The sequence below is a fragment of the Dermacentor variabilis genome, chromosome 3, assembly GCF_050947875.1.
Source record: "Dermacentor variabilis isolate Ectoservices chromosome 3, ASM5094787v1, whole genome shotgun sequence".
Classification (NCBI taxonomy): domain Eukaryota; kingdom Metazoa; phylum Arthropoda; class Arachnida; order Ixodida; family Ixodidae; genus Dermacentor; species Dermacentor variabilis.
Genome location: NC_134570.1, coordinates 94,920,561 through 94,992,649, shown reverse-complemented (window position 1 = coordinate 94,992,649; position 72,089 = coordinate 94,920,561). Strand labels below are relative to the sequence as shown.

General features: G+C 45.3%; 1 long non-coding RNA gene across 1 annotated transcript; it reads left to right on the top strand.

Annotated features, from left to right (window-relative positions):
* Window positions 1-36,237: 36,237 nt before the first annotated feature.
* Window positions 36,238-50,108, top strand: LOC142574056 (uncharacterized). Its single transcript, XR_012826403.1, has 4 exons — window positions 36,238-36,390; window positions 43,889-43,971; window positions 44,147-44,182; window positions 49,837-50,108. It is a non-coding gene; the product is annotated as an uncharacterized LOC142574056 (long non-coding RNA).
* Window positions 50,109-72,089: the final 21,981 nt, after the last annotated feature.

Here is a 72,089-nt window from a genome sequence, read left to right as displayed (position 1 = left end):
TTTCGAGCGTTCAAATGGAGTGATTAAAACGCTCACACTATACCTTTTCATATGCTGTATTAACTGGATATCTCAGTTTTGATATCAGTATGGCTTGTGTAGCTCGTTAGAAAACCGAAAATTACGATATTCGGTGAACTTTTCGAACGTCTTGGGCCTTGAGACAGGGGTTCTTGTTTGTTTTTATTAGAAGTGTCTATTATATCACAAAATGCGGAAGCGTATTAAACAGTTGTCCTGTCAAAGCTTATGAAACACCAACGGACGCGCATTTAAAAAATATTTGAAGCAAAGACACAAATTGATGAATATGGTATTACGTGAGTCGAGAGGTGTCAAGTGCCTTGATCAATATATGATTATGATTGTTGCTCAGTGTTCAGGTGAACATGAGCAGTCATGGCGTAATGAAGCATCTACACCAAAAGGGCCGCTTGTGTAGTAGTTTAGACAATTGTGACGGGTTGCGGTTCATAATAGGGGAAATTCTGATTTTGTTTTGATGATGCGTATTGGTCTACACGACAACCCCACCAGGGCAACGCGTAATATCTTATAGATATGCCATTTACAAAGAGGATATTTCTTGCCCATTAGCCAACCATCAAAAGAGTGGCTTGTTGTGCCAGTTGGTACATGGCATTTGTTAAGGGTATGCCAACAAACAGAAAGGAGGTCAGAAAAAAAATCACGAGGCAAGACTGAGAGAAAGGAACAGGAAAGGTACGAGGCTTATTTTATCTGTGTCTTCCCCTTGGTACTTTTTCTGGTTTCTGTTGCGTTTGCTGGAATACCCTTACAAAGGAGTCAACCACCCTTGACACTCATAATTATTCATGCTTTTGTTGATACAGTGTATCGCTCGTTGCTGTTTTATCTCGTTATAGCCCGCAAATATCGCTGATTGTTCAATGCTAGTCACCATGTGTGCATGTCTGGTACATAGTTTTTATATTCAGGCTTTTTTCCGCATGGACCTTCAATTGTGACTCATTCCATGTTCTGTCTCTTTCCTTTTCATGTGTATTGTGTTTTCGCACTGTAATTTCTGCTGGCGTACACGAAGAATATTTTTGTTATCAAATTTTAGCACCTGCCAGGAGATGGGCGGCTAATGCAAGAACTTTGGATGCTACTGTAACATTCAGGGTGACATACATCGCTTTTCTAGGTGGTCAGTGTAGCACTGCATACTAATTTTTAGTAAAACACTGTAAAGAGAATATTTTCTGTATAATTGTTTTCGTTTTAGTATCCCAAAAACCTGCATTGCACAGTTATGTCTTAAACTGGGTACTTTGCACGAGCCTTGGACAAGGACAAAAAAAATTTAAATTAAATTATGCGGTTTCATGTGCCACAACCCTGATCTGATTATGAGGCACGCTATAGTGGGTGATTCCGGAAATTTGGACCATCAGGGGACCGTTAACGCGCACTTAGATATAAGTAGACTGGTGTTTGCGCATTTCGCCCTCATCGGAATGCGGCCGCCGCGGCCGGGTTTCAATCCCGCTACCTCGTGCTTAGCAACCCAACATCATACGCACTAAGCAACCGCGGCAGAGACTGGGACAAGGACGCATCCTTGGTACTTTGTCTTCTCATCGAAATTTCTCTCCTTTATATTTAACGAAAATTTCAGGGTTGAGTGGCTGTGAAGACATCCCGCAAGGTAAGTGTGGGAGCAAACAGAAATGGCGATGCGAAGCATGCGTGCATACATGCAGATTTTCACAAATAAATTGCCTTCCTTCCTTCTAACAAACTGGACAACAAAATACAACAGAAAAAAAGAGCACAAGTTTCATTTTGATGACTTCTTAGACGGTTTGTTGTAGCGTTTCGCGGGTACTATACATGTGCCTAATGAGCATGTAATGATGTTACCTGATCATAAATAATCTTTCCAGTCACAATTAATTACTGCATTGCGGTTGCATAAACGAGGTTCGGTGGCACCACTTTTCGAACGACGTAGCCAGACAGTTTCAGTTTCACTGTTCAATGAAATTTCTCTTCCTTCATTTAAGGACTAGCAGTGTGTTCGTTTGGTCGGACTTATTTGCAGTTCTAGCATAATTCATATGCTTCTGATTTCAACCCTATTTCCGCATATCTAATGCACGAAGAATTATTATAATAAACGTTAAAAAAAGAAAAAGAACCCTTGGTTATCTTTTTTTCACTTTGTAGTTGCGCGCTTTAGTATTCGAAACGTGACCTCTACTAATACTGCGTTTCCTGTCTTAATTTCTTAAACAACTCAGTCACCAACTTTAGCTCATTTTGTCAGTTTAATTTGAATGTAAAGCAGCAATTTATTACTATAGGCCACCATTTCGGTAGATGAGTTAGTATGGGATGTTTTAAAATAAAATTCCTCTTGGAGAAAAAACGAAAGCTGCCAACAGATGACCAAAGACACTTTTGGGGAGGATTTTATGGCCCTGAAATAAATAATAAAGTATCCTACAATGGTGTTCTTGAAGGAAACGGGACATTTTTCAATTTTATATTAGGCCCCCTTGGGTGGCCAATCCGAAGCACTTCAAGATTTCAACTTCTTGTTATGTTTTACGTTGTGGTTAATTTTGCGAAATTCTTGCGGTAAAACTGCATATCGACATCCATAGTAATTTCCTTAAATGACGACCCTCAGTCTTCTCCTTCGTTTGTGGGCAAAACCAACAATTACGAATGTTCCTGAATCCAATATTGGTATGAATCATTACATAACAAAATAGAAATAGGATAACATAATGAAAGTAGAATGATTCACAATGTAACGCCCGGTAACCTGCTTCACACTTGGGAATCACGTAACAATATGCAAGAAAGAAACAAAACAAATTTCTTACGTAATAAAGTGCTGTAAAGGGTCTTGCACGATGACAAGCAAAAGTGAATAGTGCATTTGCTTGAAAGGCGTTCCTATTTATGTACCCCATACACATACTGTAACCGTATTCAGCATGCCCTGCTTTTCGTGTTTGATTTAAAATGCCATGAACACGTAATGCTGTATAAGAATCGACTTGGTTGGCGCAGCCAGAATAGGTTACATGGTGAACTTCGATTGACCCAGAAATTCGCAAATTATGAAAAAAAAAAATGTGTGATGTCTTGAGAAAGCGGAGTGTATGTGTTGGCATAATTATTTCAACAGTTGCGAAAGCATGCATGCATTTCTGCCTTTTGTCGATCAGTGATCGACGCGGCATTTATCACAATTCTCTCAGCACTCAAATGTGTATAAGCAGTCTTTATTACCGACGGAATAATTGTGATAAAATATTTTCAGAACGCGCTGCAGGATTGGACACTAATAGCGGTTGGCTACTTATGTTGCACACCCGCGCTATCACACACGAAAGAAACGGAAAAAAACGACGCATTTCTTACAATGTTGCTGCAAGTATATGAAGTAAAAATGAAAATACACGTTGCAAGGTACTATCTGAAACCTAGGGCGTACGATCATTCGACCTCTGGCGACCGAACAACTTAGGTCTTATAATGGTATCCTGCACAGCGTTGTCTTAATTTTTCTCTTTATTTTCATTAAAGAGCTTGGCTGATGTTAGCTGAGTAACACGGTAGGGCGTAACGAGCAGTTCGAAATTGTCGGCTATGCTTGTTTAAACCTGAAAAGCGTTTCTGAGGTTTAATAAACGTCTAAGCCTCTGAATATATAATACTGAAAGTCCTGCTGTACCATAGACATCAACAATAAGTTCAACGGCTAAGATATCAAGCTTAAATTTAGCTGCCTTTACTAGAGCGTACTTTTCTTCTTTTGCAATTCATTTTGATACCGAGAAGGAATAAATTGGACGTTTTAACAGTGGGAACCAGCACTGCTAATTACCCAAGCAAAGTGGCCCACACTTTATCTTCGCACCGAGAGACCGCGCAGAGGAAGGTTATGCATTTTTTGCTGCAGAGTGGAGACAGGCTGTTTTATTTTTTCATTAACACCCTCAGGTACGTAATCCAATAAGCCGACAAATTATCGATGTTTTGTATTTCTTTCTTTATTTGGGCCTTCGAAACAGTAATGAAACACTTTGAAAAAGATGTTTCTCATAGCTTGTACATTATTCTCTTGGACATATATGTCCCTATGTACCTTAAAAGAGTTGAACACCTATGTGGTCTTAATAGCAGCTTCCACCGCAGAACTCCATGAAGTAATTTCTTGCGCAGGGAAGCAGAAGTCAACATCGTAATTGTTGCAGCAGGTAAATGCATAGTTTGAAGTCTTTGCATAGGAATACGCCGTGCTACTCTTTCGAGCGGAACCTTCTGCAGTTTGGTGTAGATGAGCTTGTGGTCTTGTGCACATTCTTATGCATCCACGTGACTTGTGCTTCGCTCTCCGTTCAAAAAATTTTGATAGGGCCCTGTGCTACTGCTTCGCAGAATTGCAGAGTTGTCCAAGCGGGCATAGTGGGCTCATCGGCTTACAGTTTGACGTGCTATAGACAATTTTTAATCAAATGTCCGGGTCCTGTGAACAACTCGCGTCGGAGATACAAGAAATGCACCATCATATGATCGCGAAAGGACACGACGTCGTGTTTCAGTGGCTGTGTGGCCACTGCGGTACCTCTGGCAACAACCTCGCTGACGAAGCTGCAGGAAAGCACACGAAGGAGCAACCCTTCTTTTTGTACCTGTATCGCGGACTGACGCAGCCCTACACTTAAGCAAGGTAGCACACCATATGACATTGGAGAAGTGGCACACACCAACCCGCCGTGGTTGCTCAGTGAATATGGTGTTGGGCTGCTGAGAACGGAGGTCGCGGGATCGAATCCCGCCCACGGCGGCCGCATTTCGATGGGGGTGAAATGCGAAAACACCCGTGTGCTTAGATTTAGGTGCACGTTAAAGAACCCCAGGTGGTCAAAATTTCCGAAGTCCTCCACTACAGCGTGCCTCATAATCAGAAAGTGGTTTTGGAACGTAAAACCCCATAATTTAATTAATTTAGCACATACCTGGGGCACTAGAACGTAAAGCTATTGCAAACTTTTCTTTTCCATTTCTCCAATCAGCGCTCCGCTATTGGTCAAGAACCTTTCCGGAACACACCACTTCACCTTTCGGTCACGCGACGTCATGAAAACCGCGATAGCGCCCCATCTGATATGACGTGTACACACTGATTATGCATGATTTGACTGATCAAAGCAAAAATAGTTACTTGTGATTTAACGCCTTTTCGCCATTAGCATTCGGCTATTGGTGAGAAGAATTTAGGGCTGCAGCCACTTCACCTGCCTGTCATGCGACGTCACAAAACCGCAATAACTCACCGCATTAAAGTGACGTGTATGAATAAAGATGCATTAATATGCCGAACAAAACTGAATTTTCTTTTCAATAGCCGCAGGCTGCCCGGTCCCGAAAGTAGTAAAAGACGGCTGCCGCCGATCGCTCAGGCACTGGCTACTCGCACCTGCCGGAGAGCATGGGTTTATTTGCTGATAATAAAACTTTTTGAGTGGCCGTGTAACGCTTTCGAGAACTTTCGGCATGTTTACGACCTCGTTCGGTCTTTGCAGAGGATCCGTTTTAGCGTCATTCTTAAGCTTTATTTGCATGCCGCCACGGTGTTCTAGCAGTCACCGCAAGCTAAGTAAGGGAAAGCGTACCAATCGCAGACGCCGGCACCACTCTCTTCATCCGGTTATCGATTTTCACTTCAGTGACTCGGCTCCATTGAATCCTTCTCCACTTGAGCGTGCTCCTAGCCTTTTGTCAGCCAATTAGATGTCGGCAATGTGGCTCACTGTAGGCAATGTTATTCGTTCTTCGAGCAAGCAAAAGTGACCTCCTATGAACGACGAGAGCGTTTGATTGGCCTCTTCAAACAACCCTGTGGGCCACCGCCCGATGCTTGTGCCACCGCTTACGCAAATTTGATGTTGGGAGATTGGAATAAAAACAAATTGGAATAGTTTTACTGTATAGGAACGTAGAATTCACCCACAATCGATTGCATTCCCTCGACCCATCTATGCAACTGCGGCGGTTACCAGGGCTTCCGCGAAATCAGGAAACAATGCTGTGCGGCTTACGCTTGGGCGTAAGCCACACCGATGCATATAAGTTTTTGATTGGAATGGCTGATAGCGCCGAGTGTAATTCCTGCGGTGTTGAGGAAACTATAAAACATCTACTATGCTACTGTCCATCTTTTGAAATGAAAGACATGACCTCTGCACAGCTCTCAATCTGTCAGGTAGAAAACCGTTCACCTTGAGCAACATCTTGGGACCATCGCCTCGCATATCGCAGCTACAAAAATCCCCAAAAGCGCTGCTGCTGTATTTGAAAGCTCCGCGATTGAGTCTCCGTCTGTGATTCGAACGGAGTGACCGAATAATATCCCCAGTGAACTTTCTCTTCTTCTTTTAATCTTTCCGTCGCCTTTTGTCTTTCCCCACTGTAGGGTAGTCAACTGGGCTCAGTCCTGGTTAACGTCCCTACCTTTCATTTATCATTTGCTCTCTCTCTCTACCAATGTCCAGGAATTCAAAGAACACTCGACGGTAGTATTTTATTTTTTGCTTTCAGTCCCTTTCGTAAGCTACCTTTCAATTGAGAAGTGATAGGTCATCAGAAGGTTGACAATTGAAAGGCCTTGATTTCGTCCGCCGAAGTTACGACGGTACTCCCGTTTTGCTCAGCATACTGAATTTTTTTTACAAGCATTTTTCGAAGCTCTCCAACTTCATAACCACGGAAAAGAGTTTTTGTTGTAGTATGCATCGGGTGCTTGCACTGTCCAATACACTTTATTTCCCTGCATTGCACGCAATAATTTTTGATGCGCTGTTTTGTAAGTCTTCTTCGATTCGATGACTATTTAACGGCACAAGTACTTTTTGCGAGCAGTGTTTGCGAAATTTTCGGCTGACACAGTTTCAGTATTTTAATTTTTCAGTGCGTTTGAATATTTAGCGTTATCTGGGTGTCTAACATCAATTTCTACACCATCTTCAAGATATTCTTTGTCAAGCTGTAAAGCAGACTCATTGTCGTTGTATCAAAGAAAACTTTGAACCTTTTCTTTCGGTGCGAGCACTTCGTGTTGTCTTCCCGCCGTATTTTTGAAAAGTAAAAGCTTTTATCTGAAATAGACCAGGCCATACGCAAAGGTACAAAGTATACAAATTTATTCGTATGAAGTAGCTGTTAGAACATAAGAGTATCACCGCCAAGCGAACGCTAATAATGGACAACCAGCATTCCTTCACGGTACACTGGGACACATATGCGCCAATGCCTGTTTCTTGGTAAAAAGTATTTCGTACTGGTTTAAATTCAAATATTCTTAAATTGTTAAGAACCCTCGAACAATGCACTTTATATTCCACAAGTTATCGTTCTTCATCGATCTAAAAAATTTCCAAAGCAATCTGTATTCGTCAATGGCAAAGCGTCCCATTGCTGGGACACTCCACCAACGTTTCGTCGGTGTTTTGACATGCAGTTGTCAACTGAAATAAAATATTTCGGTAACGCAAGCTAATCGTCGTTCCGTGAATTTACCCCAGTAAATCTGTCGTAGCAAAAAAGGTGTATTGAAATGTGTTTCAAATTTGGGGACACATCTGTCCTGTGTACGTTAAGGGTTACTGGTTCTGCTATTCGCTTCACTGTACAGTGCATATGAAAGAGCGAGAAAACTAATGATATTTTTTTAAATCACGCATAACATCTCCGCTATTTTATGAACTGTGCAAGGAAGGAAAAACAACGAAAGAAACAAAGGCACCAAATTGCAACATCGACAACGCGCCTTACTGCACGCCCGAGTCGGAGATGCTCAGCGTGCTTTCTCGGGCATTGAAGAAGAATTGAATAAGATAAATAAGTAAAGCAGGCAGAAAAAGTAAGCATTCACATAGATATCGGGTCCTGATTGAACCTGAGTTTGTGTACATCAATCAGCTCGCACCAGAGCGAACTACAGCTTACGATGTTCTTATACTATCACCCTTGCCCAAATGCTCACTTGCACATGCGTGATGTTTCTTCTGTCGAGTACATTCGGCAAGTCCCTCTCACTTGACCGAGAGAAGGTGATCGAAAGACCATCAAACAACCGCCCTGATCATGCCCTGTAGATGTCCCATGATGCCGACAAATTGCCCCCCCCCCCCCTACCTCGTATGTCGCACTACGACATAAGCGTCGAAGACCCAGCTGGGCCCAAGGACATCATCTCGCAGAGGCAGAACAGATGCTTTAGGAGGAGCGGAACATGAAGTTCGTTTCTTTCTTTTTTCGGTTTCTTTGACGATTCAGTCTGGCAATTGTAACTCAGTTTGAAATGCTCGGTTAGAGTAAGTTCAACAGACCACATATATATTTCTTGAGGGATGGAAGTCGTCAGCCTTTAGATCCCCAAGGGCAAGCTCTCTTGCAGTTATATTACCTCCAACCCCCCCCCCCCCCCCCCCGCGGTATTCCAGCGAATATAATGTTGCGCTGCTGAGTTTGAGGTCACTACTTTGATCACGTTTGCAGAGCGTGCAAAGGTGTAGTTTTCGTTTTTTGCCTAAGAGACAAACAGGCGCAAGTAATTGCGTTAGAAAAGAGATTTAGTGCATGCCTTTTTCTCAAAAAGGAAACTACAAGATGAGAAATTCCAACGCCCGCATACTCTGCTGAAGCAAACAAATGGAAATGAGGACTTCAGGATTCACGTAAAAGTACATATACTTGAGAGAAGACACTTAATCTATTGCAGAGCGATGCGTTAGTTATGAAGGCCAAGAATTAGAATGCAGAAGTTCATAAAGTGAAGGATTCAAGTTGCTTTCGGATCGCAGAATTAACCCAATGAATGTGGAGGTCTCAATCTAAGGTGCGTAACGATGAGCGCCAATTTTAGCGCATGTGGTGTAGCGGCTGAACAATAAATGATCCTGCTTTGACTATGTCGTAGATTCTCCTTTCCACTGTTGAGCCAGATCCTTGGGCTCTCTTTGCTCTTTTGTCATGTGCATACTGCTGCGGCGAACAACCCTTCCTATATGCAGGAGCTGAAGTGTGAAGCGGCAGCGTTGGATCAAAATTTATCAAGTCGAAGTATCGGACAAAGAATGCTGAACGTTCATAAGAAAGCGAAATCAGCTGATGAGGATGACTTGACGCTAAAAAGGCAAATAAATATAAGAAAGCTATCGCAGAGCAAACGATGAGTCTGACAGAATTCCAAATCCTTGTGTTTTGATATATTTACTGATTGCTGTCTTTGTTTTCGAAAAGCCCCGCAAACCACGTTTACATATCGTGAGCCAGTGAGTACTTCTTCTCACTATATTGCTAGCTTTCATATCGCATCTCCTATTCCTATATTTCCTTTTTTTCTTTAATAAGCACGGAACGCGTCATAGGTTTGAAAAATATCTGCTTTATTTTTTCCGTGTTCCGACGAACTACTTCAACCAGAGCTCCCAGACAGTCTTTTTGCAAGCTGGCCATGCTTCTTTTTTTGAACAATTCTTTTCTTTTTCCATTTTTGTTGAGCTTTCTTCAAAGTTGAAACGGAGCCGTGCTCCCGCTATCCCCAATATCAGTCACTTCAGTGGATTGAACAGATGATTATGATGATTATGATGATGATGATGATTGACAGTTATTAGTGCAAGTCCAGATATGGCAAAAGAGCGCCTACGTTAACTAGCAGATGATGAGAAACGAATAGAATCAGGCGTAAAAAAATACGTACACAATACTGTTCAATTGTACTAAAAGAGGTCTGAGTACTTGGTAATGTGGGCCCGTAGCGACAAAGTATCCCACAATGCTCACGCCCTTGAACAGCTCGCAGTAAATATTGTCGGCCAAACGTGAATGTGAGCTCAATGACAGCCGATCAATGGAAGTATGATTGATAACTATGAGTGCGTTTTACAGCGAAGCTGTATATGGCTAGCCGATTCGTCCGTGCATCCATCTGTCTCCTGTAGGCCGAAAACTCCTCCGGCGGAACGCCATGCGCATGCGCGAAAAAGGAGAGAGAGAGAAACTTGGGTGTACGATTGGCGGCGCCAGTAGGGAAGTCGTTGCTCTCCGTCGCAGCCGAGCAGGCGCGCAGCAGTTTCTCTCCGACACCGAAATGGGCAGGCCACGGGTCTGAGATCAAGCAGCAACTGCGTACCGAGGATCCGGCAGCCTACCAAGTCGTTGTTTAATAATCTGTCAGTATTAACCCCGTGATAAACACCGGGGCATCACGTTTCCACTGCGCTGGTTAACCATCTGTGCGGAGAGGTTCGGTGGTAATTTTTTACTAAGCATTTCGCACACTGAAACGATTCGTATTAATAAGGACTGACCAGTGACGACAGCGAACATAGTCAAGGTGCACTTCAAATGGCAAAGACTCCTTACCAAACAAAATTTTGATCAAAACCACCCCTATCTATATTGGCCGTATATTGTATGAAATAAGAAGAAACAAAAATGAACCACAAAAAAAGGTGGCGTAAGCTTCCTTGCGTCTATTCTGTCAACTTTCATTGCCTGTGAAATCTGTATAAGCACCGAAAGAAAAATTGGACGCGCACCCCATGAAATTGAAGCTGACGTTCTCATCGATTGGCGAGTATGCGTGAAAGAACTCGTGGAGACAATATGCTTCCTACGTATGTGCAGTAAGTTTCGCACTTAAGTTATTATTTCTTATTTTTGTATTTCTGAATTTCGTTTCGAATGAATAAGTCTATTTTTATCTTCACCATTCTTTCCAAGAATGGTTGTGTCTGTGTTGCACGCAATTTCACTGTGATGATGCATCGCGATCGCACGGAAACCTAAGCAGAAATATTATCATTATCTTACAGAGGACCACCGTTCAGATGAACTTGAATGTGCGGAGATTAAATGTGATATCTTCGCCGGTCCTCTCAAGTTACCCTGCATTTGTAAGGACACGTTGCATTTAGGTGTCATATTCGTTTTAGTTCTTCCTGACGTTTTGATAACAAACTACTTACTGTCAACACTTAGCGCACGTTGCTTTCGCGCGTGTGATCGTTAGGACACTTTGTCCGTGCTTGAATTTTGCCAACTATTGATGTATCCAAGACTTGTTAATTAGACGCGGTGAACGATATCATTACGCTGATCTGTGATTATTAAAATCAGCATCTTATCATGTGCCAGCATTAGAGAGAATTCAGTATTGTCATTACTTGAACGCAGAACATAAAACAGTATCGATTTACTCTTTGTTAAGACAAGAAGACTGTTAAAAGAACTGATATATGACGCTCCAATCATACCTCTGTAAACTGAGGCTATAAAAAGATTCCCCTTGTCATTTTCTCCCGAAGGGTAAGTCATTATAACATAGTGTGTGAGCCTTCGCATTTATTTATTGACCCTTTTCGCGGCCATTCCGTGGGCGCTGCCATGTTTGATCACGTGGTGACGCGTCTATTGCTTGCCTGAACTGCCTTCATTGCCTCCATATCTACGATAGGTGTGTATGGCGCCGGTGCGGCTTTGGAAACCTCTATTTCGGGAGATATCGTAGACGGCGACACGATGGACGATGCAAAGCTTTGGGCACCGCTTCAGAGAACATGCGAAGGCTATTTCGGAGCTGATTTAGCTATTTCCAAACGGCGCGAGCAGCGCATATGGTGCTTCTTTCGAAAGCGGGGCTAAATATGTATTCCAAGCTATCCAAACTTTGCGCTCATGAATTGAATCAGGATCAGTGTGCTTTGTTCTTAGTTCTTTAGTGCGCAAATATTTTGAAGCAGCCGCTTGTCGCATTTTCGACTCAATAAATTTCCTCGGTGCAGTCACTATCTGATTGTTCTCTGCCTAATCGCTCGCGGGTGTGCTCACTTGCGATAGATTTGTTCTTGCTGCGCGAAGGGCTTGAAACGTGACTGTTTCGTACGTTGTAACACTTTGTAGCCCAAAGATGTATCATCGCTAGTAACTCGCTTACTCTTGTGGACCGTTGCAAAACACTCGGCTTCGGCCATTCGTTCGCTATCGGTGTAGTCCGTCATTTATTGTGCATATATGGTGCGCATATATTCAAGTGTGCGCCCATTCACTCATTCACACGTTGGCGATAGAGTGGGCGTAAGTTTCCGTGCCATGTGGGGTAGATGTGTGTGGATACTGTGCGCGAAACTTACTATGACAGGACGAGATTCTGCTCCCTTTGTTCACGAGTGGCACTCACTCTTGCCAACGTTCCGAGGCTGAAGCACTTTCTTTGAAGGTTAGCGATACAAACACTGACGGATGTGCGAATTACTGTATCCTCGAGGAAAGCCGTACACCTCGATGTGTCCGTAACACGTACAGACAGTTGCAGCCGCGAACTTGGCCACACAGGACCATTTCATCCCTTAGTATGCCAGCCACTATCTTTCCAACCAACGACTCCACGCGTCTTCAATCCACATGATTCAATCCAGCATGATTGAAGCAGAGGGCTTTAGTGAAAACTCAGTTGCATTTCCAAAAGCTGATCGCACTGAAGTAAGCTGGAAGCGGTAATAGTTTCGTATTCATGCGCTGTCGCTGAGGCTATGTGCGGCGCGCTGCCGAAAGCGCCATCTCGTTTCTCTAGAAGAAACTGCTCCGAAAAAAGCGTCAATACACCGATCACGTTTCTTCTTTCTGAACGACCTCGGCGGTTCGCCATTGCACTCCCCGTTTGGAGACACTACCGCGAGCTGCGCGGCCCAGGAATGGAAGGAGAGCACACATGACGCCCGAGACACGCAAATAAGAGCTTAGGCAGCGAAAGTCAAGTGATTTTCTCCGTAATCACGCCGCAAGGTGGCTGGCAACATAAGCTGGTAACCTTGTTCGTACCTGATGACCGGGCACATAAAGACTGAACTCGCCCAAGCATCGGCCCCAGTGCCGTGTAGATAACGCTGAGATGACGCCGAGACATTCTGAGCCTCGACGTAATGATAGCCTATGCGTTAACGTTGCTGTTTCGCGATTAAAGGAATGGCGAGCCCATAAGAGCGAGAAAGGGCACAGCGTGCTTAAGGCGTCCAACTCTTATTGTTCTTCTTGCGAGTCGTCTGGGGGCGTGACCTCACCTTTGCGAACGCTCAGCTTTTGTGTTTGTGGGAGACCGTGATGGGAAACTCGTCTGTCGTCAGCTCGTTAAGTGTGTGCGTCTGGTTTCAGAATTACTCCTTTTTCGGCTAGTCGGTGCTTTGTGAGAGACATATTTGCCGAAAGGGCACACACATGACTTAGAAACAGTAATGCGCGCATATCTGTTGCACGAGGAAAGCGGCATAGTCTTCCACAGTGCTAAAGACCGTCTCCGCTCAATTGGTGACATTTCAACGCTTGTGATTAGAGGCGAATAGGAAATGAAATTCTCGACAGTGTGCTAAGAAAGAAAGAGGGAGAAAAAAAATAAAATTAGAAAGATATTGTGGTCTAACGGAAGAGAAGCTTCTTGTTAGCTTCCTTGTGCTGGCGAAAGAAAAGGGGGGAAGAAACACAGAAAGAATAGCACTGAAATGTGAACACCTGATGGTACAGATTTCATTAGTTAGTACGAAATTTAAACAAAATATAGGAATGTTCAGACAATTTTTGTACGTGGAAGAAACAAGACAGTTACGGTTGTTATTGTGGAATTGGAGCCCTTGAGTTCATGCATATGAACCTAGCTGTCGCAGTTTCGCCTTGCTTTCAGGCATAAGGTCACCCCACATATTACCTACAGTACTCGTGTGGCCGATGGAAGCCGGAAGTTTTGTTTCTTTACTGACGTTTGAATGCTTTTCGTATACGTTGGTTTGAACTCCAGAAATGTATCACTGGCAGACGAGTTAAACAAGTAAATGGCCATTGTAAGCTTTCTAATATTCATGAACGAGCTTGCTCGCAAATGCCATCAGATACGTTTCTCGCACAGCTTCGAAATAAAACAGAACTGATGGTACAAGATCAACAAGCCCTTGAGCAGTGATCGAACATTTCTGAAGGCTATGAATCCGCCCGAACATTTTCCATACTTGTGTTCTAACGTTGCTCTGAAATGGGCACTGTGATCAGACGTCGTTGCTCGTTTTTGGTACACCGAAAAGCCAGTACACGGTAATTGAAAGTCGAATATATTATTACACACAAAATAAAGAGTTTTTCTGCCTTAATAAGCCACACGCCTGCGCAAAATGTAGATGTATTTTACGATATTAAAACACTAAAATCGGTATAATGCATGGATTCCTTTCACTTGATTATATCATTTTTTAAATTTTTATAACTGACCGAATAACTTCTTAGTTATTCTAATTGGTAAGAATAACTTCTTAGTTATTATATAGTTAAATAAAATTGTTCGAAAGTTTGCTCCGGCACACCAATACACTAGGGACATTTCTCGTAAAGTAATGCGCCACGTGAATGCAGCCGACTTTATTTTGCAACTAGCAGTCCGGAAAACGATAAAAAAAATTAAATTTCTTGTAACACTCAATTATTGTGCTCTCTCATACTTCATTCAAGCAGATCGAAAGAAAGTGGACGCTAAAAAGCACTTATGTTACGCTTGGCAATCAGACGCGTGTTTTACACCAACAAAGACCAAGCCGCCGCACTTTAGCAAATGTGAGTGGGTTCCAGCAGGACGACAAACAAAGAAAACACAAACCGCGCCTTCAAAAACAAACTACCTTAGAATGGACACGTTGTTACCGCCCCGTGTAAGCACATAACGGCGCAGCAAAGTGCTAAAAAAATACGCGATGTCGTGCGGGCCACTCCGCCATTTCATGGTGATTTTTCTTCGTGGAGAGAGAATGTGCGCAGTAATAGCAGGCAAGATAGCAGCAACAGTAACCTCAGGGCCAGCAGTTTTCAAGACAGACGAGCAAAGAAAACCAAGTTCTGGGACACCGACCCCCCACGAAACCGGCGCTGGAAAAGCAGCGTGACACAGGCGCAGTGGAAAGAGAGAGGTATAGAGAAAAACGGCGATCTGTGCATTCGTAATGAGAAGAAATGGAGCTAGCTCCACGAGGGTGCTTTCCTTCTTGCTCGGCAGCGAATAGAACCGTGTGGCGCTCAAATCTGCGCTTCATACCCCGATGCCACGTGTGCCGTAAATCTCCGACCCCCTTCTTGTCTTTCTCCTTGCACAGAGCGTGTCAGCTTTTCTGTCAGCTCGCACGCGTGCGCGCCAGCAGCACAACTCGGTAGATCAAACCAAAGTTGCTGTCTTCCGGTGCTAGGAAGCGACAATGTGAGATTTCTTTAGACTCTCCTATGAGATAGCCGAAGGCATTCTCTAATTATAATTGTGTACAAGCGGCCTCAAGTACTGTACAGAAAGTGGACAGGCGGTCGCGAAGAGCGGTCATACTTAGAGTAAGTTTTAACTTATTATGTGAATTAACTGTATAGATCATATTACATGTTGGATATATTTAAATGTGCATGCATAGTGTGTCGTGACAATCGTTCACGAAGTTTGGGCTGAAGATTGTGCTCGTGTTGCATGTGTTTGAATACAAAATACTATAATCGATCCATACGTGCTATTTATACGGCCGCACACCATTATCACGGGCCTCTGTCACGTTTTATAGCCTTAAACTTTCACTCTCTTTTATCAAGAAAAGGAAACGCAAATTAATGTTCCTACTTCATTATAAAATACGTAGTGTGCCAGTCAACTATCGAATAAATGAATTGAAACAAGAAAAATGTAGCTACATAATCGTCGTTGTCGCAAGGCATGTAAGAATATTTATCTTAACGTACAAAGTACGAAATTTGTAATGCTAAAAAAAGGGGGGACATTCAACATTCGACCCAGAGGATAATACAGAAGGAGACGTTCTTTTGCAGGCAAAACAGACGCTAACTGTCCGTAAGTGACAAGAAAGGCAAACCGTTTTGGACGCACCTTATCACCTCTTGGAAGACGCAGGCATACTTTTAATTGGTGTCCCACTGTGAAAATTTATGTAAGACCAAGCCGCTTATCTTATTTTTATTTATGTGCGCGTGTTGTCGAATATCAGCGTCATACGCATCTTTGCGAGTATCGTGCGATGGAGTCTGATTTACATGGTTGCTTCTCTGTGCGCGTAGTATATTATATGTATTCTCCACCTCTTTGCACCTGTCCATCATAGACCGCGTCGCGGTTGCATCTACGCGTTTGCGTAGCATAAGGGTATATGTCGGTGCTATGTACGGTATGTGGCCCAAGATGTCCTCGTCTTTTATGCCGGTGCGTTCCACTGGGTTCAGGATACAAGGGTATTTCTTTGACTTCAATAAGAAAATTGTCCACTTATTATTACAAATACTATTATTTATAGTGAGCAATTCTTGTCAGGCGTGTTTAAAGAGATGCTATCGCACGCACGCACACGCACGCACGCACGCACATGCACACGCGCGCACACACACACCTCTGTGAGTCTGTAAATATAATAAATTTATACTCGCAGTTTTACCCAGTACAAACGAATACACCAATGGGCTTTCCTAAGTATAACGTTCTTAACGCGAGTGAAGCCCGAGATTTCAATTTTTCTCAGGGTGAACAAACAATTTCTTATAACATTACAGGACATGATGTGTCTCTATTGGAGTTTCCGGTCTTTATTTTTCTTTCACCTGTATGAAAATTCATTGTACACGCACGTTTTCCTAAGAAAGAATTAAAAAAACAAAAGATTTTTAGCAGTACCGGCTCAATACCGAGAGGAAGACTGGAACGAATGTTCCCTGAGATCAATATTCCTAACAACCTCCATTTTACCTTCCATTGCTCTATCCCTTGTGCGTTATCTCTTTTTTGCGAAAGAAACACACGCACGTTCTGGAATTTCTGGCCGGGGATTCAGGAAGCAAGCAATCATGATGGCAAGTAGCTATTTGCCTATAGGCCGACGTGCTCTGAAACAGGACGCTCAAGTGCGGAATGCGAAAAATTTTCGCTTGTTTATTTAAAAAAAAAAGAAATCTGTTTTGTTCTCACGTTTTGCCGTCAGTTTCGTGCCTTGTCGCATTGTGAAGGCCTTGGAGTATTTTTCCTTGCCTCGAGCGTCGTTCTTAAAATGCGTGTCTTTCGTGCCCCCCCGGTTCGCAGCGTCGCAATAAAGTAAGTTGAAAACGGGCTGCCATGCCTTCTTCATATTTTCATTTTTCTGCTTCACCTTTTTTAATGTTTCTCGCAATCTCCCAATTCCTTTTCTTCGATGGCATTCTCAGGGAATCGCAACAACTTTATTTCTTGAGTAGAACGCCGTCTTGACATTTCTCGAAAAACAATGACATCAACAATCTTAATATTGTTACAAAATTGCATCGAAGAATACCCGTGCTCTGTTTTGTATAAACACCACAGTTTCAGGTGTTTGTAAAAGCAATGTGTCGGGTCGGGTTAGGGTAATCAATTATATATGTGCTGCGAAACAGTGGACGGACGACAGAAAGAATCGATCAACGAACAGAAGCGCTGACTTCCAATTGAGGGTTCAATAAAAAGGGCACATATAAATGTAGGCATACTACAACACGTAATAGTGTAACTGCGCGACTATGTCTCCAAAGCAGGCGAAGAAGACGATGGACTCACGTGCAGGTAGCGCTAGTATAGAACGCACTAGCGTGCTCCACCTTAGCGGCCGCTGTGACGGACAATCCGGAGGTCCAGCAACATCCATGGCTGGCTGATCCAAATAAACCGTGGCAACGGCGGCTACCCTTTCGCGCCACGTCCCACAAGAGCAATCGAACTGTCACATTGTGACATTGTTAAGTGGCCTAAAATTAGAAAGAACAAAAACTGAAAGCAACAATAACCTCTCATCGTACATTTGTGAGCAATCATGATGGCTTTTTATTGTGTTTTACGTTTGCGTAGCTTATCTGTCTTTAACTAACAGTGAGCAATAACCACTCATCGTACATTTGTGGGAAAGCAAGGTAGATTAAGAGCGAGAACCCTTTTCTGTGAATTCAAGATAGGCCATTTAGTTGCAGTTGTTTGTTTTGCCGTTCCAAGAAGCAATCATGTCGTTCTTTTCTTTTGGTGCCACTATACTAGTCTTGTTGAGGAGCCACCTTGAAAACCCGCGTGTTCTCACTTTTTATCATGTTTTACGTTTGCGTAGCTTATCCCTCTCTTTAACTAACAGTGAACAATAACCACTCATCGTACATTTGTGCGAAAGCAAGGTAGATTAAGAGCGAGAACCCCTCTATGTGCATTTCTTTAAATTATGGGGTTTTACGTGCCAAAACCACTTTCTGATTATGAGGCGCGCCGTAGTGGAGGACTCCGGAAATTTTGACCACCTGGGGTTCTGTAACGTGCACCTAAATCTAAGTACACGGGTGTTCTCGCATTTCGCCCCCATCGAAATGCGACCGCCATGGCCGGGATTCGATCCCGCGACCTCGTGCTCAGCAGCCTAACACCATAGCCACTGAACAACGACGGCGGGTTTCTATGCGCATTCAAGATAGACCATCTATTTTTCTGACAGGGCAACTGAGGGCTTCCTAAAACAGTCACCTTGTTAGAGGCCGCCGTCTTTTGCCGGGGCAATAGCACTTGTTCCCATTGTTCGCTCACCATCAGCCGTTACGTCATCAAACCCGCAGTCCGTGCCCTTTCCGCACCGACAGATGGCGACTGGTGTCAAGATTACGCACGCGTGCTCTAAATATGGGTGATGAAGTAGCAAAATTGTGGTCGATAGGAGTGTGTGGGCTCTATTCGGGAGATTCCGCCATTCGAAGCCTGACATATGCTCCACGCATACAAAATGGCACTGATGATCTCGTTATGGTCTCGTAACGTGACGCAAACTTGACGTTTTGCCTAAGAAACGGAAATTTAGGCAATGAACCTAACGTTTTTGGTAAACCTAGCGTTCTTGTTCCCTCCTCAGTAAAATTAAAGCAGCTAGTTCGAAGCACACGATTATTTCGTCGAAAACGCCTCTCGATTTCGTCGTCTGCTGCCTACAAGCCATCGCCTACTTCATTAGAGACGATGCGTGTCCCCGAGAAACGGATTGAGCCATCGTGTATTGGCACCCACGCGCATGTATTGTAACTTGAAACAACATACGGAACCGACTAATGGTAATGAGCTCACGTTCTAGGCCGCGTTATCGTTACCTCGTTAAACGCAAGGGACTCAGCGCAACTCGGCTGGCTGAGATGCCGACGAGTATAACCGATACCGTTGCGCGCGCCACAGGTATCCGCTTGTGCGACGCAAGCGCCGACGCTGCCATCTCTTGTTCTCTTCCTAAAACAGCACCGCGTGAGGAAACTCAAAGGCGCCGCCTTGTGTACATTTCTTTGCATATGTAAACATACCGCCGTTCATATCACAGCTGATCATGTGAGAAGTCATCCATCCTAATTACAATGCGAAAGGAACAGTGAAACGTGCAAGAACTCGCAGGAGGTTTGTATTGCTCAACCAGTATTATTTTCAAATAAGCGTGCTTAAAAAATAATTGACCGGAACCAAAATGCCAACCCCACCCGAGAGCGATGCAAAAGGCATGAGCCCGCGTTATGAACAAAAGATTTTCATGGTTCGAAAGAACGGGGTAGATGCGACGATACACAGCGTCTCGGCCGCCATTGCATTCGACCGCTCATTGGCATAATGCGCGCTGCTCGTAGCGCCACAAATTATAGTGGAAAATCTCTGCAATGGCAGCCACGTGCAACGTCACGCAATGTGAAATTGAGGTCTACGAAACGGCCCTACCTGAGACTTTCTTCCCGGGATATTCCTTCATCCAATCAGCAAGTTTACATAGGCTATCTTGGCCTTACACCGCATATTCGCGAAATTTCAGATGCATTGCACGAGCTTCAGCACGTTACTGCTCACTTTATTTTTAACCGTTAAAGTCGCAGTATAGTTGCCAAGGACCAAAAACAAGTATGAGTCGATAAAAATTTCAGCTCCACGTCACATTTAGTCAGCTTGATGAAAGCGGAAAAATGCATCTTGGGAAAACTTCCGCTTCCCTGAACAAATTTCAAGACACGTGACCTCTCGACAGCCCATCAGAGAGTCGACATGGTGTATAAAGGCAGCCGTGCAGCCGCCAGAATAGAGCCCTTTAGTGCATTTTTGCAAGGATACTTATTTTCGCAGTGTTGCACCAGGCGTCGCCGACCACTTTGAAACATAAGTGGTATATTACGGCTCCGGTGAATACTTAGTAATCACGTGTTTTAACAGTGGCCACACGCGTACTTTCTTTTTCATTAGTGGTTGTGCCAAAGAAAACGGTGAGTGCCGCTGGCTAACGTGGCACTTGATGATATTGAACTCAGAAGACTACAACCGTTCAGGGTAGCCCGTCTTGCTGCGCTCATGCCTATGACACTGCCTGCAGGGCTGTCGGATATCAGTAGGCGATTGCGCAGTTGGAACCTGCAGCATATACCGCGTTGCTCATAAAAGGGTTGATGTCTGTGTAATCTGTCGCCCACTCGAATCCACATAAAGGATTCATAGGAAATTGTCGTTGTTTGTTTTGCCGTTCCAAGAAGCAATCGCATCGTTCTATTTTTTTGGTGCCACTATACTAGTCATGTTGAGGAGCCACGTTGAAAACACGCCTCTCCTCGCTTTTTATCATGTTTTACGTTTGCGTAGATTATCCCTCTTTAATTAACAGTGAGCCCAAATCATTTTAGTAAATATAAAAGATTGTAAGGATTCAAACTCAGAATTGTACCTACAGAAGAAAAGGTATTAACAATTTCTGTTAAAGATACACGCCGAATATGACAATGTCACTTGTTTCAACATTCTCACTTTGTGTTTCGGCAAAAAGTACTTGGTTTCGCACGACGCAAGTAATTCCCACGAACCACCACAAAGGCAGCACGGACAACTCAGCCAGCACAATCCTGGGCGGATTGTTCAAAGTACCGGCCGATTGTCCGCCAACGTTCATTTGTTGCAGTAATCTCACTTTTCTGTGTGCGTATTTCGGCAGAACCTCACAAAACAATTATAAATGCTGCTCAAGTCAGAGTGGAAATAGCATGTAGTGCACACAGGAGGAAAGTTAGAAAGAATACGGAGAATAATTGCTCGGACCTTCTGTGCTAGCGTGAAATAAAAAAGAAAGGAATAGTAGAAAACATAAAAAGGAAGTTAAATGTAAACGATGCTTCTGCTGCACGTTTGCGTAGTGACACATGCACCATCGCGAATGAGCGTAAAGATGAGGCCAGGACGCGGTTACTAAGCGGCAATAAATCCTATTTGCGACCAGAATTAATCCCTGAAGGTTGCATATTTATTTATTTATTTATTTATTTATTTATTTATTTATTTATTTATTTATTTAGACAGTTCATTAGTCAGTTAGTGAGTTTATCAGCTCGTTAGTCTTTCCATGACATTTTATTGTATTCCATTGATTTTCGGGTACCTGTTCTTGCTGTTATTCCTCTGTGGTGTCCACTCGAACTAATGCATTATTGTGTTACTTTATTATAATTTTTTTTGGGGGGGGGGGGTTGATGGTCGCACTTTTTACCCTCTACGCATGTGGAATACGTGATATTGATTGATTTTCATATCGGAAATGTTGGCAAATAAACAAGTCGCTGTTCATGCAGAATGGTAATTTGTTGCGCAAACAAAGATGGTGCCAGTCAAAGTCTGTCTATGCAGCTGATATGCAGCAGATACGTCAAGTGATGCAGTATTCAAGTAAATAAATAAAGCATAAGAAGAGAAATACAGCAATTCCCGGACAGTCTGCGACAAAGCACTTAAAGGAAAAGTCGATTTTTCAAGCAGAATATAAAAGACGGCATGGTCAATAGAAGGTACCTCAGAGTTGCTGCAGGCGCTAATTTGAATCCACTCATAATTACAGAATTGGACTGCTGCAGACACGTGTGCGGTTACGAAAGTTAACATATAGCGACAAGCCGTATAATAATAATTGTTTCTGGGTCATCTTATTATATCTGATTTAATACTTAGTTACTGCGGGAATTTTTCGCCTCCTTAAGATTTTATATGCGTCCTTTGCTATCGCACAGTCAGTAGTGTGAAGATTTCAGTGTTTTCAAAGCATTCATTACAGGCGCAGTCACAACAATGGAGGTATCGGCGATGTTTTGTTATTCTCTAAACACCTCTGAAGGAATCAAAATTTGCGCCCCATCGTAAAATCTCATCTTCGGATTCAATGTGCTAATGTTTTATTAACCTAAAGAACTTCTGTATGGTTGAACCACTATTTGAGTAAGCATAATTACTATGCCGTCCTACTCTTCCAAATGCGTTAAAGAAAAATTTAGATTATATGCCGTTGAAGAGAGAAAATCCTAACCGATGGGCGGCTCTTGTTCGTCGATAACCTCACTCACTCACTCACTCACTCACTCACTCACTCACTCACTCACTCACTCACTCACTCACTCACTCACTCACTCACTCACTCACTCACTCACTCACTCACTCACTCACTCACTCACTCACTCACTCACTCACTCAATCACTCACTCACTCACTCACTCACTCACTCACTCACTCACTCACTCACTCACTCACTCACTCACTCACTCACTCACTCACTCACTCACTTGACTAATGAGTCCCTCATCAACTCATTGATTATTACAGGCAATATGGTCAGTGGAGCGATTTGCTAAAGGTGAATACGCGAGCTAATTCAGCTGCAGTGTCGAAAGGTGTAGCATTGCATAGAACGTTGCGTTCTTGCATCCGAGAGCTAGACATCATTTGGGAGTTCGTTGAAAGCACCGACTTACGAGCAGTTCGTCGGCGAAATCCTTTGCTGAACGTAGCTGCTTTGGTTTAGTCAGCACTTGCTTAATCGCCCCCCAATGGAGGGCTTCTCCGCTAGGTCGTGCGGTGGTGGTCAATCTCGCACGGGGACACTAATCCGTGCTACAACGCGACGGCAAGGCTGTAAGAGCTTGTCCTAGCGCGAAATCCGGATAATGGAGTTCCTCATTACGTAAGTTCAGATGTTGGCGCATGGGATTAAGCTTAATCACAGGGCATTCGCTGTTATGTGTGTTCTGCTTCCCCCTGCTAGTAATACCGGCGTGAAACTGGGGACCATCAGAGATTATCTGTGGGGTAGATAGCTATATGGGGATTCTCACAAGAACAGCAAAAAATACACGAATTTATTTATTTATTTATTTATTTATGTATTTATTTATTTATTTATTTGTTTATTTAACCTATCCTTACAGGCCTCGTATGAGGCATTAGGTAAGTTGGGCGTCACAGAAAGAGTATATACATTGGGCATATAACAAAACGTAATATAAATACATTATAAATAGACACTACAAAATGTATACTCGTCTATACAAACATAAAGCATTGCAAAAAATTTGTCAAGCTAAAAAAAAATAAATGTGCCATTTTTTAGTGCGAGTAAAATTCTAAGTAATATTTTCCTTTTTTTTCACAAATTGAGTGTAATGCATCTATGCCATCCGACTCAAACTACAGAAACTCGTATATGCGTGTTCAGTTAGGGATCAATACACTAAAACTGCTACGTACAGTTGGAAGCCATAAACAACAAAAATGAGCTGTTAGATTTATATCGAAGACATTCTAAATATCTGACTCTCTCTCCGCAAAATGGAAATAAATGATATTGCACAGCCCGAGTTTAGAATACACAGACAGAGACTTAAATTCCTTAACATACTTTGAAACAAATTTAACTCTCGACTGATGTTCATGTTTATTATAGTTATCGACCAGTCCAGTATTTCTCAAACTTTTGCAATATGTGAATTTTACTAGTAGCAAGACTACCATGACCCGCCACCTTTATCAGCGTTTTGAAAATTTTCTTTACTTCCATGGCATAGAAACATTTACATTTTGATTTCTTTAAAATATAATAAATACAGCAGTAAGTTCTACGGAAAGTGTTTGCTAATATTTTAACCAGGATTCATTTGTTGGTATATATTGATGAGAAGGATGTATTTGCTTTCCTGATTCAAGCAAATGAATACGTTGCAATGAGATCAATTTACGGCTATGGCCAGCATTTCGGCAGCTGAAAATGAAGGTACAATTACTGTGCTTGAAAAAGAAGTCCAATGCAGTCAACGCCGTCACTTATTGTAAGCAATATCGGCTGAACCTCAATGATACCGCTTCGGTGAGAGCAAACTGCCTGCGCTTGCGACGCCGTCTTCGCTGGAGTTTTATGTGAGGCAACTGAAATAATAGACCGCCGTTTGTCTTGTGGTATTGCGGTCCATCTTATGGCCAAAACTAAATATTACAGGGGTCCATTAGGATTTTCTTAATAGGTGAACGGCGAAAGCCTACTCTTCCTCCTCTTATCATTCGCCTCTTTCTGTTTGCCTCTTCTGTTTCTTTTCTTTCTTTAAGTTACTGCTACTTACTACTAAGCATTTTTTACCATTTGTAATAATTGTGCTCATTACAAGCCATCGTTCGACATATTGGTCATTTCGTAGTCATTAGCAGTAGCTACAAGTCATTAGTAGTCATTTTAGTCATTACTACTCATTACCAAGCATTTCTATTCATTTCTAATTAACTGTGGTCATTACATGCCGTAGTTAGACATATTGGCCATTTCGGAGTCATTAGTATCGATTTCAACTCATTAATAGTCATTACTAGTCCTTACTAGTCGTTATTAACCTCTACCAATCTTTATTATGAAGCTATTATTCACTAATTGTCATTATCAATGGTTTTTCATTCTTTAAGCTGTCTTTAATCTGCCTTCATATGGCGTGATGACGCTTCGGCGGACCTTCCGGCGGTCAGTATGCTGACACAAATTTTACCATAAGCCTAGAAAGGCTTTTGCCTCAATAATACACTCTGCATAATGAGTATCGTTTAGGGGTGACACACGCAAAAGTATGTATGCTTATGTTACTTTGAAGAAAACAGCATTGAAACAGTACAGGCACCGAGACTGAAAATTCGCCTGTGTTCCCACGAGCAGTATGTTCGCACAGCTGGACCCTCCATGACCAACTGGAAAAGGCTCATCACCCATTTGAGTATCATGTTCCACAGTTTGAGAAACATTGGACTAGACTAACTTACCACTGTAGGCGGCTCGCGTTAACACCGTGCTTCGCACGAACTAATACACCAAGGAACTTTTCTTCTAGTAGAATAGAATAGAATAATAGAATAGAATGAAAACTGCCTAATTGAATTCCGCACGCAATATTGTTGTAATAACTGCCTATTCTTCATTGTTGCAATATGCTTCATGTCGCGTTATTTACCATTGTATGTAGTGTTGTCCTTGCTGCTGGGATAGTGTCTGAAATAAATAATTTTCATAAGCGGGGAAGGAAAAGAATACATGTGCGAGAAAGTCTGGCAGTGTCTTTTGTTTTACAAGAAAATTTTATGTTTAAGTGGCAGTACCCGTGCTAACTTTTATTCAAACGCGGAATTATTTATCAGCATGCAAACAAGCAACTTCACCTTCAATAGAACTAATAGCGGGATTTGTCTAACGTTAAGATCGATATTCCCTCGTTGCTATTTTGTTCTGGTTATCTTATGTCAATGGCCGACCGATATCGGCGACCAAGTAGGCAGAGCACCGATCCTATCACTGGTGAAGCGCGAAGGACATAATCTGAATGGACTCGTTACTTCGTCCCTGCAATCACAAATTATAATGCGTGGTCCATCTACGCGTCAAGGTCGAATAATTTAATTTCAAAGCACTGAAGCGGAACGGAAAGAAAGTGAAGAAAGTATAGACTATCCTGCCTGTATTTTTTAATGAGTCGCCGTAATTATAGTAAATAATAATGTCTACTCTGTAGTGACACACGTTGCTTTCTTCATGAAAATATTTCAACCACTGGCTCGATATAGATGGACAAGTTTATTATTGGCTGTAGACTCCACGACGCCGCAGATAGCAATCCTTCCGCAATCGCTGACGGTAAACGGCACGACGAAGATTGTATTACGCGTGGTAGTGCGTTGAGTAAAATAGTTGTGCGTTGTAATATACTCGCACATTTAGATTAAATGGAATCGCAGTGGTTAAACGGAGGGCTCGATTTATCTGCGGAGCGAAGTCTGTGGTTTCGTGCTTTGCTGGGCACAAGTGGAACCGTGTAACGTAAACCTATCCCATTGGGATTTTAGTCTACTCTTCTGACGTCAAATTTACGTAACCACCGATGCAAGCATGGGGTGGTGACCCGCGTTTTTGTTTAAATAGCCCAACCAAACTCTCCTCGTTTATAAGAGGTCGCGGTTCTTTTGCTTCGAAAGTAAATATCACTGCGCACCATGACACGTCATTCCAATCTAATTGGCTGACAGGGAGCGAGGAGCGTGATGAAGTGGAAAGAGCTATAGCGCAGTGAAAGTAGATATCCGGACGAGGAGAGTGGTGCCGGCGTCTGCAATCGGGCCACTTTCCCTTTGCTAGTTGATAGTACTCGTGCCTATAGCTCGCGGGGCCTGAACGAATGAAAGTGGCGGCAGCGTAAAACGGAAGGTTAAATATACCGCTTAAACGAATCCTCAGTGAAGAACACTTGTTGAACGATCTCGCATGCGTGCCGGAAAGGCTCGACAACGTTACACTGCAACACAAAAATACTTATTATACGCAAATAAATTCATTCTCCTCGGAAGATCCGAGTAGCCAGGACCATAGTGAGCGGCGGGCAGTCATCTTTTATTTCTTTCTAAACGGGGAATGCTCCGGCAGAATAAAAAAATCGGTTTTGTTTGCAATATTGAATGATGTTTAGTACGTGCACGTCCCTTTGACGCGGTGAGTTTTCTTCGTTCTTTGACCTCGCGTGGCAGGCGGGCGAAGTGGACACAGCTTCGGAAATTCCGACCAGTAGCTAAGAGCTGGAGGCGAGAAAAGTGCAGCGTCGAAATTGAATATTTTTTGAAGGGGTAATCATCCATTATATGTGAGTACACGTCATGTCAGATGTTTGCGGTTTTCGTTACGTCGCGTGGCCGAATGGCGAAATGAAGTTGGCCCTCAAATGTTTGGACCAATCGCGGAGAAATGAAACAAAAAAATATTGGAATTACTTGATGTTATAGCGCCCCTGGCAAAAAGTCGCATGCCCGAACGGGAAAACACTGAATGAAGCTGTTAAACTGGTCATGGGCCAGCTGATCTAGCTTATTTATTTTCTCGGTGACTATCTGGTTCTTAATGTTTTTTTAGACTTAAGAACGGGCTGTATGGCCGCTGATCCTCCTTTTAAACAGCCCAGTTTTATTCAGTACGCCAAATCACCAAGTTTCATAGAAGCGTTCTATAAGAAAGCTGGAGTTAAGAGAATGCAGTTGATATTCGAGCGCAAACAAAATGAGACTTTTTTAAACATTTTATATATAAGCCCCTATGAGTCTGCGAATAATATATATATATATATATATATATATATATATATATATATATATATATATATATATATATATATATATATATATATATATATAATAGCTACGCAATACAATGAAACAATGTAGCTGCGACCCCGTGTTATGACCATCGAAATTGTTCAGTTCGACCAAGGGCTTTCCCAATTTATCTCTCTGCGCCCTCACCCACTGCTCTATTCGGACCCCGCTTCTACAAATGTTCAATATGTGCCATTTTGGTGACACTACACACGTCCAGACGATAATCGAGCTCATTCCTCACATTTTGTAGCATAGTCCTGTCAAATGTCTGCACTGCAGCACTGATGCGTTCTTTGAGCTCGACTAAGGACTGCTGTAGTGGGGGCACATTAAGGACCCTGTTCACATACCACCGCTACCGCAATCCTTAGTGTTTAATCAGTGCTGCAGCATAGACAAGACAGTTAACGGGACTATGCTACAAAATGCGTGGAATGAGCATGATTATTGTCTGGACGTGTGTCGTCTAACCAAAGGGGCACATATTGAACATTCCTAGAGGGTGTGCGAACTTGTTGTGGTTCTTTTTACATATCTTTCATGTGTGTACGTGTAATACGTTTGAGAACATCGTCTTTTTCAAAACGAATGAATCATTTATGCTAGCTCTTAGAATGGCGTATAGCAGAAAGTGAGACGAAAGTACTGAGAGGGTAACGAAACCCACCGATTAATGGACAAATGCGGCTAGAAAGAGCAACGGCGCCCGTTACCGCCTGAAGCGGGCATGCAGGTCAGACGCCTCCATATCGATCTATGGCCTTCTTTGACCACTTCGTAATCATAGGCGCGCGTTCTTGGAAGCAAGGAGAGATTAGCACGCGCTCAAGCCCAAATGGTGGCTCCCGCTTGCTGACAAAGATGTAATTTAGTTTCTTCTAATTAAGGCGATTTGATGCATACTGCATTCGTAGCAGCGTAATTATTTGTACCAGCTGCGAGTGCCTTGCTGCTATGGCTAGCCGATAACTGTGGTCGGCATCATCACTTTATGCTGTCCTTCTGTAGTCACTATGAGGCTTTTACAATGCTTAAACACATATTGAGACAAAGTTAAGCCAGCAGAGACAAAATATCGCTGCCTAAATTGTATGTCACAGCGTGGGTGTACTGAGTCCTATCGTGGTTATTACCACGCATCTTCTGACAGTTCATTTGACAGCTTCTGAACCGATGGCAACAGCTTTTGCGTGACCTAACTAACTGCCATGATAATGTGATAATATTCTGAAGGCGTCATCATAAAAGAAAAAGAACAGAAAATGCAGGTAAATGTCCCAAGCCAATAGGTTTATGCCGACAGTTGCAGTGCCGGCTCAGTGAATAATTACCGGTGTTAGAAACGAGCTCAAAACGATACGACGTAATACTGCTCAAATACGGAAAAGCGAAGAAACTATTTTCCCAGCCTAAAATGACTACCTCACGGCAAGAAGTTTACGCTAGCAACGAGAAAGCATCGTAGCACTGCAGAAGCATTTATTCAGAGTGAAGCAAAGCATGTGGCGCACAAAAAACGTGTATTTCTTTCGCAATTACATCTTTTAGTAAATCAACCAATTACACGCACGTGGATTACGTTTCGCGGTAAACGGTCGAATGACCGGGCGGCACGTAAGCTGCATCTCTTCTTCGCACTGTATGCAATGCTTGAGCTGGGTGCTTCAACGCCGAAAGTTGACTTATCGGCTCTCCTCCCGTCTAAAGTTTGCAGGAGACGCATATTCCTTCCACGGAAAAATAAGATCATCTTTAACATTAGCCAGAGATAACGTCATGTGCTGATGCCGCAAATTGCAAACACCGTTTGAGACACCAGACAGCCAGATAGATTTCGTTTGCAAGAAAGGCACAGCAGTCGACCTGAGCTGAGCCTGCTACTCAGTTAACGCATCGATGGAAGCCAACACGCCTCGACCTGTGCTGGTACGCCAATACGCCTCCAGCCACAGTCCTCTACAGTGCGCTAGAGGCGAGCAGACACTCACCCAGAACGCACAGAACCATGGCAGCGAGCTCGTATTCCCCGACATAGCTTACACTGTACTACAAAAGAGGAACCATTATTCCTATCGCAGCTATGCTTAATATATTTTACGTGTCGGTTAAATATAATCTCAGAAAATTAACCTTGCAGTCATAAAGTGCTCTAGACAGAAGCGTAAAAGGTGTGCAAATACGCAGTTACATAATACTATACTACGCACGAAGCTCACGACACCAACTGAGGTTGGCTTGAAGCGTACCAATGAAGCATGTCGTAAACAGGTAAGAATCCAAATGTGGTCGCTTGGAAGAAGTGTAAAGCAAATGGTCTGTTACGCCAGTCACGTGTAGAGCGCAATATCACGCCGGCGCTTGTTCTACGTTGTTTGCGAATACGCAACGAGAACACTAAGAAAAATGTTGTAGGGGGAATTTAAGCTCGAGCTGTGGCGTGAAGTACGAAATGAGTGTGGGAAGTTCACTACGGAAGTGGCAGTAACACAATATAACTGATCGTAGCAGCCGCCACACGTGCGTCATTTAATACCCCGACCATATCCCGCTAGAGTTCACTAATAATGACGGCTAGCGAGACGTTCATGCATGATGTCAGCGCTTGAGGAAAGAGGAAGAAAGGCAAGGAATTAGGTGCAAGCGACATCCTCCCGGTAATATTGCCGCGTCTTTCAGTTTTATTGCTTACTGCAACAGGTGCGCACTCAATTGTTGTAATATATTTTTATTTGTCCGCATAAGTGCGAAAGAAGGCACAAAGCTTATTGCTGCTACTATTTGCAACATTTCCTGTGGTCTTTTACTTTCACGCTCAACAGGTTTCTTCCCTTGGGGTTAGCAAAGCTCTGTGCGCTTCTTCCTATGTTTTGCCGTACTCGAATTCGATACGCAAGCCCTAGAAGGTTGTCTCTACCGAGACACACTGGAACAAAAAAAAAAAGCGAGACAGTAACAATATTCAAGTCACTCGTGCAAAGCAAGGCTTCCGCATAAAGCAGACGTGGTGCGAAAACTGTCTGTACGTGCATGAGAGTGATGTTAGCATAACGAAGTAGTAAGTCATCCAACTATGAAATAACTATTGCCGACGAGATCTGCAACCGCTTTCTGTGCATAGGATTTGTTTGCGCATTGGATCATAGGGCTGATTTACTGCATCAGTAAGGTATCGCGACGCAAGTTAGTGTCACTGTCAGGTTTAGGCACCTGCACAACTTTCGAGAATGCGCCGTTAAGTGAAGCTAGCTCAGGCACAAAACAAGGGTACAACACTAAGCATAAAGCAAAGTTCGCGCTATGTGTGGAAGTTGTTTACGATATAGCATTTTAGCGAAAAAGGAAGTGTGCAGGCCGAACATTCCAATATATATATATATATATATATATATATATATATATATATATATTGTAAAGGGGGTTTATTCGGGTCGTAGAGAAGCAGCGACCAACGCGGCAACAGCAGATAAGGCGCAGCCAGCGAACGAACTGGGTACGAGCCTCGCGATGGCAACGGGCTTTTCAGCCTGCCGACCTTCTTCGTCACAGTCACCCCCGGAATTGAAGAGTAGCCATCCTGGCGACCTAGGAAGAGGTGGGCGGATCGTAATACTGCTTCAGCCGGTCAATGCGCACAGTCTGTCGCCCCCAACGACGCCGACCTAGAGATGGCGACAGGGTTCGATCACCTAGTTGACTGGTGATGTTTGTGCAACCACGCGGTAGAGCCCGTGGTACTTCGGGAGGAGCTTGGACGAAAGGCCAGGAGCAGCAACAGGCGGGACCCAAAGCCTCACGAGTGAGTCGACGGGGAAGGGGTAAGGGGGAGGATTAAGGTCATGGCGCTGCGTAGTGCTTTCAAGTTAGTGGGCTTCGGAAATTCGGATACGGTGTGAAGTTTATCAGGATCAGGAAGAATGTCTTCTTTGGAGACAACGTGGCCTAATATAGTCAGTTTTCGAGCTGCAAATCGGCACTTTCTTAAGTTAAGCTGGAGACCAGCATTCCGGAGACCGGTAAGAACTTGATGTAAACGCCGAAGATGGGTCGGAAAATCAGGGGAAAAGACGACAACGTCATCGAGGTAGCAGAGGCTAGTATGCCACTTCAGGCCGCGTAGGATGCCGTCCATCATGCGTTCGAAGGTGGCGGGCGCATTGCACAGACCGAACGGCATTACAGTGAATTCATACAAGCCATCTAGTGTTACAAACGCGGTTTTAGAACAGTCAGCGGCAGCCATGAGCACCTGCCAGTAGCCAGAGTGGAGATCTAAGAAGGAAAAAAACTCCGCTCCTTGCAAACAGTCAAGTGCGTCGTCAATACGTGGCAACGGGCATACATCCTTTCGGGTAATCTTGTTAAGCCTTCGATAATCGACGCCAAATCGTATGGTGCTGTCTTTTTTTTTAACTAGAACGACTGGTGATGCCCAAGGACTATTAGGAGGCTGGATGACACCGCGATTGAGCATATCGTTCACTTGGTCATTGATAACGCGTCTTTCAGTCGCCGATACTCAGTAGGGACGCTGTCGAATTGGTGCATGGCTCCCAGTGTCGATAGTGTGCGAAACAGTCATTGTGCGGCCGAGTGATGTTGCTTGGCAATCAAAAGAGGAAGAGAAGCCTTGGAGCAAGCGAAGAAGTTCGTAGCGCTGCGTCGTCGTAAGGTCACTGGTAATATCTAGCGTAAAAGAACGCGGCAGTGACTGAGGACGCTATGCCTCGAGAGCAGCAATATAAGTGGAGTTGTCTATCGTGTCAAATATCGAAGATGAGGACAGTGGCTCTGCTCTGCCAAGCCTTTCACGGCGGCGTAAAGTAATTGGTTCAGCCGATGGGTTTGAGACGCACATGAGAGAGGCGCCAGCTTTGAACTCGAGGACGGCGAACGGCAGTGGTGTGAACGGCGGCGAACTAAGAGTTCAGACGGAGCGAAGAGTACTGTGCCGTCATCTACATAGTCGCAAGACATACTGAGAAGAGTGGCAGACCAGGCAGGTATAACGGTGTCTTCTGAAACAGAGATTTTGCGACAATGGTCCGTATGGTCAGTGATAATATCGGTCGAAAACTTAAACAGCTCGATTTCGGTGCGGGCGCAGTCAATGATCGCATGATGTATGGAGAGAAATTCCCAACCTAATATGACGTCGTGTGAACATGATGGCAACACGATGAATTCTATGATATAGAGGACCTCCTGAATTACGACACGAGCAGCGCAGGCGCCGGATGGCTCGACGTGCTGTGCGTTGGCAGTTCGAAGAGACAGTCCAGAAAGTGGCGTCGTCACTTTTCCTATCTTGTGAGAAATACGGGAATCTATCGCTGAAAGTGCATCGCCGGTGTCGACAAGTGCTAGCGTCAATGTTCATTCTATTGTGACTTCAATAAAGTTCTTCGAGGAAGTGTGAGGCCTTATACATTTCGCTGGTACCACAGTTCTCGCCTCCTGAACTGCGATATTTAGTTTTTCTGGCGCAAAGGGCTCCCACGCCGGTGCATGGGGGAAAGCGAGCGGCGGCGAGGAGAAGGTGAACGGCGAGCGGCAGATAATGCGGTGCCGACGACAGGAGCAGATTCAAAAGTGTCCGAATAGTTGCGGCGTTGTTGGAAACGTGGCGCATATGGACGCACATTGTTGGGGACGTTCGGTGTAAGCAGGTGATAGTGACGTGCTATGTGTCCAGAACGACCACAATAAAAACAAATCGGGCGATTTTCTTCCGTGCGCCAATGACCTTGAGGTCGGGCATACTGCACCAGTAGCCGAACTGGAGCGGATACGGGCGGGCGCAAAGGCGGGCGAAAAGGACCGTAGGTCTGTGGTGCAGGCCTCGAAGCGACGTCGGCGTACGTCAAGGGAGCGGCAGCTGGAGTCTGCTGGAGAGAAGGTGGAATGTGGTCGGCTACCTGCTCCTTGATGACAGATCGGAAAGCGGGCGCCAACGGAGAATTCGACTGGCCGTGTGTAAAAGGAATCAGAGAAAGCTGACGAGCCACTTCTTCACGGACGAACTCCTTGATCTGTAGCAGTAGCGACGTGTTATCCGGGGAAACAGCCAAGCTCGACATTAAAGTCGCCTGAGGAGGAGATTGGCGTGTGGCTATGCGTTCTTTGCGGAGTTCGTCGAAGCTTTGGCAGAGACTGACGAGTTCACAGACTGTCGCCGGATTTTTCGCCAACAGCATCTGGAAGGCGTCGTCTTCAATGCCTTTTAAGATATAACGGATCTTCTGGGCATCAGCCATTGTGACGTCTACGCGGTTGCAGAGGTCGACAACATCTTCTATAGAACTTGTAGTTGTCTCCCCGCACTGTTGCGCACGACTGCGCAAACGTTACTCGGCGCGAAGCTTGCGAACGGCGGGGCGCCCGAATACTTCCGTCATGTTAGTTTTGAAGGCTGTCCACGTCGTGAGATCACGTTCATGGTTGCGGTGACGGGACTGTGACGAAGAAGGTCGGCAGGCTGAATAGCCCCGTTGCCATCGCGTGGCTCGTACCCAGTTCGTTCGCTGGCTGCGCCCTACCTGCTGTTGCCGCGTTGGTCGCTGCTTCTCTACGACCCCTTTACAATTGGTGGAGCTGCTGGGTACAACCGGAATTCTGGAACTTCGCAACCGGACACTGCAGCCTGCCGACCTTCTTCGTTACAATATATATATATATATATATATATATATATATATATATATATATATATATATATATATATATATATATATATTATATATATTGTCACAGGGCTTGTTAGTGGGCCCCTTGGTGCGCATTGTAGCTGTTGTGGCTTTCTGTGGGCCATTTACCTCCCGTGCGTAATCGCGCATATAAAATATAGGCTTATTTAGTAAACTCAATCGAAGCTCAATAATTTTTGAAGCGGGTGGCAAGTGTCGCAGTATGGCCTTAGTGATCTTGTCCAATAGGGAGTGCAAGTTTTTTCATTGAATGAGTGACAGTTGTGAGGGGATGCACCTACAGATTGAATTTTCGCGGTTTCACCCAGGTCCCCTCATTTATCTATTTTTAATGTGATTACCACTCTTCGCCTACCTCAGACGTTTTCAGTCTGTCTGTCTGTCTGTCTGTCTGTCTGTCTGTCCTCTTAAAGGTATACTGAGAAATCTTTGTCGCCGATAGTTTTAGCACAAATGAAAGCTTGGGTTCTGAAAGTGCTTGACAAAACCGTGCTTTCAGGCAGAAACTAACGCAAAATAATGAATTTAACGCATTTTCGGCAATATACTGCGTCTAGCGGCCGCGCCGTGTACTAGAGCGAGTGACGTGTCTGTGACGTTTTCTGTGCCGGATTCCGGCGTGCCAATCATCGCCCGCGTCTGTCCACCCGCATGGGCGGCGGGAGACGGCAGTGAACGACGCCTCAACTACGCAGTTACTCGCGGCCGCATAATTCCTTCGGCAACCGAATCTTGAGAACAACTCTTCAATATAGTCGTTTGTGTTGTGTGCTGCTTTGTAATATGGTTAGAGAAGCCCCAGGCACAATGCAGGAGAATGCCACTATGTTGCTGCGCGCAAGGGTGTGAAAAAAGTGTCGTCGGGAGAGACAAGCAGTGTCGTACCTTCCCGGCCGAGCCGAAGTTTCCAAGGATATGGATTCACGCTGCGCGCCATCGCAGCCAACATGGGTACCGTCAAAGCGTGGCTTTCTATGCGCCGAAAACTTCGAGGACAGTGGCTATCAGGCGATCCCTGCTTTGCTGCAGAGCTGCGGCGTGTCAGCGAAAGGACGCTGTGGTACCGTAGTAGCTGGGTCTTTCAATACTTTTTATCTGGTCAGATAGATAGTGTTATAAAGGAGGGAAAGACGCTTGATTCTGCAGCCCCTAAGAGAGCGCAACCATCTGGTCATAGGGTAATACTACGGGAGAGCTTCATACATCGCCCGCAGTGGACGCACCATAGCGCTGGCACAAGTGCGCTGGCACAATTGCGATTTTAACGCCGTCCTCAAACTCTCGTCAGGTCGTCGTGTCACTTAATCATCGTCACAGAGTCGTTGTCATGCCATTCTCCGTACCCAAAGGTTTGGGTACTGAGAAGTGTATGCGCGGACCAGCCGACTGGCGTTTCATTACTCGCGTTGCTTTTTCTCACGGAGAAGCACTAGGAGCCCATATCACCTGGTTGCATCTATTCTTCTGATACCCCATTGTAGCTAGGCGGAAAGAGCGGGACGGCAAGACGAAGAGCCACATAGCTACACCTTCAATGAAATATGTCAAACGTGTTTTATGTGAGAAAGAAGAAATTCCCACATGGCGTCCTGAGGGCCCATGTGCGGTCGTATGGAGCTCGGTCTTGTCGCTTTCACCGGATCCTAGCACCCACCGGTATCCCGTGAAGTGCGATTCGCACTAAATTACTGCGCATAAGAGGATACCATATAAAATAATCGCCTGAATCACAGAAAAAAAGCCGTGAACACTGCTTTAAAAATAGGAATGGCTAGCAGGGAAGACATATTGCCGAGCATTCAACAATGCAATTGCCGTTCTCTTTTTTTTTATTCTTGTAGAGCACTTGCTTCATATGACAGTACATTCGAACTTGTTCACGCATGGAAATTGGCGGAGAGCGTTCAGAGAATAGAGCTTCTGATTCAAAAAAAGACAGTGCACTGTAAGGTATAAGTGGCACGGGGAAACAATTGTTCACGGATGCTGTGTACGTGTCCTAGTTTCCTTCATGTGCTTTCGTCCACGTGCCTTGAAGAAAACGTGGACATTGCTTGTAGTGGCAGCAAGCTGACCTAAATTAAACACGATATTATTAAGCTGCTGAAGATTAAATTTTGATAAACTCAGCACCTCCGGTTTCAACACAGCAGTCAGGTGAGCTTTTACCACTTTTTTGGAGTGTGAATAAAATTACAAGTACTGCATTATAACTAAGCGAGGCGCCCAAATGTTAGGTCATTAAGACTTTCTTCTGTAAAATCTCACGCCAGATTTTCTGACGTCAAATTCTGGCTCCTTGTTTGCTTTCTTTAGTGATAACATGTGCAAGCCCCTCTTTCCGTTCACTATGCCATTTGTGGATTGCTCGTCATTTGCACAATTTAGAACGCTTCTACCTTTGGTGCCCAAGGCAGGGAGGGCATGTTGCTTTTTATTTTGTGGGACGTAGATGATACTTACTGCTTGGGAAGGCATGTGTCTTTTCTAAAAGTGACGAAACACTGGGAAAGCTTTTTAGAAGGAGAAAGCTCAACAGAAAATAAAAAAATTCTATTTAGCATTACTGTCATGTTGTACTCGCATGGTTATCAATTCGAATAGCTTTCTTTGGCTCCTCTTATTATTGGGCAAAGAAGAACGGGGAGAAGGAACTAGTTTAATTTCACAAATGTAACAAGGAAATAGTTGACCGAGGTCCAGTTTTCATCGAATTTAACGCGGAATGAGCGGGGAAACAAAACACATAGGTTAGAAAACTGTATTGCGTGTGTCCGCATTCAACGTACCACGTTACGCAAATGTAAAAACTCGTGATCTGTGAGGACTATTGATGGTTGGCTTATGCATTCGTCTTTTAGTTTTGTAAGTTAACACACTTGCACTATATCGCGGTTTAATTGTTCACTTCCCCTTGTTAGGATATGTGCACTTGAAATTGGTGCGGTGCATTTCAACTCGGGGCAATGTACAGCCACGTTCGAGAGAGTTGAGCTTTAGAGAGACAGTTTATGCTCCTGAAGACGTGCGACGACGCACCTTCAAATTTGTCCCACTTCATATTTTACGCACGACAATAGTATCTGGTCAAGAGTGGCTGCCTTACGGGGAACGTTGGAATAAGTGTGCTTCATTTGGCATCCGCCTTGACGTGTGGAAAAAAAACTTTCAGAAGCCTCCGTGTTTTTCATCGCGCAGTTATAACATGAATTTGAAGCAACGTGCCCGACTTTCGGTTATTTTTTTGCGTTTTCGGTTGTTCTCCTGATTGGCAGGTCCATCGATTGGCCTATGGCTAGTGGTTGGTTGTCGTACTCGGTAAGGAAAACGTTCATTCCCTCACTCCTTTGCTCTCAGTTGCTCGTTTTTTTCATGCGCTCATCGTTTGTTCGTTCTGGCTATCCGCTTACATTAACGACCATCCAACGGTTTCTGAACAATGTTTCATATGAAGTAGTCTACGGACTGAAAAGGATGAAAAATCCCACTGAGCAGCCGCCGCTTCTTCGGTGAGATATTATTTTCTGCTTCCTTTGAAGAATCAGTGCTGTATTGAGACTTTGCTGTTTTCCAGAGAGAAAAGACATCCTGTGAGATAGCTATGGGCTAAAGATCACGCACAATATCGGGTGGTTTTACATCTACACCTACCACGGCGGTAGGCAGCAAAGAACAGCGGCACGAGACATATGTCCGCCAGCTCGTTCCTAGGCGCATGAGTGCCGCAGAATTGACGCCGCTCTCTGAAGTGCCACAACACGCGCCTAATGTCATCAAGCCAGCGAAGCTAGTATTCAGCGCCGCACTACCTTCCAGCGCACATTCAGCAAATATGGCTGAGACAAGCGAAAACGAAGCGAAGAAACCATGGGTCGACAAAGACAGGACACCTGCCTATGAGCTAAGCGAAGAGGAATACATACGCTGCGATGATATGCCGTTCTCCTTGGCAATGTATAAAAAGAAGGGGCCTGAGGGAATTGCAGTTGTTTTAGAGCCTCACAGGAAGGCCGCAACTTCTGGCAAGTGATTCCAAATCGCGCTGCGTCAGAAATTGTTTGCTCGGCAAAGGAAAATGTGCGCTAATTCCGTCTGAATAGAGATGATAGTTTCTTTGTCAACGCTATTTCAGTCTCACCTGCAAGACATCTACTGTCGATGAGTGAAATGGCTTGTTTGGGAGTCAAGCCATTCATCCCGGCGTCCTATACCAAGAATGTTCGCAAGATACGCCATGTGCCAGTTGAGTATACGGAAGAACAACTGGTTGACTTTCTGAAGGATTTTGGCGTGACATCTGGTCGTGTCAGGCGCGATACAATCGCAAGGAAGACGGAGCGATAGAATCATGGCCCCTAAGAACCGTCATTCTCCATTTAAGAGAAAACAAACCAATGTCACAAAGAGTGCACTTGGGTTTCACGAGTCATCCCGTTGAAGAATAATATGGTCCTGCTATGAGAGGCTACAACTGCCAGAGATTCGGACATTTAGCGAAGAACTGCTGCAGTCCACGTCGTTGCAAGATATGCTCAAAAGAGCACAACCATTTAAAGTGCAAGTCTGTGTGTCAGCCATCATCATCATCATCATCAGCCTGGTTACGCCCACTGCAGGGCAAAGGCCTCTCCCATACTTCTCCAACAACCCCGGTCATGTACTAATTGTGGCCATGCCGTCCCTGCAAACTTCTTAATCTCATCCGCCCACCTGACTTTCTGCCGCCCCCTGCTACGCTTCCCTTCTCTTGGGATCCAGTCCGTAACCCTTAATGACCATCGGTTATCTTCCCTCCTCATTACATGTCCTGCCCATGCCCATTTCTTTTTCTTGATTTCAACTAAGATGTCATTAACTCGCGTTTGTTCCCTCACCCAATCTGCTCTTTTCTTATCCCTTAACGTTACACCTATCATTCTTCTTTCCATAGCTCGTTGTGTCGTCCTCAATTTGAGTAGAACCCTTTTCGTCAGCCTCCAGGTTTCTGCCCCGTAGGTGAGTACTGGTAAGACACAGCTATTATATGCTTTTCTCTTGAGGGATAACGGCAACCTGCTGTTCATGATTTGGGAATGCCTGCCAAACGCACTCCAGCCCATTCTTATTCTTCTGATTATTTCCGTCTCATGATCCGGATCCGCCATCACTACCTGCCCTAAGTAGATGTATTCCCTTACGACTTCCAGTGCCTCGCTGCCTATTGTAAATTGCTGTTCTCTCCCGAGACTGTTAAGCATTACTTTAGTTTTCTGCATATTAATTTTTAGACCCACTCTTCTGCTTTGCCTCTCCAGGTCAGTGAGCATGCATTGCAATTGGTCCCCTGAGTTACTAAGCAAGGCAATATCATCAGCGAATCGCAAGTTACTAAGGTATTCTCCATTAACTTTTATCCCCAATTCTTCCCAATCCAGGTCTCTGAATACCTCCTGTAAACACGCTGTGAATAGCATTGGAGATATCGTATCTCCCTGCCTGACGCCTTTCTTTATTGGGATTTTGTTGCTTGCTTTATGGAGGACTACGGTGGCTGTGGAGCCGCTATAGATATCTTCCAGTATTTTTACATATGGCTCATCTACACCCTGATTCCGTAATGCCTCCATGACTGCTGAGGTTTCGACTGAATCAAACGCTTTCTCGTAATCAATGAAAGCTATATACAACGGTTGCTTATATTCTGCACATTTCTCTATCACTTGATTGATAGTGTGAATATGGTCTATTGTTGAGTAGCCTTTACGGAATCCTGCCTGGTCCTTTGGTTGACAGAAGTATAAGGTGTTCCTGATTCTATTTGCAATTACCTTAGTAAATACTTTGTAGGCAACGGACAGTAAGCTGATCGGTCTATAATTTTTCAACTCTTTGGCGTCCCCTTTCTTATGGATTAGGATTATGTTAGCGTTCTTCCAAGATTCCGGTACGCTCGAGGTGATGAGGCATTGCGTATACAGGGTGGCCAGTTTCTCTAGAACAATCTGTCCACCATCCTTCAACAAATCTGCTGTTACCTGATCCTCCCCAGCTGCCTTCCCCCTTTGCATATCTCCTAAGGCTTTCTTTACTTCTTCCGGCGTTACCTTCGGGATTTCGAATTCCTCTAGCCTATTTTCTCTTCCATTATCGTCGTGGGTGCCACTGGTACTGTATAAATCTCTATAGAACTCCTCAGCCACTTGAACTATCTCATCCATATTAGTAATGATATTGCCGGCTTTGTCTCTTAACGCATACATCAGCCAAAGTGTGTCAGCCAAAGTGTGTCAACTGTGGCGGAAACCACACAGCTTCTTACTCCGGGTGCCCCCAGAGCAGAGCTTTCTCAAAGTTACATAGACATGAGTTGAAATGCGGAAGGCTGCCTCCCCGTAATGCACCACCACCCAACCTTGACACCGTAAGATATGCGCCTCCAAATTCCAGCAAAGAAAAAGAGAACGGGGCGCCCTGTCCCGTTTTCTTCTCTTGTGTGTGTCTGTTTATTTGGCGTCTTCATATTTTATAATCAGCAGCTACCAACTAGCCCAACAAGAAGTGCAAGGGGACAGTTTGAACTATTCTGCAGCTCTAAAGCCCTCAGGTGGACAACCTTTTGACAACTTCATCTGCAGAGAATACTGCTCAGATCCATCATCAGAGAATACTGCTCATCTTGCCTAGGCAACGAATGAAACTCGTCGGCCTTCTCAGCAATGGTCTCTACCATTGACGCAGCAACCTCATCTAACATCTCAGCGACTACATCAGCATTCGTCACAACCACACCTGTCATAGCAGCGACCATCCCAGTCAGCTCTTCAGCGACGTGCTTCTATCACACATGGACCTTCAGCGTCGTTTGGTGATTATGCATCTTTCTGTGGCTCATATACAAGACATTGAAACAACGCTGCAAGAAGGTTTTGATAGTATCGACACCTTTTTAAAAGAAAGAGGCACGAGTCTTTCATACGCAAAGACAGCTGTACTTCCTTTCATTAGACGACAGCTGAATAATTTCCTACTTACTCTTAATGGGCAAACTTTGATGTTCGTGAAAGAGCATAAATATATTGGAGTTATTCTTGACCGCCAGCGGGCATGGGCATCACACATCCGCGCATTTGAAAAGCTGACTAATGCTGGCTGTAATAAACGAACTTCGGCGACTCACTGGCACAACTAGGGAGGGGGGGGGAGGAATCCGTCTCTTCACTATTGCAAGTTTACAACTCACTCATAAAACAAAAAAAAAGATTGCTTATTCGGCACCTATTCTCCATGGTTTATCACAAACTTCAGAGGAACGTCTTCAACGTTTACTGGCAAGGGGGCTGCGAATTTGTCTTGGAGATCCGCAGGGTACCTCGAGTTCTATATTAATTGCTGAAGTGCGTCACCCACTATTTCCAGTCATACGAACGGTTGAAACATGCCGACATAGTTATCCCATCTTCACCCAACACGAGAAGCATTCGTTGAACCTCGCGCTTACCGAACGAAACAAAAGCAAAATTCACGGTGCTGTTGGAGAACATAAATCATTATTACCAATATTTGAATTATGCAAAGTGGATGTTATTTGCCCTCCTTGGATGTTAACAAGTCCTAAAATACAATTATCGGTCGACGGGATGATATCTAAGAGAGACATGTTCATGGCAGCCGCACAGCAACTCGCACGTGCTCTTCCAAATTTACTCATTATATCCCCAGTACATCCACGTATATTCAGTTGGTTCGTTTCATAAAAATTCCTCGACTTCATCATTCGTGATTCCAGATTTAGCGCTAAAGTAAACATTTAAATTATCCAGAGAGACATCTTCCACCATGGCAGAACTGTTTGGAATCCTATGTGCTTTGCATTTCATAACATCAAAAAAGCATTCGCAAGAATGGGCTATTTTTAGCGATTCACAAGCTGCTCTCACACTACTACAGAGCAATAAGAAAAATTCTTTGAACAGTTTGCTTTTTTATGAGACGCTCAAAGAACATACAAAAGCAAGTGCAGTGAACCACGTAACTAAATTTCAATGGATACCAGGGCACTGCAATATTCCTGGTAATACTGCAGGTAATACTGTTGGACTGTATAGTTTTTATTCATCTGGTGTACAACTGAGTTTCAGATTTTGCGTCAGTATTATCCCTTTTTACGCAAATTTGGTTCCTTTGCGAAGTGGCAAGGTGTAGCCGGTGCCGCCATAAAGGCACCAACCTTTCCTAATATTCATTTCAATAAAAATAGTCTAAGGTATGTACACTATAGCCTCCTTCAATAATCCTTGTAAAGCATGAGGCCACCAACTAATAGTAACGTCTAAGAAACATGCAAGCGAACACTTTTCATGAATAGCCAAGTATTTCTATTAGAAATGATTGCAAAGTTCCCTAAAGCATCCGCCGATCCTCAGCAAATGTCGAATTTCGGGATACCCACCGTGGTTGCTTAGTAGTTATGCTAATGGGCTGCTAAGCACGAGGTCGTGGGGTCGAATCCCGGCCTCGTCGGCCGCATTTAGCTGCGGGCGAAAAAAACACATCTACTTAAATTTATGGTCATGTTAAAGAGCCGCAAGTGATCAAAACTTACGGAGTCCCTTACGACGGCATACCTCATAATCAGATCGCGGTTTTGGCACATAGAACCCCCTATTTTCTGTGGCATCCCGGGATAGTTCATAGCTCACAAAAGCTGCCTCCTTAAAAGAGCCCCGAAACACCTTTTCTGTAAAGCTCATCAGCAGGCTTCAATAAGTATGATGCCTTTCAAGGAACATGTTTTGAAATTTATTTGTAAACGTCCATAACATTAAGCAACATATAAAGAGCGTAATGTTCACTACCACATAGCTCATCAGTTCCTCGCATCTGGGGACGTACAAATAGCAATGTCTCGCGTATCTCTAGCTCTTCTTTTGCCTTTTGGTAACCTTTCGAGGTTACCATAGACTAGAGGCGTCAGGCAGCGACAAGAAAGCGGTGAGAGGATCTGCTAGACTCATTGACAATCACCATTTCTCTCTATCCTTATTCTAGCAAGGCATGCATTTGCGCCAGCTGAAGATCGCAAGTATTTCATTGCCATGAACAATCACCCAGTAGCAGCTGTGCACTGGTCGCTGCCCCTACTTTACCTTCATCGCTGACGCCACATAGACTCAGGTGCGTCGCGCGTAGGCCTCGTAAGCTACTGGAGAGAGTGGGCAACCTATCGTGAACTTGTCTCTTCTTCTTGTGTTTCACTTCCCCTTTTTTACAGTCCAGGGTTGCCTAGCTGGATCAGCCTGAATCAGCTTTCTGTGCTTTCTTCTCGCTGCCATTTGTTTGGCTAAATTGTAGAATCCCTCTGCATGCAGTCCAGTAAGGTTTGGCCCGCGATGCTATTTGCTGCAGTATTTTTCACCATGTTTAAGACGTGCTTCGTTCCCTTTTATGAATTATGTACAGCAAGCCAGAACTTAAATTTTTTTTGGTATCTTTTTTACCGGAAAATGAGCAGCATTACCTTTTTTTCAGACAAAGGGTAACTAAAAGAGTATTTTTGAAAGAGCAAAGCAGACGCAGAACTTTCCCAATAGCTAATAACAGCGCACGTCCTGCGCTATACTGAAAGCCCGAAATTGAGTTGGAATAATAATACACACATTGCATTGTCTCTTTGCAGCTCAACGTGTAAAGAATTGAGAATACTTACACAGCAACTACCGCTGAGCTCACCAGCAAGTGTCATTTCAGGCTGCAGAAAGGGCAAGCAAGATTTCAGTTCCTTAGATAAAAATACTAAAAGTTTAGATCGTCTGGTTTTGCAAGTTGGCATCATTTTGGTGCGACCACGTCTGTTTAAAAGAAGGTGCCTAGCTGGTTACCTTGAGATTGCGTGTGGTTATGCAGAAGCAAATGACGTTTTTACTTATTTCTGCAGCAATATTCTTTGTGGTGAAAGTGGTTGCAGAAAGCAGTGAGTATATTTCTGTGCAGTTTCCTGATAATTAAAAATTTTGAAGCTGCTGCATCAGCTTGCTATAATGCACGTTTTCTTTGTTTTTATTTTTCTTACTGGAAATCCTAGCCTGCCCACGGACTGTCAGAGCTATCAGCATATTTTTGCTCTGACCATTGCAATAGATAGCAGACGACGGTTGTCTGGTTTACATGGCGCAATGTTCTGAAAGATACTGTTTGCCTTTACGTATTTTTCCTGTTCCAGGCGGTTAATATGCATTTAACCCTCATGTCTGTTATTTTGGCGCCTTCTGTGCTTGCTTCTTTAGTCTTCATGATTTTTTTAAAGCCAAGCGCAACAATCCTGCGCATATGGTTCTTTACTTGATACGTCTTTCACTATCTACCAGGTTTATAGGTGTGTGTTGTAAGCAGGTGGATGTCACCTTTCAGGCGTGTGAAATTGATGTTCGGCGAAGTGTAACACCACATGCAGCCGTTTCTTGCCTGTGAAGTATGTTCAAGCTTCGCTTATTGGGTCACATGCTTATCCCTTCTGATGCAAAGCTTGAGCGTTTGCCTTTCGATGTGAACGATTAGCAGATGGTGTAGATGCAATGTGTCCTATGCACGTGTCGCATATATAGTAATACGATCGTCGGGTCTTTGGTAGACGGGTCTCACTAGCTTTGAGGTCGCAACGTAAGCGCTTTTTTGGTCTAACGGGTGTGATATCGGTGGGTACCTTCGGTCGTAAATGGCAATGCGCTACGATCGCGATATTATTTACGTACGTGTAGGAATTCTGCCTAAATATTGAAGAAACAGAGCAAGCCTAATTACAGCAGTTAAGTGGCACAAAAAGCGAGAGTGGGACGTAAACTGCGCTTTGCGAATACATACTATGGGAACAGGCCGTCATTACACTATGCAAGCTTTGTGGTTGGGTCGGCGACTTGTTCATCGAGAATTCGCTATCTCAGAGGCTGCCCTTATTGGTTTCGTTAAGTTGTGGCCGGGTAACTGCGAGTGGCTGCGAGCAGATGGTGGCAGTTAGGAGAATAAGTACCAGCCATGGTGCTTCAGGTGAAACCTCGGACTGTCTCGGACACTCCCACGCAGCTGGATCACATAACTGCGACGTGCCCATCTGTCGGAGCTGCTCAGAGCGAAAGCCGCGGACCGTTTGCTGACACTCTGAGATGTCATAATCAAAAAAGCTTATTGAGCTCATAGAGAATGAATTTAAAACAATATTCAAGCACCACTTTAGCCTTTCTGATTACCATAGTTAAGCCCTTATAGATAGATGTACCTCAACTCGCACCTGTAAAGTTAAGACGTAATAAATCAGACATTTTGTCCTGTACGTTTGTTCATGGTACGACAGATTGTCTAAACCTCATTGATCATATGCAATTTTGCGTATCACATAACTAAACTATGCAATATTTCACGTCGTCTACAAGGTCTTGTCGCCTTGGTATATACTGTGGCTCGACATAAGAAAATATGTAATAAGTATTCTGCATGTATTGAGAATTTTTGACTTCACTCCGTGTGTTCTGTCAAGTGTAGATAACTTTACTGTATGATTAGCTCGATTAATAATTGCATTACTGCAAATATTTTATTCTACTATTATACTCAATAAGGCTGCAAGGTATATCGATTTGCAACGAACTCTGAGGATTGCATTGGTTTCGAGATATGTGCCGTCAAACTTGCGGTAAAAGTGCGCTGTCGTTTCCTATACTTTTAAAGAAAAACACAGTTGTATGTACTGAAGCACGAAAGAAGCTGAAACGCCAATGGATTTCACAGGACGCTTCGGAAGTTATCTCGAAGCTGGTGTAGTTCACATAATTCGTTCCAAGTGAATACGCCTTGCGAAGTCACCGGCTACAACCCGTTAATTTAGATATCAACTGTGAAGCAACTAATAAAACGTTAACTTAGTGATTATGTTACCTATTCAAATAATCATTTAACTTCTCTTAGAAGTAATGCCCGTTTCATAGAGTAAATTATCTCAGTGGTTAGAATGGTGCTATCTGCCGCAGGTACTCTTTAAATATTTGGGGCACCTAAAAAATACATTCACTCGTGTCCCCGACCAGTGAAAGTGGACGTCCAGTTAAGCTGGTGAAAGCCACCACTACAACGGCTGAGGGGTTATACAATGGTTTATTGCTATAGAGTAATGGTAGTCATGGTGATTTAGAGTAATTAGACAACTGAAAATTTTGATAGCATGCCGCCTCTGGTCGTATTGACGCTTCTATTCACTTTGCCGCTCCTCGTATCACGCGCTGGTCCTACGGAGTCGTAACAGCGCGTTACGTACCCATAGCGGTGCTGCAACAACTGTGAAATCAGTAGCGGCGCTGGTTCTTTTATATACCATCACCGCGCCAGTTTATGCGACAGTAATAACTACCGGAAAACGTATGCGAGGAGCGCTACGTTTTCGTATTGTTAACAGGAGCGCCTTGTCATCATTGTTTTGTTTGGATGCTTATTTTGTGTTTGTTCTTTATTGAAACGAACGCTATGCTGTATGTTGTATGCGTGGCACCAAAATATGTATACCTTTTTCGCATAAATTGCTGAAACTTTTTTGTAATCACTGAGCATATTTATTTTTTTCGTAAGCACGCGCCGCGAAAGATCCCGACCAACTAGAGGCTACCTGTTATTATACAATGACCGCCTCTCTAATCGTAGAACTATAGTTCTTTCTAGCACTCTTAATATATTGTAGCTATGGCTACTTCTTTGCTGGCATGATGGTGTTTAGTGTTTCTGTTCAAGCTCCCTCAAGGTAATTTCCCGTCCTCGAACTACACAGTGGCGTCGTGATTTGGGTTCCGATTCAAATCACCGGGTAGCCCGTACAATTTTACGTTCTTGCCTGTCAAAGCCAACATTCACCTCTGCATAGGATACAAAATATTTATAACTGCTGATTTTGTTTCTTGTGAAATTTCTCATATTTCGTTATTGTAGTATTGTTGCAGGCCTCGCATTTCTTTCTTGCCTTACTTTCCTTCATTGTAGGCAGCTTTCTTTTCTTTATTTCTATCGGGAACTTATTTTGCCTTCTGTTATAGGGCCCTATAACGTAAAACTATTCCAATATGTTTCTATTCCATTCTCCTGACGTCAAATTTGCGTAACCACCAACGCAAGCACCGGGCGGTCACCCGCAGGGTTGTCTGAACAAACCAATCAAACGCTCTCCTCGTTCATAGGAGGTCAATTTTGTTCGCTTGAAAAACGAATAACATTGCCTACACTGAGCGGCTTGTCGTACCTAATTGGCTGACAAGAGGCAAGGAGAACGCTCAAGTGGAGAGGGATTCGATGGGGCCGAGTCACTGCACTAAAAGTCGATAACCGGATGAAGAGGGTGGTGCCGGCGTCTACGATTGGTCGGTTTTGCCGTACTTAGCTTGCGGTGGCTGGTCGAAAATCACGGCGGCATGCAACGGAAGCTCAAGAATGACGCTAAAACGGACCCTCAGCAAAGAAGAGTTGGCAGAATGAGGAGATAAACGTGCCGAAAGTCCTCGAAACGTTACACGGCCACGCCAGAAGTTTTATCATACGCAAATACACCCATGCTCTCCGGCAGGTGCGAGTAGCCAGCGTCTGAGCGATCGGCGGCAGCTATCTTTTATTCCTTTCGGAACGGGGCAGCCTGCGGCTATTCCGAAGAAAATTCAGTTTTGTTCGGCATATTGAGGCATCTTTATCGCGTACACGTCACTTTGACGCGGTGAGTTCTTGCGGTTTTGTGACGTCGCGTGACAGGCAGGTGAAGTGGGTGCAGCCCGAAAACGCTTTACCAATAGCCGAGGGCTAACGGCGAAAAGGGGTCGAATCAGAAATAACTGTTTTAGAGCGCAGCTCTTTGGCGTCCGTTCCTGGGTTTCGCGTCGTCGTCGGCGTTGTCGTCGGCCTCGTAACCAGCTCCGCCCCCCTTTCATCCCCCCAGCGCTAGCAGCGACCGACTGATACCGCTGGATGCCGCTGACGCCGCTAGAGAGTCAAGATAACGTGACTGCATAGAACACCGTCGCCGCCATGCAGAAAGAGGCGGAAAGGGTCCCCCCCCCTGTTCTTGTGTGGCGGATAGGGTGCTCTTCAGTTGCCGACGCGCCGGTTATTCGTTGTCCCTGAAAGCAACTCCGCAGCTGGGGTTGACTCACTATCGGCGTCAGCGGCATCAGTCAGTCGCTGCTATCTCTTCCCTCCTCCCTTTATCGTGTTGTCCGCTTGCTGCGCGCGCTTCTGCCCCCATCGTTTGCCGCTGGGTGTACACGCCGCCCCCCTCCCCCCTCTTCCTGCGAGTCTCCGGTTGTCAAAGCGCCGGCTCGAACTTAATTCCTTTCTTCGCTCCTCCTCCAATGCAACCCCTGTGCGGTGGCAATCAGAGAGCCAGATCGGTGGCGGCGGATCTGTATATGTGCACCGCCCGAGCCGAAATTGCCGCTGCCGTTCGCCCTGTGCGGTGGCAATCAGAGAGCCAGATCGGTGGCGGCTTGACATAAAGACAAACAGCAATTTCCTAACACTTATGCGGGAGAACATCCCGTTCCTCTCGCTCGTAACGCGTCCCACGGCTGTGACAACCTCGCGAGGCACTTGTATAGATCTCGTCTTTGAGAATCAAGCATTGGTGTACCAAGTCGAACATATATCAGTCTATTTCTCCGACCACAAAGCTTCCTTCATGACTGTCAAGAACTGTTAGTGGAGTCTTTGTTAAAGGAATACGTGTGAAAAATAAAAAAAACATTCTGTGATAGCGCATACATGTGTTGCTCGATTTCTTTGCCTCAATCTATCGAAAAGGTGAAACAGCTTATTTGCTGCGCTCAAACTTCGCATTAGGAAGTAACGTAATCGTCGGTAATTTTTTTCTTTTTTCTATCAAATCATGCATAATCAGTGTGTACACATCAAATCAGATGGGGAGGTATCGCGCTTCTCATGACGTCGCGTGACAGACAGGTTTAGGGGGGGTGGTCGAAAAAAGTTTTTGACCAATCGGGGAGGGCTGATAGCAGAATTGAAATAGAAAAGTTTGGAATAGTTTTACGTTATAGCGCCCATAATTTGAAATGTTGCGTCTCATAATGGTCGACCTTTTAGTATGCTGGAATTGTGTTATGCCAAAATGTTATGTTAGTTGTTTTTTTCTGTTCTTTTTCGTTTATATTTATTTACACTCTGTTAGAGGTGCTTAGGTCTCATTTTTACGTTACTTCGCATGAATTTAAGTATTTAGACCATAAAGTTGTTCTTGGACACCCTAAATAAAGGATTGATTGATTGACTCAATAATTATGTAATTTAGTGCCCTCCTTCTCAAGCTTTCTATGGAATGCGATTACGCTATTCCCGTTATTGACAAAAAATATAGACGATAAAGAGAGAAGACCGTCAAATTCATCAGGAAAATAAACGTCTTCATTTTGTCAGCACTGTGGAAGTAGACAGAGGCACCAAGAAACGGAGACATCTAAGGCTAGGTACAACTAAGACTTCTGTCAACTGTTTTTGCGAGCACTTAATCTATTGTTCGCTTACCGGGTAGGCACACTGACAAGCGAGGAAATCTTCTAGGCGCCAATTGTACAACACGTTTCCCCTTTTTCCCAGGTTCTGAAAGCGAAAAAAATTGTCCGGAACACGAAGAATTTAAAGAAAAACACATAAACCGTGGCGAGTGCCGCTGCTCCATCTTAAGCATTCGGGACAGTGGGAAGCCTCGCCGCTGTAGCCATGATATGGAATGGAAGTGCTGGTGCATCGACGGCTATTGTCGCAACAAATGCGGCACATGCGTCCCCAAAAAAGACTGTCCATAAAACTAAAGCCGTACGGAATTTCATTCATCTCGGTTCAGAAAATAAAGCCTATGAGCCTCAGTATCCGTGATCTGCGTACGCACTTTGGTTGAACGTGAATGCTGCTCTCTGTAAGATCTTTTTACCTACCAGTTCATTGCTGGTGCTTCTGTCGTAGCAGTCGTTTCTTGAATTATTTTGTTATATCCGCGTTCGTACATAGCTAACTACCCAAGAACTACTGTGTCTCATATCAGTCGCTACGATTAACAATTGGGCCATATAGGACAGGCAGCATACGAGTGAAAATGCTTTATATTAATTGCTAGGAATTGCACTTTTTTCCTTTAATGTGTTATTATCGGAAGTAGTAATAAAACCGCACTTGAGATTCCGTGGGCGTTTCATATTTCAAAAGAACTTTTATTATGTATTTACAATATTTCTGCTTCTTATTAAAGATAGAAATTCGTTTGCTCGACAATTCTTCAGTTTTACTTGTACGAACGTGAATGCATGCTCTTTCCAATTACTCTTTGCTGTCCTCAATAATATTGCCAGCAATGAGCCGGCTGCGTTTATTTCTTATGCTGCATTCTTTTGTCCAAAGCTCTGGGTAAATAGAATGAAATTTCACCCCACTCTGCAGTGGTCATTCGCCGACAATGAAGGCGTAGGTACTAACATGTGCAAGAAACAACTCCTTTCCACAATGCACGTATAAACGAATGCGTTAACCCTCAAACGCAGCAGCAGATACCATCCTCACGTATGCTTATTTTCATTGCAGCATAAGGCTCGTCAGTCATAGTTTCGAGGACGCCGATGACAAAGTTAAAGCTATGAACTCCACCTTAAAGAACACCAGAAACGATGTAGCCATCCACCGCAGATATAATGACTGTTCAGCTGGTGACGTAAGCTACAATCCACATCTGAACGTAGCTGCCGACGTCCAAACTGTCAGCACTAAAGCCCCTGCATCTACGCGCCACCGCCGCCACCTGGTCGGCGGAAACGTGTATGGAGGGGCTTTAGTCAGCACCATCAAGCCTATAGCGTCGAGGAAGACGTCGTCACAGGCGCCTTTGACGTGGCCGCCACAAAAACGCGTTGACGCTTTTTCTACTGTTCAGTTGAAGGTGGCAGTTAATTTCCTTTCCCTTTGTCCTCTCGTAGCTTCAACGGTAGTCAAGGAGGGAAGGTATTGAAGGTCCGAAGTCGGAGCCCCTCGATGATTCGAGTGCACGGTGGCAGCGCGAAGTAAGAGCCGTTGTCCGACGAAGTGACGTTTTATTTCAAACGCCGAAGCGTCTGTTCGAGTCCAAGCCCGAAGCTCCGCTCTCCCCCACACAACCAAACATGACCTTTAAGCCCTCAGTTGTACAAAGGATTCGCAAACCAGCTAATCACATATGCGAGTTCACATCATTGTAACTAACAGCACAACCACCTTCGTGCCGCACACAGCATTGGTGGAAACAGTGGCACTCTTTAGAACACGCCAGGGGATAGGATTTCTCAAACACACGTGCCACCTCCCTCTCCCCTACGTTGGGCTGCGAGTATCGGCCCCTGATGTCTTCCCTCTTTTCACCTGCAAACGGCCGCCATGCAAGCTGCCGAGAATGTTCCGTGAAATCGCCGATTATTAACTGCATATCCGCCGGACAGCGCGCTACCCTGCCAGTACTGAGAAATATGTCTCCCGTGCAGCTGTGCGCCGGTTCGCTTGAAATGCAAACACCATAATTGGGACCCGATGGCAATCGCACACAAAAGCGTTCCTCGGCCGTAGCCGGCTAAGTGGTAAAGCTACCGCCATTTTCACGGGAATCCTTAGCAGGCGCACGCGGATGTCAAACATCAAACCGGCTGGGCACCGTCGCGTCGCTCAATTTCCGTGACCGAGACGGTCGACGGGACATTTGGGGAGCGCATGGGCATTAGTGGTGGCGGTGACCTCAAGCACCCCACTACTTTCATCTTCACGCTCGTCTCCCCGAACGCTCCCCTTCAGCTCGGGCCTTCTACCCTTTTGTTCCGAGCGGGGGTGCAGTTCTAGTGCCTTTTCTACGGTGCAGCTACTAATCCGCTTTCTCTTCACGCGTGAGTGTTGCCCGCGTCCCCTCTTCGCGGAACCCATATACGTGCCTCATTTCCGGTTATTGGCCGATACAGCAGGTGTGGGCTCGTCCTACGCTTTGCTATAGTCGCCTAACCTGGGCCACAAAATAACAGCGAGGTCAAGTCCCTAATCTCAAACTGACTGTGGCGAAGTCGACTATAGCTATTGTCTGCGCCGACAATTAGTGCTTTTAATGAATAAATGGCACCTTTCTGCAGGCACCACTCCGGACTAGCGGATGTGCTTCCTTACTACCCAAACACAGCTTCTTGAAGCACAAGGACAGCAACATATCTAGCCTGGTACCCGGCTTGGTTTGAGTAAAACGACAAATCTAATGGTTCCCTGATGAATGATGATCCCGAATCATATTTGAATATCACGTGGCACAGTGCACAATGCAGTGAGAAGCACAGTGCTGCACATAAAATATCATAATGAGCAGGCGTAGATAAGCATGTTGAAGCCATGAGAACGCGGAACCCAACAATGGTATTGGAAAAAGGAGCTCGGGGCGATTGCCAGAAGTTTCCATGCATGTGTGTCGAAAAACATATGTGATGCAATAGGGGCGCCTTAAATAAATGGTCTACGGCCATGTTCACGTTTCTGCAGCATTACTGAACACCGAAGACGTAAACTAAGGGTGATTTTGTACTGGAAGCAAATAAAGAGTGCACAACGGCTTCATAAATATGAGCAAAACGGGCTGTGATTGTTCTTTCAAATGTATGAAGGTGTTTTTTACTTAACTTTCAGCACTAAGACGCAGAGTTAAATAAGTGTTACATATCCTCCCTCTGTAGATAGACTTCCCACGTCAGCAGTTGTAGCAGTAATACAAAAGCTTAAAATGTGGCTTGCCATGTCCCTCCTCTCCATCGAAGTACCTATAACGCTGTAGCCGTGTCATCGTAATGACCCCGCTCGAACAACGTGCTCAAGAGCTTTAGACGTTTCCTTTAAGTGCCCGAAAAAAACGAGGACACAAATAGAAACACACACCACACCCTAAGCGTGGACTTCCATCTGTTTATTTTTGGAAAGCAAGCAGCGTATATATATTTCGTTGAGGTACCTGTGCACTTGTAGGCATTGTCCTTCTCACATGTGCCGATAAACGTAAAAACGTAAAAGACAATGCGGACACGTGCACAGGTTCTTGAATGAAGTAAATGTATGTTGCTTGCTTTCAAAAATAAACTGTTGGCAGTCTGCTCTGGCGTTTTTTTTCGCGCAGTTGAAAGAAACGTCTAAAGCAATGAACCAACAAGCCCGCCAGAACGTCCTACTCAAGAGCTTTTTCGGCAAACCTGCAAACGCCAGCTGCTGGACTTGGTTGACGAATCATACGACTTCTACCTACGTAGATATTCTACCTAGGACTAATATCAGAGGAGCATTGACAATTCCTTATTTTCATGGTCTTGAACGTGATGCGTGTCTGTTGGAAAAAAAAGGAGTTGTCATCTTCAACAGCCTGACATCAAGAAGACGATCGTGTGTTGACATGCTCTTCAGATATTCCTAATACAATCTCCGTGCTTTTCGTTCTACTATATTGATATGACTGATGACCTTTCATCAAACGTTGTAATTGAGGATTATTTGGAGGACAAGGTCCTATATGCAACAATTTAGTTATTGAGGTCGTAGTTCACTTTATATATATGTATATATATAAGCTACATTTATGCAATATAACGCTGTTTTAAGCAAGCATAAAGCTTCGTCTTGCAGACGAAGCTCTATACTTTCGACAGAGAGTGAATACCGAGCTTATCTTACCGTAATCAAGTCGCAGTTGCTTTACCCAAAACTACAATTTCGAAAATTTCAAGTTCAAACACTAATGATATGGACAATCACATAAATATGTTACGGGGATGTTGGGAGTATGAGACTGTATTTACAATGTATATACAAGCAGAGTCAATGGGGTTAAAATGGCTGACTAGTAACAACACGCAGCAGCCAGCGTCTCGCGATCTTCTTCCTCTATCTCTCCTTTCATCCTTCCATAACAGGACCCCTGGGTAGTGAAGCACCGTCTAAGCGCATGGTAGGTGAAGAACTGCGAGCGAAGTACGGCTTCAGCCGCGAAACTTACACGATGGATGAAACTGTAACGGCGCGATCTCGTAACTGACGTCGTTACCTTAACGTAGGTCTTCATAAGGCCCTGTGTAGCGGAGAGGAGCTTCTGGGAGAGGCCTACCAGACGACATCGTGGCCAAAGCAGCACCCAAGCATCTGGGAAGAACTGAACATCGCGATGGCACTGGTCGCAACGCTCTTTTTGCATATGCTGCGAGGCTAATAAGCGAGATCGGGCGTCGTGGCGCCCCATGTGAGCGCGATCGGCGACTTCACGAGCGTACTTAGTGGCAAAACGGGGCACAGAAGGTAGGATGGTGTCAAAGGGAAAAGTGTGGTCACGACCATAAAAAAGACAAAAAGGTTGAATATCCTGCGGTGTCAGATGGGGACGCGTTATACGCGAATGTCACGTAGGCCAGCATGGCATCCCAGTCGCGGTGATCGTTGGAAACGTACATCGACATCATCTCTGTGAGTGTTCGGCTCAGACGTTCCGTAAGACCGTTCGTTTCCGCATGCTGGGCGGTGGACAGCTTCTGCTCAGTCGCACAAGAGCGGAGGAAGTCGTCCAGTACTCGTGACAAGAACGAGCGGCCGCTGTCTGAGTAACTGTCGAGGTGCACTATGCTGGAGAATGACGTCGCGAAGGAGAAAATCGGCGATGTCAATTGCGCAACTAGACGGCAACGTCTTTGTTATCGCGTAGCGTTTCGCGTAATCAGTAGCGATGGCGATCCACTTATTTTCTCTAGTCGTCGTCGGAAAAGGGCGAAGCAGGTTAAGGCCTACGCGCAAGAATGGTTCAGAGGGAACTTCAATTGGATGGAGTGGGCCGACAGGTGGCAGGGGAGGTTTCTTCCGGTGCTGACAGAATTCGCAAGTTGCAACATAACTAGGCACAGAGCGGTAGAGACCCGGCCAGAAGAACCGGCGTCGTATGCGCTCGTATATAGGCAGAACACCAAGGTGTCCCACCGTCAGTGCATTGTGAAGTTGTTCGCGAACGACGGACAGCAGATGACGAGGAAGGATAGAAAGGGTTGATATTGCGGCGGTAGAGGATGGCGTCGTGCAGCACGAACATGCGGCAACTGCCGTCGGTGCTGCCAGATTGCACTCCTGTGATGATGGATTTTAAGGATGCGTCGCGTTGTTGTTCAGCGCGCATGTCGGTCATGCCAGTCAAAGCCATCGCACAGGTCACCGGATCATGAACAACCGGATCGGGAGGACCCACGGGGTGCCGCGAGAGGCAGTCAGCCTTTGTGCAGACGTCCAGACTTATAATTGATTACAAATGAAAATTTCTGGAGTCGCAAAGCCCAGTGATCAAGCCATCCTGTGGGGTCGCGGAGGGAAGAAAGCCAGCAGACGGCGTGGTGGTCTGTAATGACCGAAAATCTGTGGCCGTACAACTATGGCCGGAACTTGGCAACAGCCCAAACTAAAGCCAAGCACTCCCGCTCGGTGATGGAGTAATTTCTCTCAGCAGATGACAGCAGGCGGCTGGCGTAAGCTATCACGCACTCGGTACCATTCTGCTGTTGGGCCAGAACAGCGCCGATGCCGTGGCCGCTTGCGTCAGTGTGGACTTCAGTCGATGCAGATGGATCAAAGTGGGCAAGTATGGGAGGGGTGGTCAGAAACCCTATGAGAGCGGCGAACCCGTGAACTTGCTCCGGGCCCCATGAGAACGGCGTGTTCTTTGGAAGATCGGTAAAGGGCAAAGCAGCGCGTCGGTGAAGTTTTTGACGAAACGGCAAACGCAAGGCAACATGCTGACGAAGCAGACAGCATTAGAAGCGAAACGTGGCACAGGGAAACTGCGTACGGCGCGAACATTTTCCGGATCTGGTTGGACACCAGATGCGTCAACGAGGTGTCCTAACACGGTAATTTGACGGCGCCCGAATTGACACTTCGTGGAGTTCAGTTGGAGGCCGGCTCTTCGGAAGACCGCAAGAATGGCAGCGAGTTAGGTAGGGTGGCTGCCGAACAAGGGAGAAAAAGCAGTAACGTCGTCAAGGTAACAAAGACAGGTGGTCCATTTGTAGCCTCGCAGAAGAGAGTCCATCATGCGTTCAAATGTTGCAGGAGCATTGCATAGGGCAAAGGTCATGACTTTGAATTGATATAAGCCACCCGGCGTGATTAAGGCCGTCTTCTCGCGGTCCATTTTATCGCTTGAAATCTGCCAGTAGCCGAATCGAAGATCGATGGACGAGAAGTATTTAGCTCCATGCAAGCAGTCCAAGGCGTCGTCGATGCGTGGTAGTGGGTAGACGTCTTTTCGGGTGGCGATAATCGACGCAAAAACGCCAGGTACTATCTTCATTTTTTTTTCACAAGGACGACAGGCGAACCCCAAGAGCTGGCTGATGGTTCGATGGCCCCTTTGCGGAGCATTTTGTCCACTTCTGATTGGATAACTCGACGTTCAGCATGAGATACAAGGTATGGACGCCGACGAATAGGATTCGTGCCTCCAGTGTTGATACGGTGGTGGACAACAGATGTTTGTCCTAAAGGCGTGTCGCCGAAATCAAAGATGTCAAGGTACGATTCAAGGAGGAGACGTATGTCCGTGGCTGCCTGTGCAGAGATGAGCTGAGGTGCAATCATCTTCGCCAAGTCATTGGTTACGAAACAAAATTGCAGCTATGAGCTGCAATTCGTGCTAAGAAATCGCCCGCGGCATTCAGACTTTCAATGTCAAATTCGGAAGCATTAGAAACGCTGGCCAAGAACATGCCGGTTGGAAGCACTTGATGGCACAAGCTGAGATTCAGAAGCGGAAGAACGACGTTGTTATCAGTAATCATCACCAGCATATGCGCAAGAGCAATGTTCCGTTTCAAAAGCACGTCGATGATAGGGCCAAGGACATATTCACCGTCGACAATTTGTGGCTCTGCGGTCAAAGCGACGTAAGTGACTGCCTCAGGTGACAAACGCACATCTTGAAGCGAACACAAGTGCGGTGGAGTGGTGCTCCGAGCATCGGCAACTTGAGGCAGTTCCAACTGAAGAACGCCGGTTGCGCAGCCGATAAGAGCGGAATGATGGGATAAAAAGTCCAATCCAAGAATAATGTCGTGAGGGCAGTTGTCGATCATAGCAAAGAGAACAGAATTAGGGCGGCCGGCTATACTTATGCGCACAGTACACATTCCAAGTACAACCTGCAGGTCACTGTCAGCCATACGAAGCACTCGGGCAGCTACTGGAGGAGGACTTTCTTTAAACGTCTACGTAGGCTAGCACTCATCACAGAGACGTGGGCTCCAGCGTCGACGATGCTTGGACAGGTAAGCTGTCTATTTAACGTCAATTACACTTCTCTTTGTGGGCACAAAGTCAGGATTTGCTGTAGTAGTGGGCATTGCAGCACCACCTCCGAGGGCTGCATTTCTTAGTTTTCCGAAAGGGTGCGGCCAAAAGCCACAGGGCACGAAAGGCGACGTGTTTGCGGTGAATGAGACTGGTTTCAGTGCGGCGATGGTGAGCAACTGCACCAGGTGTTCCTAGCAGAGTTGTCGGCGCTGTTAGACTCAGCGTTGGCGAAACATTGTGGGCATTATCATTAAAACAGCTCAGGTTGGCCGGCATGCGAGATGTTGAGGGCCATGAGTTGCGACAGTATCTGGCGACATGACCAATGCGGCGACAAGTGAAACATATTGGATAGTCGTCCGCGGTTCTCCATTCAGTCGAGTTGCGATAACGCAAAGAGAAGCGTCGGGGTGGAGCGATAATAGTAGAAGCGCGTTCGTTGGCTTGAATCTAGGCAAAAGTTTTCAAGTTCCTGTAGAACGATGCTTGCACGAGAGAGAGAGAGATGCAAATGAGAGGAAGGCAGGGAGGTTAACCAGACTTAAAATGTCCGATTTGCTACCCTGCACTAGGGGAAGGGAAAGGGGAAGGAAAGGCGGAAAGGAGAGCGTGACAAAAATAAAAGCGTGCGAAAAAAAATATGAAAATGGACGAAATGGGGTCATTATAGTCTTTCTAATAGGCCACTGTCACGTAGAAAAGTCAACAAAGCCTTGACCGACTTTTGCTGCGACGACAGTTCTGGTCGGCATTCCAAAACTGACTGTTCTGAAAGTGGCCTGTCGTTAAGGCGTGCCAGCGCGGTCGCTAGTGACAGCCGGCGCGCGTTGTATCGAGGACAGTGGCAAAGCACGTGTTCGATAGTCCCTTCGCCGCCGCAGTGTCTGCTAGCCGCGCTGTCGTCCATACCGACTCGGAAGGCGAGGGATCTTGTGTAGGCGACACCAAGCCACAGTCGGCAAAGTACTGCTGTTTCGAGTCGAGAGAGTCCAGATGGGGGTCGAAGTCCAAGGGTCGCGTTTAGCCGAAAGCCAATGAGATCATACGATGTCTCTATCGACTGTCAAAGCATACCTTATGTCAGGACGCACCGATTCTTAGGCGTAATAATTGATCGTGATCTCTGCTGGAGTGCTCATGTGGCCTACCTAAAGAAGCGCCTAACGGATATCTCTAATGTGTTTAAGTTTCTTGGAGGAAATGTCTAGGGTACTTCAGTACATGCAATGATGCAACTGTACAGGACGCTCTTTCTTGGGTATTTGCGATACAGCTTGCCTGTTCTGACCAACACCTGCAGAAGTAATATCCGCACACTCGAAAGCGTCCAGGCCCAGGCACTTAGAGTGTGTCTTGGATTGCCGCGGTGTTCGTCAACGGCTGAAACAATTGCCATTGCACACGATTTCCCAGCCAAGACCCATATAGTCATGGAAGCGCTCAGAGCACACGTAAGACACCTTTCTCGAGCCCCTGCCCATCATCTAGCCTCACTGCCAGAGGATCGACCACGTGCTTCCTTTTGTGAAACAGTCCTGCCTTATCGTGCATACCTTCCATCAGGTTATACAGCTCCAGCGAGAGTTCCGTTTCCACCATGGTGCTTGGCTCAAGCAAAGGTTCGACTAATGTCCGTCACCAGTATTTTGTGGTAATTCTCGCTTTCTTCCGGGGAACGCTGTTCCCTGCCCGACGGCAATGGAAGTGGAACCACCCGCACTCCCTCCTGATGTAGCGGCGCCCGCGTCGGCAACCTCAAGGAAGCGTAACAGCCTCTCGAGCGACAGCGAGGCTACCCTGATAGACTCGACCGAGAGCTACGACAGCTCCGACGACGACTACGTGACTGTCCTGAGTCAGAAAGCAAAGCGGCGGATGCTTAGGGCCTCTGTGGACACATCTACTATGAGGACTCCGCAGAGTTCGCCGAAGTACACCATCCTTTTCTTACCTGTGCTACCCTCCGACAACATGAGGTTCCTCAACAGGCAAGTTGTATCGGTTGAACTCGAGAGACTGTTGCCAAATGGCATTGAGGACGTACGAGTCAACCCTCGGAAGAATATTGTCGCGGTAGACGTCGCCCAAGCGTCGGCGTTAGATTCTCTGCGAGCTGTCACTGTTCTCGGTGGCATGAACGTCCGTACCATCATCCCGATGGGAAAAGAAACTACTACAGGCGTCATATATGACATTGATGCGTCCATCTCAGGCGAGGATTTACCAGTTTTGATAAAGCCTGCCAATCATGGGACTCACATACTACAGGTGGCCCGTCTCGGAACTTCCAGATGCGTGAAAATTGTCTTTAAAGGTGACTGCCTTCCATCGCATGTGAAGGTAGGTCATTTTCGACATGCTGTCCGGCCCTTTGTTCCCAAGCCGCTTCAGTGCAGAAATTGTCAGAAATTCGGCCACGTGAGCGCCGTCTGTGGACAGTCTGCTATATTTTCCCGCTGTGCAGCACAACACTCTACAGGCAACTGCCAGGCAAAAACTTATAAGTGTCCGAACTGTCAAGGGCCCCACGATGCCTCATCAAAGGAATGTCCTAGAGTTAGGCGAGAACTCTCCATCTTGAAGAAAATGGTGAGGGACCGGTCGACACATCGTGAAGCAGCTTCTGACGTCAGGCGACGTCGTTCTCGTCGCAGACGCTCATCAAGGAATTCTGCTCACCGTACAAAGAATACGCGTGCCGCACAGCCTCTTGCTGTTGAATCTGCTCCAACCTCAGTGCAGAATGTTTCCAAACCGTGCATAGATAATGGAGCATCTGAAAAGAATGCCGTGGATGAAGAATGGCCACCACTGCCAAGGATAAGCCCTGTGGAAAAACCCCAACGAGGAAAGACACCACAATGCTCACCTCTCACCCCTCACCCAGATGAGCTGACAGAGCATGACCGCCGAATTGTAACAATGCTCAAGTCTTTGATAAATACGATTCGCACGCTTGTGGGCAACTCGAATACGCCAACAGCTCGAAGCGCACTGCAAGTGTTGGATGCCCTGAGCCCAGTGCTTGCAAATCTTGCATAAGCACAATGGATCTTGCACTGCCTTCACTCCGTGATGAAGTGCGTAGTGCGACGATTTTCCAGTGGAATGCCAGAGGGCTTAAATCCCGGATTTCCTGTTTCCGCCAATACGTTTTCACGAACCAATTTCCTGTAGTGGTAATATGTGAACCGAACGTGTCAAAAGCGCTACGACTCTCTGGATACGAAGCCTTTATGGCGTCGACGTGCGGGCAATCCAGCAAAGTAATTGTTTACATCCGTACAGAACTGACTTACATTCCCCACTCGGTGCAGCCTCATGATGGAAACCAATACGTGTGTCTCCACATTACAAAGAATAAAGTGGCCTTCACCCTTATCGGCGCCTACATATCCCCATATAGTCGATTCGACGGCGACAGACTGCGAGACATCCTGACGGCGACTACTGGACCCTGGATTATCACGGGAGACTTTAATGCTCATCATTTGGCTTGGGGAAGCTCCAGAATAGATTCCAGGGGCCGGAAACTTGTGGAATTTGCTTCCGACCATGAACTTAGCATTATGAACGATGGCAGTCCGACGTACTTGCGTGGTTCGAACTATAGCAGTTGCTTAGACTTGACCTTGGTGTCACGGCAACTTGGTCAAAATGTTCGATGGTTCTCTGACATCGAGACTCATGGTAGTGACCATATTCCCACCTACTTAAGTATCACTGGATTTGGAAGCTTCTCCTCTTCTACTTCCCGACAAGCATATATAAGGTGGTCAACGTATAAGACAAAGGTGGAAGAGGCATGCAAAGAAGGATTTACCGGCACCATTGAGAACCTTATTACAAGTGTACTGGAATCGTCTAAGTACACATTTCCATCCGCTAAAAAACGTACGGATTTTGACATGGAACTTGAGCGACTTCGAACTATTCGCAGAAGAGCAGAGAGGCGATACAGGCGCACGAAGTCAATTCATGACCTTAGAGTCGCTCGACGTATACAGAAGAAAATCCAACGTCGTATGGACAGTCTGGAGGAACAACGGTGGAAGACGTTCTGCGAATCACTTGACCCCCGCAAGCCACTGTCTATCATATGGAGGACGGTGCGCGGCCTTGGCTCGTCTCCAAAGCAACGACACCCATTCTCAGCCCTAGCCCTCCATCAAGGCCGCTCACAGGTCGATATAACCGAAGACTTCTGTGTGAAGATTGCGGGCAGTGTGGTCACCATCAATAGCGAAATTCTGGGAGAGGTTCCTGCTGCACGCTTCCCAGAATTGAATGTGTCCTTCTCACTTGAGGAATTGGACGCTGCTCTGGCCTCATGCAGGCGCTCATCGTCGCCAGGACCAGACGGCATCACCTACGCTGCTTTATGCCACCTAGGTGAAGATGGCCGAAGCAGACTTCTGGAATGTTATAACCAGTCATGGAATGATGGCGTCGTTCCTGAGCGGTGGAAGTCCAGCCGCTTGATACCACTTCTGAAGCCTGGAAAGTCGCCACTCGACCTAGCGTCCTACCGATCCATTGCGCTGTCCAGTTGTGTTGGGAAGGTCATGGAAAGAATGATTCTCACCCGCCTAGAATGGTATCTTGAGCGCCACAACGTATACCCCGATGCCATGGCTGGTTTTAGAAGAGACCGTTCCTCTATTGACAACGTCATCGACTTAGTCACGTCTGCACAACAAGAAAAACACCACAAGCGTATATCGGTTGCACTATTCCTCGACGTGAAAAGCGCCTATGATAATGTAACGCACGAAGCCATCCTTGATGCCCTGGAAAATAATGAAATTGGTGGACGCATGTTTCGGTGGATTCGGAGCTATCTATTCCAAAGATCCTTCTTTGTGCACAGTGCAGATGGCCGAACTGCTGACCATTACACTTACCGTGGCGTCCCTCAGGGTGGGGTTCTTAGCCCCACTTTGTTCAACCTTGCAATCCTTGGCCTTGCCGACGTTTTACCACATACAGTACACCTTTCCATATATGCTGACGACATATGCATATGGACCTCGGCAGTTACACGTCTCCAGGTGCGTGCACAGCTCCAAAAAGCAGTGACCCTAACATCATCGTACCTGCGTGCGCAAGGCCTCAGCATCTCGACCGAGAAGTGCGCCTTAGTCGCCTTTACCCACAAGCCCATGACCTGGTACCCCATTTCTATTGACCACCAACCAATTTCCTACGCAAAAACTCACCGATTCCTAGGCGTTGTTATAGACAGAGACCTTTCATGGAGCCCCCACATCGCATACTTGAAGAAGAGGCTTAGTTCTATCTCCCATATATTAAGGTTTCTTGCCGGTAAAACGTGGGGCACATCCGTGGCATCTATGCTTCAACTATACAGGACGCTCTTCCTAGGATACTTGCGATACAGCACACCAGTGCTGTCCAATGCTAACAAAACTAACATCCATGTCCTACAGAGCATTCAAGGCCAAGCCCTACGAACATGTCTGGGGCTACCTCGAAATGCTTCAACCGTGGCAACAATTGCCAACGCGAGAGAGCACCCAATAAGGACCTATATAGATATCGACGCACTCCGGGTGCATGTTCGCCATATATCCAGAGTCCCTGACCACCATCTCGCTCGCTTGCCTGAGAAAAGACCCAAGGCAGCGTTCTCCAGATCAGTTGCGGTTAATCGGCACTCTTTGTCTTTGAGGCACTCACCCGCAACAAGAACGCCATCCCCTATGTGGTGCTTGAAGAAGCCTCCAGTGTACCTTGCTGTTCCAGGAATAGTGAAGAAAGCTAGCCTGACCACCGCGGCTCTCAAGCAGATCACATTGGAACTTCTACAATGTTCATACGCTAACCGAATTCTTGTTTACACGGATGGTTCCGTCTCAGAAAATTCTACAGTCGCCGTTGTTCTACCATCTCAATGGGTCGTCATCAAGTTTAAGACTTCACATGTAACGACATCTACAGGTTCTGAACTGGCCGCTCTTCGCACTGCTGTCGAATACATTGAAAAAGAACCGCCCAACAAATGGGCAATATTTTGTGACTCGAAAGCAGCCCTCCAGAGCTTGCGAAGTTTACGACGGGGCAATTATGAACAGCTGGTGTCACAAATTAACGAAACCTGCCATTGTGCATCTGAAAGAGGACATGATATCATATTTCAGTGGCTGCCGGGACATTGTGGCATCGTTGGTAATCACCTCGCCGATGACGCTGCCCGACGTGCCCAGGCTGGCTCACCGACACTCCTTATACCTTTATCCAGAGTCGACGCTGCAAGAGAGCTTCGCAGTCTCGCTCGTACAATCACGTTAGGTTGCTGGCATACACCACAGAACTGTAAGTGTCGTTTACACAGCCTCGACCCATCACTGAAACTTACATTACCAGCGAACCTTCCGCGACGTGACGCAACACTGCTGTGTCGGCTGTGGGTAGGAGTAGCATTCACCAACTCCTACAGCTATCGTATTGCAATGGCGGATTCACCAATGTGCGCTAAGTGAAAGTGTGAAGAGACCATCAGTCACCTTCTGTGCCACTGTTCTCGCTTCGATAATCAACGTGCGACTCTCCAGTGTGCCTTGAACAGACTGGATGACAGGCCATTTACGGAAGCGAAGATCTTGGGAGCCTGGCCTCACAGCTCATTGGCCCAGAAAGCAGTTCGAGCGCTTTTTCGCTACCTGAGGGCAACAGACTTGAGTGCCCGACTATAGACATCCTACACCTAAGTTCTCTCTCTCCCTCTTTCACTCCCCATTCCCCTCCCCACGTGTAGGGTAGCAAACTGGACTCAGTCTGGTTAACCTCCCTGCCTTTCCGTCTTCCCTTCTATCTCTCTCGACTAATGGTACCAGGAATACGAACAAAAGCCCAACTCTCGTCTCCACCACTCAAGCAGCTTTCACTGCTCTTGCTGTATGAGACGTACAACGAGCATTATCATCCTTATACTGACGCTTCAACCACGGTGAATGCGTTTGCAGGTTCGGTGATCTTGCCTGCAAAACCTTCCACCATAAAGATTCGACTATCTTACCAGACTACATCCACTGCTGCGGAGCTTGCTGTTATTCGTTGTGCACTTCGTGTAATTTCTGAAGAACTACCCAGAAAATGGAGCGTGTTCACGGACTCCAAGGCTGTTCTTCATTGTTTGGTTTTTGCCTTACGCCAAGGACCCCACGAACAGCTAGTTCTAGAAATCAGACGGCTGCTTCACCACCTCGTCGAGCAAGGACACGACATCACGTTGCAGTGGATTCCAAGCCACTGTGGCATAGTGGGCAATGAACGTGCCGACGCAGCAGCACGATCTGCACACGAGGAGAGCTTGCAAGACTCCATTCCATTCTCAAGAACAGACGCTGCAACGAAAATTTGTGTGCTTGCAAATGAAACCATCAAAACTTTATGGAACACACCCAGCTTAAAGCATACACGTCTACACCGACTGGACCCATCCCTTCGCTTGCACGAGGGGAACTGAAAAAGGGGTAGCATCAAGGCTACGCGAACAGAAAGCTGCGCGCGCCATCGCGTCCCCTTCACGTCGAACGACTCGCACCACGTCCTCTGATGGCGACTCATGCTGCTGTGCGGGCTGATCTTCACACGTCGACGTTGCGGCATTATTGGGAAGTCTGGTGAATGGGTGCAGGACGCGTCGGCTTTCGGCCTCCTCGAATTGCCGGCATTCTTTGATGATAGCATCAACTGTAGAGCATCTTTTGCACTTGAGCAGATTAGAGGAGTTGTCAGCGATTCCCTTGAGCTCGTGCCCTACCTTGTCAGCTTCTGTCATGTCGTGATCGGTTTTACGACAAAGTTCCAGCACGTCCTGGACATACGAAACATAGGACTCTGTGGGAATTGCGTACGAGAGGTCAGATACTGTTTTGCTGCAATTTTACGGCCAGCTGGTTTGCCAAACAACTCTGTTAACTTCTCTTTGCATTGGTCCCAGCTGGTCAGTTCCTCTTCATGGTTTTCGAACCCCACCTTTGGCGTGCCTCTTAGGTAGAACAACAGGTTAGCTAGAATAAGCGCAGGATCCCCCCTGTTGATTCCAATCACGCGTTCTTACATAACCACCTACTCTGCAACGTCGGCGCCGTCAGCCCCGCAGAAAATTCCGGGATGCTTGGGTTGCACAACCACAACCGAAGGGGACAGCGACGTAGTGGGGGATGGTGACGTTGGAGGCGGCAATGATGTTGATCCCGAGTGCTCAGCGTCATTCATGGTGAAGACGATGATGCGACGTCCACTGCGGAGCTCCGTTTCCAGCCGTGGTACTCCGCACCTCCCACCAATATGTTACGGGGATGTTGCAGTATAAGACTGTATTTACAATGTATATACAAGCAGAGTCAATGGCGTTAAAATGGCTGACTAGTAACAATACGCAGCAGCCAGCGTCTCGCGATCTTCTTCTTCTTCTCTCTCTCTCTTCTTTAATCCTTCCGTAACAATATTTTCGTGGGCTTGGTGGCTAAAGAAGCACAAGAAAAACATAACCTGGTCTTCCTGTGGTCGGCAGCGCAAAAAAAAAAAAAAATCCTCGCGTACTGTTTCTACATACTTCACAGCGTTTCTGGAACTTATTGAAACAAAACATGTTGATTCACGTGCCAAAACTTCTCGTTAGAAAAATGAAAATGCACTTTCGTATTCAGTATTGAAATGCACAGCTCATTTCTTCATTTCCTAAGAAAATTGACACTAAGAAATGTGAACATTTTAGCGTTGCGCTTCCATAACTAAGGCTAAGAATTTTTTATGTCACGCCGGCACAATAACGCGTGACCCGTTAGAAGAGCAACTAAACAACCTCTTTCGTTTTCAATCGCGAGCACACTAAAATGACAATGACTTTGCTTACTAAATTCCACAGCTGATTGCGGTCTTTGCTGTTCGACTGAAAGTGCAAGAACACGCGCACTCATCATCCGTCTCATCTTTCTTGATATTCTTTAGAACCGCCAAGTTCCTTTCACCAAGCCGTGGGACACGTCAATGTTCTTGGTTATCATCATCATCATCGTCGTCGTCGTCGTCGTCGTCATCATCGTCATCCTCAAATGTTTATGTTCACTGCAGGGCGAAGGCCTCTACCTCCGATCTGCATTTACTACGGTGCTGCACCAATCGACGCCAACGTGCGCTTGCAAATTTCCTAATTTCATCACTCCACCTAGTTTTCTGCCATCCTTGACTGCGCTTCCCTTCTCTTGGGACCAATTCTGTAACTCTATTGGTCCACCGGTTATCCATCCTACGCATTTCATGTCCTGCCCAGCTCCGCTTTTTTTTCTCCTAGTGCCAATTGGAATATCAGTTATCCCCGTTTGCTCTCTGATCCCCACCTCTCTCTTCCTTTCTCTCAACGTTATGCCTAACATTCTTCGTTCTATTGCTCCCTTCGCGATTCACAACTTGTTCTCGAGCTTCTTTGTCGACCTCCAAGTTAGTTTCTGCCTCATCTGTTAGTTCCGGTATAATTCAGTGACTGTACACCCTTCTATTGAATGATAGTGACAAGCTCTCAGTCAGGATCTGGCAATACCTGCCGTACGCAATGCAACCAGTTTTTATTCTGTAAATTTCTTTCTCATGACCCAGTGAGTAAGCGACCAAGGTAAACGTACTCCTTACAGACTGTAGATGCTGGCTGGTGATCCTGAGCTCTTGTTTCGTTGCCGGGCTATTTAACATTATCTTTGTCTCCTTCATATTAATATTCAAGTGCACTCTGGCACTTCCTCTGTAAAAGTCTTCAATTACTTGTTGTAACTCGTCTCCAGTGTTGCTGTGCTGGACAAAGAACATACAGAATATGGTGGGCAGCACTTTGTCCGTCTCCTTGTGTACATCCTGTGTCTGGCTCTGTAATTTATTTATTTTTTTCATCATGCAGGAATTGCCCAAGGTCGATTTAGTGTGACGGGCCGGTTAGCCCAACTCTATGGTTCAAAGACTGCTTCAACCTTATGAAGCTGCGGTAAAATTAGTGAAAACAGGAGAAGAATTCACCAGAATAAATGCGCTTGTGCAACAACATTTCGAATTAGTGAGTAGATGGGTGCGGTAAGCAATAGTGCACCATTCGAACCTTCTGGTAATTTATATAGACCGCTTATACTACCCAAAAAATGCTCGAACAAGCAATTCTCCTGATTTTCTTTCGGACAAATGCCTAAATGAACAGCTCAGTAACTGTTGTCAGTTTGTGTCCCGGCAAGCAGGCAAAATAATCCACTGCATTGAGGTTCATATTATCGGTGACACTGTAAAGGTTGTAGTTCTCCAACAGATTTACGCATGATTTTGGAACAAAGCACATAGAGAGATAAGCGTCGGTATCACCACATGCTGCAGTGATTACAACAGCGCCGGCTGTTCGTCATGAGTACTCAGCTTCGCTCAACCAAGCACCAAGTACGTGGAATATAGTGAGTGCGAGCACCGAGTGACAGCGTGGCGTGGCATCGTGAAGTTCGGAGGACATGCAATTGGTTATTGTCTTTTGGCACGCTCCTTTTGATGCAAGTGGTAAATCACAAGCGTAGAGCCTGGTTTTGTCAAGCAATAAACAAAAGGCAGATAAGTGATTGCATCTTTCTAGATTTTCGTAAAGCATTTGACGTTGTGGCTCATGAACTACTTATAAGCAAGTTGCAAGTTGCACGCCTACAAGTTGCACAACAACGTAATTGCATGGATATATGAATATCTTTCACATAGACAACAGTCTGTGGTTCTCAATTGCATCTCCTCTGATCTTGATGCAGTGACCTCTGGAGTACCCCAAGGCTCTGTCTTGGGGCCCCTCTATATTTATTATACATAAATGATATCACTAGTGGTACTGCGTCATCTTTCAGGATGTTTGAAGACGACTGCGTAGTATATAGGGTTATTGATAGTAATTGTGATTTTTATGCACTTCAGAGTGATTTAGATAAACTTTCAACTTGGTGCACGAAATGGGAAATGTCACTTAACGTTTCAAAATGTTTAAGCATCACATTTACAAGGAAACACTCATACAAGACATACGAGTACAAATTTGATAGCGTTACTCTAAGCAGGCTTACGGAATGTAAATACTTGGGAGTTTGGTTTACCTCGGATTTAAGGTGGAACAGGCATGTACAGGAGCTAAGAAGGAAGGCGGCACGAAAGTTGGGCTTCCCCCGTCGAAATTTTGGCCAATTACCTAGTAAATTGAAAGAACGGCTGTATTTTACTCACGTACGTTCGGTACTTGAGTACGCGTGTATCTGCTGGGATCCTTATACGTGTCAGTTAGTCAATTTACTTGAAAAAATTAAGAATAGGGCGGTTAAATTCGTTCTTGGGAATTACGACAAAAACCTCAGTATTACCGAAGGCAAGCGCAGACTTCATTGGCAAGATCTAAAGGACAGAAGAAAGTTCCTTAGACTCAAATTTTTTCCCAGTGTCTACTATTCTAAAATAGGCATTGACAGGAACAAATATATTACATTACGATCGTATATTTCAAGTAGAAGAGACCATGCCTTGAAACTCCATGAATTTCCTTTCAAAGGGGACACCTTGCGTTGTGAATTTTTTTTTATAGGACCACGAGGGAGTGGAATGATCTTCCGTCAAATATTGTTGGTATACAATGTAATGGAAAGTTTTACCGCTGTTTGTGTGTTGAAATGAGTCTCAATTGATGTAGATATGTATGTACCCCCCTGCTGTAATGCCTCCTAAGGCGATGCAGGTACTCAACAAATAAATAAAATAAATAAAATAAATAAAAGTAGCTTTCTCGCTTAGTTTCCGTCACAAAAGAAGGGAGTCCCTAATCCATGTTCTTTCATTTATAAGCACCTGTTTATCCACTTACAAAATGAATGTGAGGCACAACTGATATTTCTTAAAAGAAATTTTAAACTGAGGACTCGAAAACTCACAAAGATTGCTATTAAACGAATAATCTACAGTTTTCATGGATGGGGAAGTTCGTTACCTTTTCACACATTAGCCTTCGTGCAGGGAGAAAAGGTAAATGATACGAAAGGTAATGCAGCTGGCCAGAGGTACTCTAATCAGCTAATATGCTCTAGAGAATGAACAAGAGAGAACAAAGGAGGTTATCATCATCAGCCGATTATTTCCTTTGCAGGACGAACGATTTCCAATTAGCCTTGTCTTGCGCTAGCTGATTCTATGTCGTGCTTGCAAATTTTCTGACGTTCTGGTTACGATTACGTTCCCTTGACACCTATTCTGCAGCACTATTGGCCCAACGGTTATATGCCGCACGCATGACATGGCTTGCCATGCTTGAATTTCTACCTCCTAATATCAACTAGAACATCGGCTAGCCACATTTCCTCTCTGATCCACAGCGCTCTCTTCCCGGCTCTTAAAGGGACAGACAACCACTCAGAACATCAATCGAGATAACCCCGCTGATGGAATGATGCCCTATCGTAATAGCTAAATCGAGCCATGTTTTTCTCATTAAACGGGGATTTATAATTTTAATTCATCACTAAAAGTCGCGAAAAATTTGCTTTGGCTCCCCACGCGGCAAAAACATGAAGCTGCATAGGAGGTCCACCACGTGACCTTCTACTAGTGTACGCAGTCTCTGGTCTTTTATTAGTATTGAAATCCAGATTACTTTTCATTATTATAAGTTTTTCCTGATGTACAATGTGTAGACAAGCGTTAGTAGTGAGCAAAAAAGTGGCGCTGCCTTTACCTTCGTTTTCGATGAGTTGGCTTGTCTCTCTGTCTGTCTGTCTCTGGCTGTTCTGTCTATCGACAGAACAACGATGACGCGGGCTGCAACCAGCCATAAAGTAGGTGTGTACTTGAGGAAAAGTGCAGCACCAATATAAGAAATGCCTGTACAACAACGCGAACTTATTGCACTAGCCTTTGTTTTAAAAGTGGTTGAAAAGGTCAAAATGTATGTCGTTAACCATAGTTCCGCACACTCCTGTGAAAGCAGAACGATGGGTGGCTTTAAGAATTTGCGAGGCGGGCTATCAATGTCGCTCTCACTCCTCAGGGCTGCTGGGGAAAGGACTCTTACTTTTTTAAAGGGTGATCAGATCGAAAACTTTTGCTTACTAAATATCCATGCGCTTTTGGACGTAACCGCTGCAGATGCAAACACTACTGATGGTGAGCTTTGCGTTGCGCAATGAAAAAGTAGCTCCTTAAAAATTGGTTGTCAGTCCCTTTAACAATACGCCTAACATTTTTTGTTGCATAACTCGTTTGCGGTTCTTAGCTTGTTCGCAAGCTTCTTTTGTAACCTCCATGTTGCTACCCCGTATGTTAGCTCTGCCGGAATGCAACGATTGTGCAAATTTTTTTCTTCAACGATAGCCGTAACCTTCCAGTCGTGATTCGCTAACGACCGCCGCATGCGCTCCAACCCATCTTTATTCTTCTTTAGATTTGCTTCTCATGATCAGGATCCCCTGTGAGTGAGTGATCTAGATAAAAGTGCTCCTGCACCAATTCTGGGGCCTGACTGCCAATCAAGCGTTTTCGGTCTCTTGCCAGGCTTTTCAACATTACCTTTGTCTTCCGCCTATTATTTTCACCGCTACTTTTAAGCCTTGATTGTTAAGATACTCATTATTTTTTGAAAAGCTTGTTCCCATCTTTGCTGAGCACAACAATTTCATCAGAAAATCGAAGGTTCTTGAGATATTCATGATTGATCCTCACTCCTAATTATTTCCAGTCTATTATCTTGAATACTTATTCTAAGCATGCAGTGAACTCCATACGAGTCACTTTGTGTCATTGCCTGATGTCTTGTTAATAAGTATTTTTCTACGTTTCTTGTGGAGAGTCGAGGTAGCTGTCGAGTATGTGTAGATATTTGCCTGTACATTTGCGTATGCTTCCTGTACTCCTTTACCACTCAATGCCTCCAAGACTACTGTTATCTCTACTGCATTAAATGTTTTTTTCATAATCTTTGAAAGCCATATAGAGAGGCTGGTTGATGGCACAGATTTATAAATGACCTGGTCGATGACATGGATATGAACCCCTCCCTGAAGCCAGGTGGTTTTCTTGGTTGAGCTTCAGAAGGGATTAACGAGCGTGCAACGTGCGATGTAACCAAGATGTTGGACGTAGCGTTAAGAGACTGGAAGACGGCGGTGTTGATTGGAGGAGGAAGTGTGTAGCCAATATTGCATTTGACGTTATTGCAAAGTACGATCAGGGTTCTCAATATTTTTCATCTTGTCCGGAAACTTCCCCGAAAGTTTCATTTGGGCGAGAGGGACCCTCGACCACATAATTTGAGAATGTCCGTACTCTCACGGGGGAACGCACAAAATACATAGTAGAGACACCTGTGAGACCCTGCTGCACAGTTCGAACTCCGAGTTCCAGCTCCGGCTCGCCCAATTGGATGAAGAGGCTGCTGGGACCCAAGAACTCCCAGCCTGCAACTGAGGCGGTGGCACGCGCCCCCTGACCTGCGT